This window comes from Podarcis raffonei, chromosome 1 (genome assembly GCF_027172205.1).
Source record: "Podarcis raffonei isolate rPodRaf1 chromosome 1, rPodRaf1.pri, whole genome shotgun sequence".
NCBI lineage: Eukaryota > Metazoa > Chordata > Lepidosauria > Squamata > Lacertidae > Podarcis > Podarcis raffonei.
This window is the reverse complement of record NC_070602.1, coordinates 82,650,526-82,711,473: the sequence shown is the minus strand read 5'-3', so window position 1 is coordinate 82,711,473 and position 60,948 is coordinate 82,650,526. Positions and strand designations below refer to the sequence as shown.

The 60,948-nt window shown below is 43.0% G+C and overlaps 7 protein-coding genes and 1 pseudogene across 9 annotated transcripts; 2 read left to right on the top strand and 6 right to left on the bottom strand.

The window, feature by feature from the left end:
* Positions 1-341: 341 nt before the first annotated feature.
* On the bottom strand, positions 342-3,919 carry LOC128423244 (olfactory receptor 1020-like; annotated as a pseudogene).
* Positions 3,920-8,141: 4,222 nt separating this feature from the next.
* LOC128418882 (olfactory receptor 1019-like) lies at positions 8,142-12,943 on the top strand. 2 transcript variants are annotated; one of them, XM_053399015.1, is made up of 2 exons: positions 8,142-8,152; positions 9,852-10,782. In XM_053399015.1, exons 1-2 carry the CDS (start codon positions 8,142-8,144, stop codon positions 10,780-10,782), a joined length of 942 nt encoding a protein of 313 aa, XP_053254990.1. The 2 variants fall into 2 exon arrangements, with proteins under 2 accessions (XP_053254990.1, XP_053255000.1); XM_053399025.1 differs by lacking the exon at positions 8,142-8,152 and adding an exon at positions 12,924-12,943 and having other exon boundaries at positions 9,844-10,750.
* Positions 12,944-13,117: 174 nt separating this feature from the next.
* LOC128418891 (olfactory receptor 1052-like) lies at positions 13,118-14,047 on the bottom strand. The gene has a single exon (XM_053399039.1). The coding sequence runs from the start codon at positions 14,045-14,047 to the stop codon at positions 13,118-13,120; it is 930 nt and encodes a 309-aa protein (XP_053255014.1).
* A 4,832-nt stretch (positions 14,048-18,879) lies between these two features.
* On the bottom strand, positions 18,880-22,412 carry LOC128418878 (olfactory receptor-like protein COR4). Its single transcript, XM_053399000.1, has 2 exons — positions 22,379-22,412; positions 18,880-19,808 (listed from the first exon to the last, which is right to left on the bottom strand). The coding sequence occupies exons 1-2, from the start codon at positions 22,401-22,403 to the stop codon at positions 18,880-18,882; spliced, it is 954 nt and encodes a 317-aa protein (XP_053254975.1). The 5' UTR covers positions 22,404-22,412.
* Positions 22,413-39,350: 16,938 nt separating this feature from the next.
* On the top strand, positions 39,351-40,319 carry LOC128418854 (olfactory receptor 5AS1-like). Its single transcript, XM_053398957.1, has one exon. The coding sequence runs from the start codon at positions 39,351-39,353 to the stop codon at positions 40,317-40,319; it is 969 nt and encodes a 322-aa protein (XP_053254932.1).
* A 4,068-nt stretch (positions 40,320-44,387) lies between these two features.
* LOC128422650 (olfactory receptor 5AS1-like) lies at positions 44,388-45,347 on the bottom strand. Its single transcript, XM_053407362.1, has one exon. It carries the CDS (start codon positions 45,345-45,347, stop codon positions 44,388-44,390), a length of 960 nt encoding a protein of 319 aa, XP_053263337.1.
* Positions 45,348-49,979: 4,632 nt separating this feature from the next.
* Positions 49,980-50,924, bottom strand: LOC128418869 (olfactory receptor 5F1-like). Its single transcript, XM_053398988.1, has one exon. It carries the CDS (start codon positions 50,922-50,924, stop codon positions 49,980-49,982), a length of 945 nt encoding a protein of 314 aa, XP_053254963.1.
* Positions 50,925-54,023: 3,099 nt separating this feature from the next.
* Positions 54,024-57,809, bottom strand: LOC128418858 (olfactory receptor 5F1-like). 2 transcript variants are annotated; one of them, XM_053398969.1, is made up of 2 exons: positions 57,797-57,809; positions 54,024-54,958 (listed from the first exon to the last, which is right to left on the bottom strand). In XM_053398969.1, the coding sequence occupies exons 1-2, from the start codon at positions 57,807-57,809 to the stop codon at positions 54,024-54,026; spliced, it is 948 nt and encodes a 315-aa protein (XP_053254944.1). The 2 variants fall into 2 exon arrangements, with proteins under 2 accessions (XP_053254944.1, XP_053254951.1); XM_053398976.1 differs by lacking the exon at positions 57,797-57,809 and having other exon boundaries at positions 54,024-54,968.
* Between the last annotated feature and the right edge of the window lie 3,139 nt (positions 57,810-60,948).

The window sequence follows — 60,948 nt, the reverse complement described above, 5'->3', positions numbered from 1 at the left end:
CAATCTTTAACAAGATGCAGAAGATGGACATATATTTAGGTATGCCTAGATTTACATTTTTGGATCATATCAATTGACTGTGAGTGACAAGGAAGTAGAGTTCCTGAAACTGACATGGTAAAAGGGCACATGCATGTGGATGCAAGTCCGCACCCATTACTGATTTTGAGAGTTGATAGCGGCTAACTTTGCAAGCTTGAATGGCACATAAAAACTGTTCAAGTTCAATATCACAGTGCTGATAGCTTTCTGTTACAGAACCATTTATTTATTTATTTTTACATACCAGTCCCTAAGCAAAGCTTTTATTGAGAAGAAAGTTTCCTTTGTATAGACCTCTTCTAAGCAACCTTCACTTCCTTGTTCCTTAGGCTGTAGATCAGGGGGTTTAGCATAGGAATTACTAGAGTATAGAACAAAGAGATGATTTTGTCATGGGCAACTGCAAACCTGGAATCAGGTCTTACATATGCGAATATGGCAGTTCCCAAAAATGGTCACAGCAGTCAAGTGGGAAGCAATAGTGGAGAAGGTTTTGCATTGACCTTCTGTAGAATTGATTCAGAGAATGGCTGCCAAGATGTATATGTAGGAAACAAGAACGATTAAGACGGTGCTTGACAAAATAATGGTGGAGAAGATGAAATGTACAAGATGGATAAAATAGGTGTTAGAACACGACAGTTTCAGAATGGGGGGCACATCGCAGAAGAAATGATTGATGGCATTAGAGCCACAGAATATCAAACTGAATATGAAAATTGTCTGAACAACTGCATACACAATGCCATAGGTATATGCAACCATAATCAAGAAATGCAGAGTCTTCTGGACATGATAACTGTATACAGCAACGGGCTGCAGATGGCTGTGAAGTGATCATATGCCATTGCAGCCAGGAGGTCACACTCCCTGGACACAGAAATGCAGAAAAAGAAGAACTGAATTGCACACTCATTGAATGAAATAGATTTGCTTTCCATCACAAAAGTTATCAACACACTACAACCAAGCACACAATGCAGCTTATCCTATTGGTCAAAATAGGATGCTTCTTTCAAGCCCAGAAGGACAACCTGTGGACAGCAAAGAAGGTCCATGGCCACCTGATTGATGATATTTTCTATACACCTTTGCAAAAGTAAGCTCTTGTTGATTTCAGCTGCAATATCTGTGAGCAGGATTGCAACTTTAGGTTCTAGCCTTGCACTAGTTTCACTTAGCTGAGTAAGAGCAATGAAATCCTAGCAACGCCTATGCAAATCTCTGCATACTTTTTATGTATTTGAACCCATTCATATATCTATCCATAAAATATCCATAAAATATCTCAAAACAATTTCACAATAAAAAGGGTTGTTTTTTTTAAAAAAATAGAATTCCATATGTAAAACCATATACACAGCCGATATAGATAGAGACTGAGATAAAGGGTGGTTGGAAAAGGAAGGTCTTCAGTCAACACCAAAAAAACAGCAGAGACAGGGCCTGTCTGCATTCCAAAGGGTAGACACTGCCACAGTAAAGATCTGATTCCTATATCATACAGAGCAGACTTCCTGACGTGATGGTATCATCAGGTGGCTCTCTTCTGCAGAGAAAAACAAGATGAATTTGGGATATTAAGGGGTAAGGGTATCTTTCTCATGAGTCCCAAGGAGATATCCTGGAGAATCTAGTAGAATGAAAGGAGCTTAGGGATCCCAACAGACTGGGGTGAGCCTCATCAGGGCCCCAAAATCATCTGAGTTAAAATCATCTATGATTAAAACATTAGAATCTGGCTGACTGATGACTGACTTAAACTTGAGTAAAACAAGATTGATAATTGCTAGCATTACTAACTCTCAGGAATCATGATTGATGAAAATGTGTTCTTTGTTAGAGATCTTTAAAAGTTAAACTATTTCATCAGTTCATGAGTTTTCTTTGAAACTCATTAAAGGTGATGTGTAATAATCTTTGGAGGAGGCATGCATTCATGTGATTAGGTCCCGAAGGCATGAACAATAACTGAAGAGCATCATGTGCCTCATCCAAAATTCATATTGTTCCGAATCGCATCCTCAGCTAACCATTAAACTATATCAAATGCAAATGCCTCATGGAAATAACACATTATGCTGTATTGTGCAGGAATATTTTGAGAACAGATACTCTTCCTGGGTAAGTTACCGTAATTTATTCCAGCTTTCTTGAAATGGAGTTGAAAGTGAAAGGGCTGGGTCAATTGCCAGGAGAGGATGCTTGTAGAAATCATTCAAACAAATTTTACTCAGGCTTCCTTCACCTACCGCTGGCTATCTTCCCAGACTTATTGTAACACAGGGATATCTTTTCTTCTAAAAGAAGGACAGGCAACCTGTGGCTTTCCAGATAGTGTGGGACTCCAACTGTGTTCAACGTGACCCAGCATGCCCAATAGTCAGGGATGTTTTATGTATTACTTTATGTCCTATATGAATATTTTTGCTACAGGAGCAGGGGGAGCTGCAAGCAGGAGGGGAAAGCTGCAATCAAATAGATTGCAATAATACTTATTCTCATTTCATTTCTTAAGAACAACCTTGAAGTCATTTATCATTGCACTGAGTACAATGTTCCACTAAATTGGAAATATTAGGGGTGGTAGTCAACTAAATATTTGAATACAAGGATTAGCACTAGTGCAATGGGACTTTCCTTCCTCCATGCCATCCCGAAATCTGTGCTGGGGCGTTGGGAGAAATCCAAAACAGACATAAGGAGCTAACAGAGGGAACAGATGAGGAGAGTGTTCCAATGTGCAGGGAGAAATCCTTTTGCTAGTAGAACAATTTGCTTAGTGCTATGTTGAGCTTGATTTAGTGCTACTTCTGTAAGTATCCCAGCTCAACATTTGTGTAAAACTCCTGGATTAGAAACATTATATGGACATTTCTATTGATACTTAAAACTTTTCAGTAGCAAATGGGACAAAGGGGGTAGATAGCAAAGGAGGGGAGTACCACATATTATTTGTTTTAGGAATAAATAAGCAGTAAGAATAGAAATGCTGGATTAGTATTGCATCCTTGTATGGACATCATGTTGGTATTTTAAGTTATACAATGTTAGAAATTACATGGTCATTATTAAGATTTATTTTTTTTAAAAAAGGTAGGATGTATTTCAAACATAGCTTCAGCTTATTTCAATGGGGAAGGTAAAATGGAATGTAACATGGAATGTAAAAGAGTTTAACTTCAGTAACACTACTAACTATAGTAACACTGTAATTCTAAGCAGAACTCAATGAGAGTTAAAGACGTGGGGAGGATTGGGCTGCTGGTTTGAAGGCCATTTGCCAAGCAGCATCACATTAACTCAATGAAGGATGTTATGGAGCAACCAATATACTGGTGTGCCTCTGTGTTTCTCATCTAAATTTCTCCTCAGGTTTTAAAATTTCAGAACTGGAGAATTTCCCCACTGTTTTATACTTTATTGTTTGTATTTCTGAATGTTGCACAGTGCCCTGTACATGCACATTTTACCACAGATTTTTGTGCATTTAATGCCTTCCAGGGTCATGTCCAGTAAATTTATCTTTGTGGGGCCCCGTAAATTTTCCTGTAATGTGCGTGTGTGCAGCAAACTATCATAACATGTATTGTAATCCATGCCCGACTACAACACACCTGCAGAACTTTGTGTGTGTGTGCGTGCACGTGCATGCATTGTTGCTTAGAGCCACATTCAGTAGCTTAAAAAAACAAAAACAAAACCAGAATGGTGAATGCAGAAGAGTGTTTTATTCCATCTTCACACATGTTCTCTAGCCACATGCGGGCTGGCCCAAGCATTCCATCATATTAGTGAAATAATTCCTATCTTCTCAGTAACAAATAGGGTGTGAATCTCTTTCCCCATTTCTTACCTCTATTTGTGATCTTCCCATACTGTTTGCTATACTATAGCAGCTATTGTGTTTACAGTACTTTTTTTTGCTCTCCAAAGCAGTCTTCCAGGTGTTAAAACCACTGACAAAGAGGATTCATTTCCAGTATTTATCTTTGAAATATATTCTACGAGGGTAGCAGAGAACAGTGTCACTAGAACAGAGTATTTCAGCCAGGTGTTTCCACTGTGCCAATTACTCTCAAACATTGCTCTCTGTTTTCAAGTGAGGCTTTTGGGTGACTGAGGAAGATACAGTTGCAAAATGTGCTGACAATTTTGGAATCATTTTCCTATGAATGTGACCGTGTCAGAGACTGGGCAGAGGAGGAATGGTGGAGACTGCCTCCCCAGCTTGACCCTTCCAGGGAGGAGGAAGAGGAAGACAGTTTAGAATTACAACAGGGGTTTGAGGGAGGTCACAGCTCAGAGGCAGATGAGGGGGAAAGTTGGGAAATAATGGGAAAGGAGGAGGGAGTACCAGGGGGCAAGTAGGCCAAGTAGTCTGAAGCCTAGGGCCTCTAAATCTAGGGGGTCTCGCCAGCCTGCCCACTCCCCAGTGGGCAGTCTCCCCTCTTCCAGAATTGCAAACCCAAGACTTCATGCAAGGGCAGGGCAACTCAGGGCCAGCAACTATGAGACTCAGGGCTAGCCAGTGGGGCCCAATTTGAAGCAGTGGGGCGCAAGTTGATTTTTTTTTTTGTAGGGCCTCAGTTCACAGCCAAATATAATAATTTATACCCCACCCATCTGGCTGGATTTCCCCAGCCACTCTGGGCGGCTTCCAACAAAATATTAAAATACAGTAATGCACCAAACATTAAAAGCTTCCCTAAACAGGGCTGCCTTCAGATGTCTTCTAAAAGTCTGGTAGTTGTTCTCTTTGAGAGGGAGGGCATTCCACAGGGTGGGTGCCACTACCGAGAAGGCCCTCTGCCTGGTTCCCTGTAACTTGGCATCTCGCAGTGAGGGAACCGCCAGAAGGCCCTCGGTGCTGGGCCTCAGTGTCCGGGTAGAACGATGGGGGTGGAGAAGCTCGTTCAGATATACTGGACCGAGGCTGTATAGGGCTTTAAAGGTTGGCACCAACACTTTGAATTGTGCTCGGAAAATCCATCTAGATTGCCCTGGTGTGGGGGCCCCCTTAGGAATGGCACGCGGGGCCCAATATGGCCAAATTGCTCCAATTGCCTTAAGGTCGGCCCTGATGAGACTGTGCAGGGGTTGGACTGACAAGCCCTGCACCTTCTAGGTCCCTGGTGTCACTATTCAGAGTACAGGCTCAAGGACTTGTTATGGAAATAAAGGGGGGCACTTATTGGAAATCAGTTTTGTCACCTCTCCCCCCCAAAAAAACCCTGAGACAATGAGCCCAGCCACCTTTTATTCACAGTCGCATAAGCACTACACTACAGCGTGGCCATAGACTTCTACGTTCAACTGCTGAAATATACACCCAAAATGTAGCAATGGAGATTTGTACAATGACTGTACTGCTTTATGAATGAACACTGTGTTTTATGAATGGACTCTGTATTTTATGAATTACCTAAGAGCTACCAATAGGGAGCTCTAGAATCTGACAGCTAACCAAACAGCGACCTCTATTGCTGAAAGCAGGTAACCAGCAGGGAACACTTCAGCTCAGCCTTTGCACTGTTTACTGAACACCCCCTGCTGTGCAGATAATGGAGAAAGCTCATAAATTGTATCCCTTCTTTCGTCCTGACCAACTCTATTATGCTGGTGTAAACCCCGGTGCACCAGGAACCCAGAATAACAGCAAATAAAATCCGCTCATATGTCAGCAACTGATAAGACTTGTCAACCAGTTCTTCCAAAGTCTTCCTAAATTATAAAGCTCCAAAATACAGGCCAAAAGAGAACAGGCCTGGGAAGAGCGAGGCATGCAATGGGCACCACCAGTGAAAAGGCCCTGTTCCGTGTAGCTCCTGCCCTGTCATTTGATAGGGTGCCCACTTGCCCTCCTTCTTGACATGGAATGCTCTTGACATGGAATGCTCTCTATTGGAGTCTCCAGGTCCAGTACAAAGAACCTAAGAAGGGAGAGCAGGGACCTTGAAGTTCCCAACAGCTGTTAATCAAGCAAGCAAGCACACAGGGGGCAATCTCATCCTTTATTTCCACACTGTGGCTGCAGACCAAATCACCTGCCAGGAGAGTTATGAGATTCAGGTGAGGGTCAGCTGCCTTGTGAATCCCAGCAGGTATGTAAGAGGCCTTTGCCCTGGCCAGGCCTTCACCTGATAAATGACTGTACAAAAATAACCTTCATGCAATCACATCACATGCTTTTGGGCAGCATGTCATCACTGCTACACATAAGTAATGTTGGACAAGGAAGAGACTCAAATGAGCTCATGGAGCCAAAAGTAGCAAACATTGCATATTCCAATGCTAGAATTTTACGAATTATTCTACTGAGAAATGTGAATTTATAGTAACAACTTTGTGTCAGACCATGTATAAGATTGAGAACTGTGAATTGGGTAGCTTCCCATTGAAATGCAAACAAAATCAAATTTCTTCCTTATCCCTAGACTTCAGACAACACACCTGCAAATTTGGTTAAACTGTGTTGAAAACTTTTATTTTCTCCCAAGCCTTCCTGAATTGGTCCTTTCTATTTCTGCAACGTTTAATTATTGTTGGCTTCATGTTTTTAACATTGTATTATGATTTGTATTATATTTGATATTCTATTTTTGTACACCAGCCATGCATTCTTGGATTGTAGACTGGTTAAATAAATAAATAACCCAAAGAAGAAGTAATGAAGGTATGTGAACTGGTGCTATATCTGAGACAACATGTTACTTCACAGTCATCTACAAATACTCAGTAGGCCTGAAGGGAATGCTGCAATCCCAGCTATATCTTACTTAGAAAGGTCCATGGGGTCTATGTCCCTAGTTTCCAAAGAATTATATATAAACAATGCTTACTAATTCACACAACAAGACTCTTGTATTCATGGATGAAATACCTTTTCTTTCCACTGGTAAGATTTATCAGCTTGGCTAATAAAGCTGAAAGAGTTGTTGTTGTTGTCGACCTTCTTCTGCATCTTTTTAAACTGTGCAAAATAGATATTACGCTCATAGAATTATAGAGTTGGAAGGGATTATGAAAGTCATTTAGTCCAACCTCCTGCAATGGAAGAATCTTTTTCCCAATGTGGGGCTCGAATCCATGAACCTGAGATTAAGAGTCTCATGCTCTACTGACTGAGCTATCCCAAGTTTGTTGGACTAGCTTTTTAAAGGCATTTCATTTTGTCATTTACACCATACTGATACAAGATCTGGGCAAGAAGTGTTAGAAGAAAAAACAGTGTCTAATTGCATTTTTGAAAACATACTATAACGTGGAGTTTTATGCTTAGAAGTAAATCTCACTGAATTTACTCCCACTAGTAACTGTGGATAAGACTGCAGCCTTAAATGGTGAAACTTGCCCAACATTCTGGAGTGGTGGTGGTGTAGATCAAAGCTGATGCACAGAAGATATTGGACATATGATGTTCATATGTTACCATATGAAACATGTATACAATGATTGCACTGGACTATTTAAAGTCTCATGTCTCAGTAGGGTGTTTCTTTCAGAGTACTATACTTTAATGAGAAATTAATGGGCTTCAATTGAGGATTTGAAGGTAAACGGCGTTTCCGTGTGCTGCGCTGGCTCGCCAGATGCAGCTTTGTCACGCTGGCCACGTGACCCGGAAGTGTCTCCGGACAGCGCTGGCCCCCGGCCTCTTGAGTGAGATGGGCGCACAACCCCAGAGTCTGTCAAGACTGGCCCGTACGGGCAGGGGTACCTTTACCTTTATAATGTAAGAATGATTCTTCCTAGTTTCATCCAGTGTGGAACTGGGAATCTATCCATCTCCTTTCTGTTGCTCCATAAACTTTTCAAGGCAAGGCACAGTTTTCTTATTTTTCTTTGGATATAAGGAGTAGAAAGGTTTGTATGTACCTCCACTGAGGGAGGCGGTAGGCTTCTGAATACCAGTTGCTGGGAATCAAATAAGAGAGTGCTGTTGCCTTCAAGACCTGCTTCTTGGCTTCCAAGAGCCATCTGGTTGACTGCTATGAGAACAGGATGCTGGACCAGATGAGTGACTGGCATGTTCAAGCAGTCATTTCATATGTCCTTACTTAAAGCTTGCTCTGAATGTCTATTGGCAGGATACATGGATGTTGTTGTTGTTTAGTCGTTTAGTCGTGTCCGACTCTTTGTGACCCCATGGACCAGAGCACACCAGGCACTTCTGTCTTCCACTGCCTCCCGCAGTTTGGTCAAACTCATGCTGGTAGCTTCAAAGACACTATCCAACCATCTCGTCCTCTGTCGTCCCCTTCTCCTTGTGCCTTCCATCTTTCCCAACATCAGGGTCTTTTCCAGGGAGTCTTCTCTTCTCATGAGGTGGCCAAAGTATTGGAGCCTCAGCTTCACGATCTGTCCTTCCAGTGAGCACTCAGGGCTGATTTCCTTGGATACATGGATACATAATACCAACAAAAACAATGGGCTATATCTGCTCATGCACTTCCATTTGCAGAAGGCTCTTTGATTTAGCAGAAGCCTCGACTAATGGAAGCAGTTTCCTTCTATTTCTCCCTGCAACCTTCTCTACCACTTACAGTGCTGATTTGGGGTGCCCCCCAATCTTTAGGAACAGAGTTTTGGAAGGCAAAGAGGCATGCATGGGAGATTTCTGAAAATCACTTCCCACCCTTTTTCTGTCCGTGGAAGCCTATTTTGGATCAGAAGCCCTTCTATAGTGAAAGAGCAGCATTTTATTTCATTTATTTAGCAGAACATTTAGACTACACCCTTCATATGTATTAAGAACATCACTCAGGCTGATAACATAAAACATCTGTTGAACTTTCGATATGTAAAACAATTATGAAAAAGAGAAACATTGGATACAACATATTATCCAAGGTATTGAACATTTTTCAAAGTACTGGAAATGTAGAACAGAAGAAGGACCAGGTTGGCTGAGATCAAAGGACCATCAGCTCCAACATATTGCTTCAAACAGTGAACAGGTAGATGCTCTCAGAAGCTCACAAACAAGGCATGCATGTGGTAGACCTCCCCTGTTCTTCACCCCAACATGCAGTATTCAGGGAAACAGCCTCTCACTGATTTTTTAAATAGAACTTAATTTCCCTTCTCCTTTCTGCTGACTTGCCTCAGATCAGTAAAATGATGTTACCGTTCCATCCCAATAATATTTACTCAGAAAGAAGACTCGTTGCAGCTAACTGATAGTACTGGAGATTGGAGTTAGGTGTGATGCTTGAGGCTCTGGTGGAGGAGTGGATATTTTGTTTTGACCTGAGGGTAACAGTCAACCTTGGCCAATCCTCTGAGGGGTGCATGCCAGTGATGGGCATGGACATCCATGCTCTTACACCTGCTGTTATGTGCATGAGAGGTGCAGGACATTGAGGACACATGCACAGCCTCTCCTTAACTAATCTGTGCAGAGAGGGTGGTTATCAATGCTCAATCAAATGATCAATCTGGATGCTGGTTTGGATGAAGAGATTTAAATTTCTTTGCCTACCCCTTTACCATGTCTACTTAACCGCCCCCCCCCTTTGATAGGGTTGGGTAGAATAAAGTGTTGGGGGACTGTACCACTAGGACCATCCCTGCTCTAGTGGAAGGAACAAAACTGCTACTGTTAATGAGTGTTGTGGAACCTATTGAGGTGCATCACGCAGTAGGCATTTGGAATGCAGTCATCAAAGAAGGGGCTGGAATTATTCAAAAATGGGGGACCGAGCAAGTGTGCATGAACTTGTCTTGAAGAACTATTAATGTTGGTGCTCATTTAATTGCAAATGCTCCTCTCTTTCAGTGGAGAACAAAGGAACATAGATGGAAAGAAAGAATCATACCAGTGTGACAGAATTCATTTTTGTGGGATTTATGGATCACCCAGAGCTGCAGATTCCTCTTTTTGTGCTGTTCCTTGGTATTTATATCACCACCCTGGTGGGGAACTTTGGTATGATTATTTTAATCCAGATTGATGCCCGACTTCAGACTCCAATGTATTTCTTCCTCAGTAACCTGTCTCTTGTAGATGTTGGTTATTCAACAGTCATTGCCCCTAAGATGCTCATGACCTTTGTATCTGAAAACAGAACCATTCCCTTCATTGAGTGTGCTGTGCAGTTTTATTTTTTCTGTATCTTTGTAACAAATGAATGTTGTCTTTTGGGTGTGATGGCCTATGACCGCTTTGTAGCTATTTGCAATCCATTACTTTATCACACCGCAATGTCCAAGAGACTTTGTATCTCGCTTGTCATTTTGTCATACATAACTGGTTTTGTGAACTCCACTGCACAGACAATTTTTATATTTAGTTTGTCTTTCTGTGGCTCCAATGTAATTAACCATTTCTTCTGTGATATCCCTCCAATCCTGAAGTTGTCCTGCTCTGACATCCACAGTACAGACATTGTTCATTTTACCTTGTCCACAATAGTTGTCATGAGTACTATCTTGATTGTCCTAGTGTCTTATGTTTCCATTGTCACCACCATCTTAAAGATCAACTCTGCTGAGGGTAGGCGCAAAGCTTTCTCTACCTGTGCATCCCATATCATGGCTGTGACTATCTTCTATGGAACTCTGATCTTTATGTATTTGCGGCCTACCTCGGGCTACACAATGGACCAAGACAAAATTATCTCAGTGTTTTATACACTGGTGATCCCTATGCTAAACCCTTTGATTTATAGTCTGAGGAACAAGGAAGTGAAGGAAGCTGTGAAAAGGGCAATTGGCAGAAAGATCTTTGCTTGTTGAGCAGTCAAACTTCATTTGAGATAAAACTGATTTGGTAAGATAACTTTCTGTACCCATTGTTAAAGTATCTATTAAAATCTCTTTGATCCTGTTACACTTTACAGTCTTTCCTCAAACTCATCCCTTTTGAGGTTCCTCAGAATCCCAGACCATCTTTGTTTAAAAGTAGACTTTGTGAGCCCTTTGTCCCCAGAACTCAGGGGCCTGGTTCATCACAGGACCCTCCTATGGGCTTCTCCTACATTCTTATGCTCAGGTTCCCCCCTCTTCCTTCTCTTAGTCTAACATAAACAGTATTACTGCTTCCTTTCTCGCCCTAGAAACCTTCCCCTTGGCTGCCTAGGAAGCTAGGTTTGCCAGCCTCCTCCTTGGCCTGACAGCATTTGGGTCATCTGTGGCACTGAGGCAGAGGCATCCGCCATCTTCCTTGCATTTCTGTGCCTGTCTGTGTTCCTGTTGGAAGCACCAGATGCTGTGGGAGTTTTACCCACAGGACTTTTAAAAAGCCTTTCATAAAGTCCATCACCACTGAGTTCTGAGTAAGTCATGGGATAAGGTGACCAGTGCTTTTATTGATAAGTAACTGGAAAAAGAATAGGAGGCGAAAAGTAGAAATAAATGAAGTTTTCACAATGAAGAGACGTAAGGTGTGGGATTCCACAATGATCTGTATTGGGACTGATGCTTTTAAATCTGTTCATAAATGAAATCAGAGGTAAGCAGTGAGAAGACCAAATTTGCCATTGTTGGTGACACCTAGTTATCAGGGCTGGTAAAAACAAAAAGCAACTGTTCAGAGGTTCTTGTGTAGCCAGGGATATGAGCACAGAAGCCCACTTCTTCATGGGGAAAATCACCACATAGATTGGTGTATTTCCTTCTGAAATTTTTTCTTTTGAGCCTGAGTCCACCAGCTGGAATCCATGAGAATCCAAGACACTTGAACCTGAGCACCCACACACAATGTCAGGGGCTGGACTGAGGAGGAATGGTGGCGGCTGCCCCCTTCTTCTGAACCTTCCTGAGAACAGGAGGACAGTGTAGATTTAGAGCAGTGGTTTGCAGAAGGGCACAGTGCACAGGCTGAAGAAGCTGGGAAATACTAGAGGAACAGCAGGAAGAAAGAGAAGCACCAGGAGAGAGGCAGCCAACAGACGCAGTGTCTTTGGAGAGCATTCCTGAGACCCCCTCCCCCAGGATTAGGAGTGCTGCGAGAGTAGCCAAACAGAAAGCTCAGAGACAGAAAGCCCAGACCAACTGGCACAGGGATGACGTAGTATAAGAGAGATGGGGGGGGGGACACATTACTTGGAACAATGCCATCTCTAGGAGAGAGATGCATTATTTTGTCTCTCGCTGTGATTACTGAATAAACTAATTGCTAAGAACTCTTCTTTTATCTGCTTCTTTGCTGCTGCCGTAGGAGTGATAGGATTCACTGAAGCCTTGACACCCAAGCTGAATGAGAAAGAATGAGAAGGCTGTGATTTTTAATTATCTGTTAGCCAAAAGAGCACTTGGGAAAGAAACAAGGCACCCCAAGAGTGCTATCACTCTGCTTTCTGCTTTCACTGTTCTCTCGCAGCCAAAACGTAGGACAAGGTTGCTCCACTTGAAGAACGACTGTTTAGTTCTCCCTTAAATCGCTGTGATTGGAACAGACTGTATTTTTCTAATGAATATTTTAGATTAGAGGGTTGTTGTTCTTTAAATCAAGTAAACAGTAATATCACACACACACACACACACACACACACTATCCCATGTGATGTTAGGTAGGTTCCATTAATGGCTGTAAAAACTATATTTCTGCCTTGTCTTTCAGAAACAAATTGTGTCTGGGTATCTGATTGTGTGGCCTGGCCTTGGTGTCTTTATTATGCTGCTTTTCTGATATTATGTTGGACAGCTAGATTTTAAAATATGGGATTGTTTCACTGGTTTGATGTGAATTTTGCTTTTGTATTTCGTGTGTATTGCCTTGGGAAGCATTTTATTCTTGGGAGGAGATAACCAAATGAAATGAATAAGCAAAGGCATTTTCTACACTAGCTTATTTCCCCTCCATTTTATTTTATTTGTACATCATATTTGTATATCAGACAAATTAAGACAATATCTCCTCTCCCCATTTCACCTCCAACTCATTCAAAAGAAATGACTGAATATGGGATGGGGAATCTTTGACTTTGAATCTTTGGATATTGTTGGACTCTAACTCGCATCCACTCCAGCATGCCCAGTGGCCACAGATATGAGCTATGATCCAACATCTGGAGGTCCATAGATTGCCCACCCCTGCAGTCTAAACCATCCTGAGGCGAGGAGACTGAGATTATTTCTTTTGACAATTGATCACTTGCTTCAAAGCATCCTTTACCTCTTTGTTTCTCAAGCTGTAGATTAATGGGTTCAGCATTGGGACCACCAGGGTGTAGAACACAGCTGAGATCTTCTCCTGTTCTACAGAGTACATGAAACTGGGCTGCAAGTGACTTAAGCTTACTGGTCCATAGAACAAAGTCACAGCTGTCATATGGGAAGCACAGGTGGAGAAGGCTTTGATTCTGCCCTCAGAAGTGCGCATCTTTATGACAGAGGAGAGGATGTAGAGGTAAGAGATTACAATGATCAGGAGTGTAGAAATAGCAACTGTCGCAGAGAAGGTTACCAACAAAAGTTCATTAATATGGATATCAGAGCATGCAACTTTCAACATAGCTGGGGTATCACAAAAGAAGTGGTTGATTATACTAGGAGCACAGAATGACAGTCTCAGCAATCCAGAAGTATGTGTGATGGAATTCAATATCCCCCCAAAGTATGCCCCTGCTACTAAGTAAATGCAGACACTTTTGGACATAATAGCAGTATAGAGCAGGGGATTACATATGGCAATATAACGGTCATACGCCATTGCAGCTAAGAGGAAGCCTTCGGTACTCACGAACACTACAAAGAAGCAATGCTGAGTGATGCATCCCGCATAAGAAATGATCTTAGATTGTGCTAAATTCATCAACAGCCTTGGGGCAAAGATGGAAGAATAACAGAGATCAACTACAGAAAGATTGCTAAGGAAGAAATACATAGGGGTGTGAAGCCGGGGGCTAATCCTGATCAGTACTATCATCCCCATATTCCCAGCCAATGTCAGAATATAGATCAACAGGAATAACACAAAGAGAGGAACTTGAAACTCCAGCCGATCTGTTAGTCCAAGAAGGATGAATTCAGTCGCCATAGTGTAATTGTTTACAGCCATTTAGTTGTGTTGATATGATACTTGCACCTGGTTAACACAATGAAAAGAAGAGGGTCATCACTTCTGATAGGTAGCACAGTTACCAAGCCACTATAAGGATTTAAAGAGATATATGTTGTTATATCACATTTAAATGTGAGCTTACCTAATTCACACTTTCGAAAAGAATCAGTAAACCAGAACACACACATACTTTGGCATTTGCACTTCTCTGAATCTTGCAATGAAGTTATCCAGTCAAGTACTGTGTAACAAATAAATCCTATACTAGGGTGTTGTGTATAAAAATCCATATATTTGTTAAAGTAACATGCAAAAAAGCATAATAGCAAGGGAAATGGCTTTGTAAAAATGTTTTTATATACATTAGGAGGAAATTGCCCAGAAACGTGTGTATTAGGAGAAATAATGAAAATAAGACTTCTCCTTTTAGAGGCCTGCCAAATTTTTGTTTGTAAGAGCAGCACGTTATGAGGCAAACAGAAGGTACTCAACTATTGTCTTCTTCCTCATACTAATTTACAGGAGGAAATAAGCAGGAACTGGATATGGGACAGCCATTTTATCCTGGTTTCCCTTCAGCTGGACTACATGACTGGAAATTAATCCAAGGGAATGACATATTGGAAGGGCACTTGAAGGGAAGAATTGGGAGTAGGGCACAGAAATAGTTAAGAATCTCTATCTTCTGATTTACCCCTATAAATCACCACCACCACCATTTGCATTATTTCATCAAATTAGGGAACTCACATTTGCTGATGGGTACTTATGTTTTCGGGACACGGGTGGCACTGTGGGTTAAACCACAGAGCCTAGGGCTTGCTGATCAGAAGGTTGGCGGTTCAAATCCCTGCGATGGGGTGAGCTCCCTTTGCTCGGTCCCTGATCTTGCCAACCTAGCAGTAGATAAATAGGTACTGCTGCAGCGGGAAGGTAAAGGGCGTTTCCGTGCGCTGCTCTGGTTCGCCAGAAGCAGCTTAGTCATGCTGGCCACATGACCCGGAAACTGTCTGCTGGCTCCCTCAGCCAATAAAGTGAGATGAGTGCCTCAACCCCAGAGTCGGTCACGACTGGACCTAATGGCCAGGGGTCCCTTTACCTTTACCTTTACTTATGTTTTCAGGCCCTTGTAATTCTAACATTACATTCCCGTTCAAGGAAAGTATTTTTTAAATGAACAAACTGAATCAATGTTTATTATTACAGCTAAACAGCCAGCATAGTGAAACCAGAAATGCAGAATATTTTTTAAATAAACATAAAAACGGTCAATATGGAATTTAACAGTCAACATACTAATTGAATAGATTTAAAATATGTGTCCAAGGAAATGTAAACTCCAATTAAATAGGCAAACAAACTCTGTTCTTACCAGCACCTTTGTTGGATTTGTCAGGTTCAGGCATGAATCACATACATCTTCATTATCAATCAGTTTGCAATGGAAAACGAAACATTGAATGCAATTTGCTTGCTGCTACCTTAAAACATGCAAAGGAAATCTGGGAGTCCCAGCTACAGCCGACACCATCTGCAAATAATAGAGGAAGGCAGTCTACCTTTACCAGGAGGCTGGAATGAGTGCATGGCAGCATCACTGCACAATTTTTACAGGACAGTTGATCCCAGGTTCAATGGTTTATGATGGGAGAGGGATTTTTTTATTATTATTAATAAAATCCCTGAAGCCACTCTAGTCTCAGAGAAAATAATTAAAAATTACACTTGTGGGAGCTCTAAAAAAAGCTCTGTTATTTAAGTTAATTAAAAACTGAATTGCTGTTTCCCCCCTCTATTTGAATATAAATAATGAACATACCTTTCCTCATAATTTATTTTGTTCATGCTTCAAGTACAAGGAACACCATAATCAAAATTTGAGTTAGCCCTGTCTTCAGCATGACATATAAATAATTTTATCAGTTTTATATATGCCATATGGGCAGTGACGGACTTTGGTCTCTCAAATTCCAGTGACGTCCTGTGCAACATTAAAATCCAGCACCCTCTGCCTCTTGTGCTTCTTTCTACAGCATTGTTGTGGTGCCCAGTGTGCCCCAACTGGTCATGCTAGCAGTTTGAAAGCATGCCAGTGCAAGTAGATAACTAGGTACTGCTGCAGCGGGAAGGTAAACGGCGTTTCCATGCACTCTGGCACTCGTCACGGTCCTCCGCGTGCCAGTAGTGGTTTAGTCATACTGGCCACATGACCCAGAAAACTGTCTGTGGACAAACGCTGGCTCCCTCAGCCTGAAAGCGAGATGAGCATCGCAACCCCATAGTCACCTTTGACTGGACTTTACCATCCACGGGTCCTTTACCTTACTACCATAAAACTGCCTTTGATATGGGGAATGTACAGTGGTACCTCTAGATACGAACGGGATCCGTTCCGGAGCCCCGTTTGCATCTAGAAGTAAATGTAAGTAGCGATGGCACATCTGCGCATGCGCGTGTCGCTTTTCGTCGCTTTTGCGCATGCGCGTGACGTCATTTTAAGCATCTGTGCATGTGCAAGCCGTGAAACCCGGAAGTAACGCACTCCGTTCCTTCCGGGTTGCCGAGGAGCGCAATTCGAACGCGCTCAACTCGAAGCGTATTCAACCCGAGGTATGACTGTATTCCATTGCACTTGAGCCGGAATCCAACAATGGCAGAGCTGGATCCTTTCCACCTGTCTGAATTACACAAATGGTGGTGGTGTGTGTACTCCAGTGTCTTGAATCAGACACAGTCTCCACAATACAATTTGACTGGGCATTTTGTACTGCTTTGTATCTAATTGGCCTAAAGGGCTGTAAAGGATAGCATGAAGTTTAGGCCTGGATAGGACTTTTGCTTCTCTTCCTTCATAGATTCAAGAAACTCTCCTTGCCTGTCATATCAACCATGTCCATGTAAGGATCTCCCATGTATCAATACGAGGGAAATTCTCTCAACACACACAGGGGTATTGCAGTGCATTCAGTCATTCAAATCCTGTAAGAGAGATACATTCTTGGACGGGGTTTCTGTGCACGTATGCAACCTACCACAGGTGTTGCTAAAGACACTGATGTGTGTCAGCATGCAGACCCCCAATACCACTACATTGCTTGACTAAGACCTGTTGAACATCTAAAGGATTCACTTTAAATGGCATTTTCAATTGTGTGCGGTGTTTCATTTTGTTAATTAAGTTGCACTAGTTTTTGCTGTCTTCTAATCTTTACAACCTTTGACACATTCCTGCATGTCTGTAATGGGGAGCTTAACTTTTGTGCTCCTATTCCAACCATAGGGTGTTAGCTGAGGCAGTCAAGTATGCTGCTTTTGTTCTTAGCAAGGACGCGGGTGGCGCTGTGGTCTAAACCACTGAGCCTTTTGGGTTTGCAATTGGAAGGTCGGCAGTTTGAATCCCTGCAGCAGAGTGAGCTCCCGTTGCTCTGTCCCAGCTCCTGCCAACCCAGCAGTTTGAAAGGATGCCAGTGCAAGTAGATAGATAGGTACTTCTGTGGCAGGAAGGTAAATGGTGTTTCCATGTGCTCTGGTTTCTGTCATGGTGTTCCGTTGTGCCAGAAGTGGTTTAGTCATGCTGGCCACATGACCCGGAAAGCTGTCTGTGGACATACAGCAGCTCCGTTGGCCTGAAAGTGAGATGAGTGCCACAACCCCATAGTCGCCTTTGACTGGGGTCCTTTACCTTTTACCTTTTTTGTTCTTAGCAATGCAGCTGCTACTTTCATGGTCACTTGTTTTGGTCTAGTTTCTGCTTTGAAGTAACCTGACCATGTCAAGTTCCCCAACCACTAAGGGCAGAATCCCATTGTTGATAGCAAATGATCTGCATTTGACTGGCGTGGAAGGACTGTGTCATGCTCCCATACCAAAACACAGTAACGGTGCTTCTTAACTGAGAACAAGGAAGATATCTTTATTCAGGCTAGTAACAGAAGTGGCTCAGCAGCAATCACAGGGCCCAGAAATCATGGTTCCAAGATACAACGGTTAGACAAGAGGTACACATTTGAATGGAAGCAATGAAGATGTCCCAACAGTTACCACACTCCTCCCACCAAGATTTTAAAGACAGGGCAAGCTCACACACAAGACTTTCTTGCTTTACAAGATTTCTGTGAGCACAAACGTAAGCTCCATTTGGGCTGATGCGTGGGCTCACTGTGTCTTGCCCTCAGACTCTGGATTCACTGCCACCTCTTTCTGCTCAGTCCCTCCTATAGGCTGGCCGAAGTGCTCCCCCTTCCCCAGTGAAACTCTGTGCTTCACAGGAGGGGCAGTGGAGAGAGCCAGCAGATTTGCTTCTCTCTCCCCCTGATATCTAGAGTTGCAAGAGGAGAACCTCCATCTTCCATCCCCGGGTGGCAGCCTTCAAGGTTCAGCCTCCACCACTTCTTCTCTCTGCTCCTCTTCCATTTGGGACTGCCAAACCATGCTAGATCCTGATGAAACTGAGAGGCCTATGACAGACTGAACAGAGAAGGAAAGCACAGTGTATGCATTTAACATATCCAGGGAATTCTGAAATACACACCTTCTCAATTCCCTCATCTCCTGACAGGATGATTGGCATTTAATTTGTTCTTTGTAGGGTAATACTGGACCTGAAGTTCCATGTCCCTCAATGTCCATAGACAGGAAGGTTTAAGGTATATGTGGTGGGCTGGAAAAAGATGCAGTTGCTAGGATTTTATTATTCTACTGGTATAGATCACCAAAATACATTTGGAAATGTTCCAGTATGTTCAGTTGATATAAGGCCATGCCTTGAGATTTTATTGGCATATAGGTAGCCCAGTCCACCTATACTTGGTAACTGTTAAAAGAGATATTTATTGAAATACCACTTTTCTCTGAATCACTTTTCTTAGAGCACATTTTACATCCTTGTTCCTCAGACTGTAGATCAAAGGATTCAACACAGGTATTATCACTGTGTAAAACACAGAAGCTACCTTGTCTGTATCAAGAAAGTAGCTGGAGCTGGGTCTGAAGTACATGAAAAGAATGGTCCCATGGTATATGGCCACTGCTGTGAGATGGGAGGCACATGTGGAGAAAGCTTTATGCCTCCCCTCAGCAGAGCGAATCCTGACTACAGCTATAATAATGAATACATAAGAGATTATAATGACCAGCAAGGTGCTCATTTCAAACAGGCTACCAAAAATGAATACCAGCATCTCATTGATGTAGATATCATTACAGGCCAGTTTCAGAAGGGGCGTGAGATCACAAAAAAAGTGATTGATGATATTGGAACCACAGAAGGACAGTCTCAACAAGCCACCTGTCTGAATCAGAGAGTTCACAATACCCAAGAGGTAGGATCCTGCTATCAGACCTGCACAAAGTTTCTTGGTCATCACAGAAGCATAGAGCAGAGGGTTGCAGATAGCCACATACCGGTCATACGCCATGGCTGCCAGAAGAAAAAACTCAGTAGTGGCAAAGATTGCAAAGAAACAATATTGTGAAATGCAGGCAGCATAAGTGATGCTTTTGTTTTCTACTAAAAAATTCACCAGCATATTAGGTGTGATGGTGGTGGAATAGCAGGCATCTAGGAAGGACAGGCTGCTGAGAAAAAAATACATTGGGGTGTGTAGTTGAGGATCTATGCCAATCAATATAATCATCCCAAGATTCCCCACCAGTGTGGCAATATAGATTATTAAAAAGACCACAAAGAGTAGAGGACACAGCTCCAGATTTTCTGTTAGTCCAAAGAGATTGAAGCTGGTTGCCATGGTGTAATTTTCTTTAGCCATTGGATTCATTCACGCTTTCCTGTTAGGAAAAACAAAGCAAGATTTCTTTATTAGATATGGGACACCATGGCATTTTAACCTCTTTTTGTCTCCTTTTCTCTAACCTCAGTAGTTGAACTGTGTGAGCTACAATTGTTTGGCTGGGAGGTCCTCTTTGATGGACCTTTATTAACTGGAGACTTTTTAAAAAGTGAAAGTTTTTAATCTGGTTTTGCCATTGCACCCATCAATCACCTGGACAGACTGTAAATTCCACAAAATTAATTATTGCAGCTAAAGTGAGCCATTAACGCCCTTAGACCTCTTGGCTACTTCACAGTCCTGCTTCAATTAGATGGAATCACAACTCAAATAAAATGGAATTTGGCAAGAGCAGTGGTCTCTATATGCTTGCTCAGAACTGAGTTTAGGTTACCATGTACAGATTTCACCACATTAGAAGTACATAAAATGTCAAACTGGAAAAAGCAGAATGATACCATATCCTCTGTGAGCTGCTGGGGAAAGTTCCATGTCATGCCAATTCCCAATACCCTCAAATGATACAACTCTGACACCATTCTAGCTCATAACAATTTACTGTTTTAAGTTACAATAGTGAGCCTGGTGGAATCTGCACACATTTTTTTAAAAAACGCAGTGAAAATGCTTTTTAAAAAAACGTTTTGAAAAATACATTGAATTTGTCATAGCTCACTCTCGCCATCTAGTGTCACATTTGTATATTGCACATTACAACACACTTAAAACGTTTTATTTGCAGCTGTATAGCTGGGTCCCCTACCCCCAGTTTCCATAGTCCTCTAGGACTGCAGTGTTAGAGCCTCCTTAATTGTTGGGCTACCCATTCCCTTATCTTCTAGTTCAACACTCCCTGCCTCTGAATTTGACACTGCTCTGGAAGGTGAAGTTCTCTCCACTGTTGACTATGGACCCTTACCACACTGGCATCAGCTGCACTACTCCTCTTTTGATGCTCCCAGACTCTCCTCTTTTCTTCCCCCACAGCTCTTCATCCCATTTCCATTCCTCAAGATCTTCTACCTAACTCTTCCCTTTGAGCATTATTCTTTCTCTTAGACAAGTGTCTCCATCATGGACCTGGATCACTCTCCCTGACGGAACCTCACTTCTATGTCTCCTCACATTTACATAAGTAGATATGTCAAAGTTACTTCTAGTCTGAACAATGTTGCCCTTTTCCCAGATCACTCCAGTGAACGTTAGGAACATTCTCTTAAGTTTTCAGAATTGGAACAGTAGAATAAAAGAACCACACATTCTTTCCCCACATCTGGCTGGAACCACCCTCCTAACCACAAGAGAAATGGAAAGTTAATTCATGGCTATAGGTTTATTAATTGTTTGGCTTTTATATTCAATAAAACTACTAATGACATCACAAAACAAATTTATTCATCTTTATTTGGAAAATATGAATCTTGGATTAAATATAACAGACCTTATTCTGGAGGGCACAAATCAGACTATTTCTGGTATATCAGTGTATTTCAGGGAACCTGCCAGCATCACCCAAAGTTAGGAACGTTGTGAGCTGCCATCCATGAGGCTCAAGGCAGCCCTCAAATGACCAGAGCAATTGCTGTTATATGACTGGGGGTGGGGGACGGATTCATTCTCTGGGACATGGACCAGATTGCACAACTTAAGACACACGAACCATGAACACAGAGCTTCTCCTATGTTGTTGTTGCACCTCCCATTTTAGAACTCAAAGGCAGCCAACAAAACCAGGTTTATTGATCCTCTGATGCTTCACCACATTTTCCTAGTGAGTTTGACAGGCCCAAAACAGACCTGAGATATTGTAATGATTTTCTTTATGCTTTTCAGACATTTGATAAACAAAGTGAAGAGGCAACCACGAATAAATATTTAGCAAGCTACAAAAAGAGAAAAGTCACTAATGCTATGAGAGTTACCTGTAGAAGAAATGGAAGATATCCAGTTGCTTAAGAAGTCATTCCTGAAATGAAGTTGTGCTTTTCTGAACTACTTATGTGTATCACAGAGAGATTTGAGGCAAACTACATGAAGTTTTCAAAAATATCTCTAACACCAAAACAACACAATTAAAGTTTCTCCCAGTGGTGTGTTCTTCAAGAAAGGTAATTGATCTCAAAGGTATTTGTGAATATTGTCCCTGTTTGTCAAATGCTTCTTTTACTCCAAAGTAATTTTTGTACTTTTTGTACTTCTGCTTTGCAGTTCTAACCTTGTATGCTCAGCCGCACTGTTTGCAGCAGATGTCCCACCCACCCAACTTGCATGTTTTGCCCCTGTCCAAAGGTAAGCGGGCAATACATGTGTATGGCCTTGCTGTGGAGTTACTCGGTCACCATATTTGGGGACAAGGAGGAAAAAGCCTACAGAATTTTCCTACAGACAAATTGGGCTGGTTTGGAGGTTTTGCTTACCTCACAACAAACGTGAGGTAAACTTGCTGGTGGATAAAGGCACTGAGCTGAATCCTTAATCTAAACACAGGGGGTGGAAATAAGCCCGATTCCCTTCTTGTCAATCAAGAAGGTTCACAAACCTGCAGGGATGCCATTTAGCCCCATTGAAACAAAATTAATATAGCAGAATTCCCTGTAATGCCTGTCTCCATAATGGAGGTGGAAGTACAGCCTTAAAGTAGGAAGCACAGGAATATAAGATGGTGATGTACTCAAACCATTGGCTCTTCTAACTCAGTATTGTCTACACCTATTGGCAGTAGCTCCATAGGGTTTCAAGCAGGAGTCTCTGAAACCCTCCCTCACGATGCTGAGGATTAAGCCTGGGACCTTCTGGAAGCAAAACAGATGCTCTACCACTGAGCAGTGGCTTAATAATATTCACCCCTGGAAACAGAGCTAGAATATATCCATGAAAAACGTAAATCAGTACAACTTATGCTAGCTTTCCATGCTTAGGATTGCTCCCTAAACCACCCTTTTCAGTGGAAATACATCCCAATATCAATTCCCAGTGAAATAATGCCATATAACTGATGGGATTGTTTATTTTATTGGACCAAACATGGGCATATTCTTGTCCCTGCCCCTGGTTTTATGCACCATGATTCCATGCATGCTTAATTGGAAATAAGTACCATTGGATTCAATAGTTCTTATTATCAAATAAGTGTGTATAGGATTGCAGCCATACTACCCAGTCGTAGTATTTTCTGGTAAGTGTGCACATAATGTTATAGTTGTTCGGTGGAATTCCTGATCTGCACCTTGTGTAGAAGTAAATGAGAGTTCAACCCCAAGAATGTGTTTTAATGTTTTACTGTGGAACAGTTTTAAATGCTAGTCAGGTATAAACATTACATGAACAGAATAGTAAAGTAGCACAACTGCAAACAAGCTTTATGTTGTTCAGTAAACTTTCCTCTCTCAAGTCCCATCTCTGACTTCTGAAGTTTCATTTCTTGCTGTAAGAGTTGCAGCTCTGATTTCCAGGAGATGAGTCATCAGGTAGTTTAGCTCCTTGAAATTGAAAAACACCAGCCTTCCACTTTCACCCAGAGTGGAACCTCTCATTTAAGGTAAATGTCTCTTTACAGCATTCCAAATACAATGTGTTCAAACACAACATTTTATGTACATGAAACATACAACTTTAAGAGGTCATGAAACCCCATATGAATGTTACTCTCAACAGCTGTACACACCTTTTCGGGACGTAACGGTCATATGCCATTACAGCAAGCAGGAGGCACTCTGAGGTTGCCAAAAAGATGAAAGTGTAGTATTAAAGAACGCAACCTACATAGGTAATGGTGGCTTTTCTTACTAAGAGGTCCGCCAACAGCTTTGGAGTGATACCTGTTGAATAAAAGCTGTCAACAATGGACAAGCTCTGTAGGAAGGAGTACATGGGAGTCTGAAGGTGGGCATCAGCATGAATCAAGGCTACCATCCCGAGATTCCCCACCTGGGTAACCAAGTAAATCATTAGGAACAGCTCAAATAAAGTGATCTGCACCTCCCTGGAAGCTGTCAGTCCCGAGAAAACAAATTCAGGGGTAGATGTAGTGCAAAGCCACTTCCGGCCTGCCCAGGAGGTGGGGTTGCGGGCTTCACGCCCACCCCACATGAGCGGGGACTGGTCGCAGCCCCCGCGAGAGCAGGGGAATCCTGGTCGGGTCTGCCCCCCCCAGCCAGCCAATCAGCTGGCTGGCTGGGGGGGGCATGGCCTGCCCTATTTAGGGCCGGCACGGAGGGGGCTCACCCTCTTTTCGCCGGCTCGCCCCCACGTTTGTTTCCCGCATATCAGCTGTTCCTGTTTGTCCGAGATCTTATCTGCCTTGCCTGGAGCGTTCCTGCCTTGCTTCTTTGTTGCCTTTGTTCTTAGCGGCAGGGCACCTCGTGCAATATGCTGTAGCTTCACAGAAAAAGCTCCCTTTCTTTTACAGAGAATTTCCAGCATTCGCTGCTGGTGTTGCTTGATTTCTAAACTGCTTGCTTTTCAGGAGTTGTTATCTCTAGTTTTGGAGCTGAAACCAATTTGGGGCTTTTCTCCTTCTGGGGGTTTCCCCTTTGCGCTCCATTCCAGCTGCTGCAGTTTAACACCGGAGCTGTAATTGAGCTAAAAACACTGTGTGTGTGTTTGTGTGCTTTCCTTCCAGCATCTCTTTCACGTCTACAGTTTTACAGGGACCTCTGTATGCTTCGGTGCAAGTTCTCTGCCCTCAGGAATTTGCTGTGCCTGCTGCTGCATGCCCCCTGCAGAGGAATTTATTCAGCTTGGTGGAGCTTTTTCTGGTGATCCGTTGCCTGCCCTCGGCTGCTGACTGCCTGTTCTGCAAGGAGCTCAAGGAAGAACGTTTGGCTCCTCTTCGTTATTTCCACGGCCGTTCGGAGGACGCAGTGCACCCATCCAATCAGGTTTTGCTTTTGGGGCTTCAGGTTTTAGCTAGAGGTTTGTGCAGGGGAGCGCGGTGTGGGCTGCGTTTTGTGCCGGTTGTGTTTCATTTTACTGCTGGGGTGAGGGGCAGAATTTCTTGTTAAATAAACATTTCAGCAGCATTCTTGAGGGGTGAGTGGCTTCTGCTGAGCACGCTGTTTTATTTTCGCGCGGAAGTTTAGACCTGGAAAGCGTCGGAAGCAGCTGCGCCGTTGCCGGGCAACCAGCGCGCCCCGGCCGCCATTTCATCCGCCCACGTGGCCTTCCAGGCGGCCGCCATTTTACTATAGGCATTCCACGTGGGAAGTAATTTTACAAACCCTCCCTTTTAAGCCCAACTGGAAAACAAACAAACAAACAAACAAAACCACCAGGTGGATAATTAGGAATCTTTCAGTGTTAAAGGGCTAGCGTTAAGTGTTTTCGCGCGGGTTCATTGTCGCTAGGCAACCGGAACGCATTATGGCCGCCATTTTGATGGCCCATGTGGCCTTGCGGCGGCAGCCATTTTAGGAGAGGCAAAACCACGTGGGAGCTATCTCCTTTTCGAGTGCCCCTCACTTTCTCGTTGGTTTTAAATTCAAAAGCAATATAAACAAAGGAAATAAACATAAGCAATATAAACAAAGGATGATAGCGCAATTGTTAAAAGAGCCTAGCTTAAATAAGAGCGCACAAGGGGCTGCAGGGAGCGCCTCCTCTTGGTGCATAAGCTTGTATAGAGCTGGCTACAGCGCCTCTGGCTAGGCTGTTCTTAGAATTAATATCCTCTAATTAATTTGACTGCTTTTGTTTATACTTACATTTAAATTAAATTGAAGCATTAGTGCACAGTATATTGGAATTCAAATTATTTCTTTCAGCTTGCGGTGCTCTGTGGAGCTGTGTCATTTACTCTCTGCCTAGGCATTAAGTTTTATAATTTGGTATAGTCAATTCATAGTTATAAGGAAAAAGAGATCCGGGTTTGATATCATTTGATTTATTAAAGGGCTTCTTCGCCTGCAATCTCTTGCGAGCTTTGCATACAGATTTATAGGGAATCTAAAGTAAATAGCTCATGCCTCTTCTACGTTCATCTCTTTCTGGTATTTCATCTGTTGGTTTATAAGTATATATTTAATCTGGCAATTTAATTCATTTGGTTGATTTTTATAATAGTGCTTAAGGGCTCTTGGGAGCTTTGCTTTGCTTAGGTTTGTTGCATAAATCAATTTATCATTTTCACTGGTGTATTGCTGGGTTACAATTTATAATTCTACCTCTAGCTTGCTGCATAGCTGCTTACATTATCAAAGGTTCTCTTCTGTTTATTATAAACTCAGTATTCCTCAAAATACATTGCTTTGAGGTGTGGGCTGGTATTTTGGACTGCTATCCAGTGCGGATAATACTGAGCTACGGTGATATTGTTTGCAGCTAAATACAATCTGTTGGAGATTAGTTAGGCATCTTTGGGTCCTTTAAACTTACCAGTGCAGACAATACTGAACTACCGTGATATTGATCGCTTTTCACGCATATAATCCAAGCTAGTTGGCATTGATTTTGCTGAACCAGGCTAATTAAGGGTATCAAACTATGTCTGCTCATGAGAACCAGCAAATTGCTGCTATATCTGGGGTGGCACAAGGGAACCAAGAGGGGCCTCAGGCCTTCGTAGTGCCTAGTAACCCACAGGCTTTGGCACAGTTTTTTCAATGCGTTTCAGACATTTTATAGGCAATATAGGCCCGCAGACCAGGTGCCAGCAGCACCTCTGGCGCTCACCCAAGAATGCATCCCGGATACGCCACCTAACGTTGTGGACCGCCCCGGCACCTCCGCGGCAGTGCTGAGAGCAGCCAGTGATTCAACAGTGGGTCCTGTGTCCAAGATGGGTCAGGGTAGCCTCCTGTGCCCTGCAACCCACAGGCCTAGTCAGTGTTTCCTCTGCTTTTGAAACCTTTTACCAACAATTCAGGCCCATGGTCACTGTGGCCTCTTCCCTAATAGTGAGTTCTTCTGTCCAGCAATGAGGAGCTCCCTTGCACTTTGGCCTCCTTATTTAGGGTCCCACATTCGGGTAGCAATCCATTTATGCATCCTCACACATAATTACAGTCTACGTGTCCCTGGGTTTCCAATGACAGATCCTCGGGAGGTAGGGCTCATGCTTGCAATTATAACCTTTCTGCCTCTCAGTATACCCCAGACTTTCCTAGTACTGCGGAAGGGGGCTCCTATTCTACAGGATTCACAACCTCAGCCTTTACTGCGGAAGGCTCCAAAACATCATCGGATGATGAGACGCAGGGGCAACAGGAAGTGCCAGCGGCTGCAGAACAGCACCAGTCCCCAATGATGGGCAAGGGAGAAAGAAGTCTAAGAAGAAGCATTCGGCCAAGAAGAGCAAAAGAAGTAAGCCTTCTGATGCCGAGGACGATTCAGAAAAGCTTCCTGCTGCCCACCACCTGCTGGGTTCCGAGCGACCAGAATTACAGGATGGAGCATATGGGTCCCTATGTGGAAAAAGGAAAGTTGGAAAATGTGAAGCTAAGCAAGTCCCTCACCATGAGGTTTGCTGGGAGTACAACACGGGTGTGTGCCAGGGGCCAAATTGTAAGTATGCGCATGAATGTGTGAAGTGCATAGGTAACCACCCAGCGTCTTCATGTTTTAAAGGTAAACAGCCCTTTCCGGGCAGCAGGGGGCATTTCCACCAGGGGTCTTAAAAGCTCACAGACCCGCCAAGAAGAACAGTCACAAACTGGTATGAATTTGCCCCTTGACTGTGATGTTCTCTTCTGTTAAGCTCTCACCTTTTAGAACCCCTCTCAATAAATACTCTAAAATAGAGGCAGCAAAGTACCCTGGGGAAAGAGTTTCTCTTATGGCTTCAGGATCCTCGTTTCATTACCCCCTAACTCAGGGAAATCCCCCCCCCCAAATCAAAGAATCATTTTGGGAAACACCAGAAATTAATGAAATTTCTGGCCAGGAGGGTGGCCGGCCCCTTCAGGGAGCCACCTATAGCGGGTTTACTCATTTCACCTTTAGGCATTGTCCCCCCATAGACTCCAGGAGAGTATCCTATGATCCACAACCTACCCTACCCTAGAGGTGGCTCAGTCAATGATCCAATACGACAGAAGCCTTGTTCTGTGAAATATGCCTCCTTGATCAGGCTATAAAGCGTATGTGCAGGTTCAGCAGGGGCGCGCTCTTGGCTAAGTGCGACATTGAGTCGACTTTCCGTCTCCTGCCAATTCACGCTGAGGAATTTCTATGGCTAGGTTTTCAGATTTGAGGGGGTTCATCCCATAGACAAATCTATGCCGATAGGGTGCTCAGTAGCTTGTGCAGCCTTTGAGTCATTTAGTGCAATTTCGGACTGGGCTCTTCGCTTTAGAACTGGTTCGGAAGGGGTGACCCATTACCTCGATAACTCTTCCCCCTCCATCATTAGTAATAGCCCTGATTGCGCTTCTCCTTTAGAGGCCTTCACCTCCCTGGCTGAGGAGCTTGGGGTACCTTTGGTGGCAGACAAAACAGAGGGTCCAGTTTTGATCATAACCTATTTTGGATATTGAATTGGACACAATCGCACAGACATCCCGCCTACCTAGGGAGAGGCTAACAGTACTTAAAAATTAATTCTGCAACTTCTTCCCCTCATGAAGGTCACCATTGGCCAGGGTAAATTCATGCTTCGGTCACCTCAACTTTGCATGCCGGGTAGTGTCCCCTGGCCGCCCCTTTTTTGGGCGATTGGCTAAGCTGTCAGCGGGACTGCGCGCCCCGCAACACTGAGTGCGCCTCTCTAAAGTGGTCAAGTCGGACCTGAAGGTTGGGTTAAAGTTCATGGAAAAGTACAGTGGCATTTGCGGGCTGAAGAGTTCAGGAATCACCAGGTGTGCTTCTGGGCCGACAATCAAACGATTGTCAGTGTCCTGTCAAAGCAATTATTGCACTCTCCTAGAGTGGCAGATCTGCCCTGGACCTTTGTCCTTTTGTGCTTAGAATTAAACATCTATTTCTCTACCAAATTTACCTCTAGGGTTAACAATGACATCACGGATGCCCAGGCGCAGCAAATTGCCACAGCCATTCCGGGAGCACCTTTGGAGCCTTGGGAACCTGATGTCCTGAAGGGAGTATTAGCTTCAGGAGCCCCGTCCACGCTTAGATCTTACAAATAAATAAATAAATAATAAATAAATAATAAATGAATGAATAAATGCTAGGCTTGACACACCTCGAGGCACCTCGAGGCAAATTAGAAAATCCTAGGCTTGACACACCTCCTACCAAGGCTGAAGCTCTGCAATACTTGGTACATTGGAGGGTGCTGGGTCGTGCAGCAAAGACTCTTAAACATCCAGTAGGCGGCAATCTCCCTTTTTCTGTAAGGTTGTTTAATCCATAGACCCTGGTGTGGACTTCTTAGTGTGAGGGGCACTGTAGGGCTGCTGTTCAGGGAAGTTTTTTAATGTGTGATATTTTAGGGTATTTTTGGTTTCTATGGAAGCCGCCCAGAGTGGCTGGGGGAAACACAGCCAGATGGGCGGGGTACAAATAATAAATTATTATTATTATTATTGTATTATTGTAGGGCTGGCGCAGGCTGCTGCCTCCTAAAAGTGATGGTAGAAGGCCCTTATGACATTCTATGCCAATTCCAAAATAAATAATTAAATAAAATTAAAATAATAAAAAATAAAAATAAAATAAAATGAGAAGTATCTGTTGGTCCGAGGACAAGGCCCAGTTATTTTCAGCGGCATACTCCATTGCCTTTGGCACTATGCGCATTGGCGAAGTGGTTTGTAAGGGCCAACCAGAATCCGCTGCCCAGGGTTAGTTTGAGAGACCTGACCTTGTTCAGATCCAATTTAGTCCTGCATGTCCAATGTTCCAAAACCGATCAGCAGTAAAGGACACTAAACATTTCATGTACGTGAGAACAACCATCTCAGGTCCATTCCTTATGCATTTGGTTGGCTCCCGCCTTGCGCAGCATCAGTCCACGCGCATTATGCGAAGGGAGATTGCTGCCTGCGGTTTATCCTCAGCTGAATTCGTGGCTATCTCCTTTAGGATTGGGGCCGCCACCACAGCACTGCACTTGGGACTCGCAGCTGAAAGGATAAAGGACTTGGGGGCAGTGGAAGTCTGATGCATTTAAGGGATATATACGTAAGACCTTGTGACTGTTCACAGTATACCTGACCTGGCTTTGTTACCTTCTTTTGCTTTCAGGTGACGTTGTGCATATTTGGAGTATAGGCCCTGCACCGTCCACTGGGATAGAAACCAAGCTGTTAACGGGGACCTAGGGTGCAGGAGCTATAAGGGCGCACATCTGGATAATCGGGCACAGCATTGTGCATTGGGCCAGGGCCCGCGCCATCAATTCCGGTCTCGGGCCGCACCTTAACTACATCAATATATCTTGGAGCTATCGGAGGGGAATGCGCTGGGCCGAAATGTTGCCCGCGATTAGGGCTAGAGCGGCAGCGGAGGGCCCCCCAGATGCTTTAGTTATCCACTTTGGCGAAAAGGATTTAGCTTACAGAAAGGTAGTCGACTTGATGTGGCATATCTTTAGTGACTTTGAGGAACTTAAGGCCTCTTATCCAAACATCACCATTCTTGGGGCCTTGTTGATGGAAAGCCGGGTTTGGAGAGAGAGCAGGTGCCCGATAGCCACAAATAGGGCTAGGAAAGCCTTGGATCGGGCGGTGGTGCGTAGAGTGGCAGCCCTGGGTGGGTGGGTCATTGACCACCCGGGCAACTGTGAGGCCCTCTACCGGCTTGATGGCGTGCATCTTTCAGATGCGGGAAATGATATTTGGCTTGATGGCGTGCATCTTTCAGATGCGGGAAATGACATGTGGCTGACTGATATAGCAAAGGGGGTAGGGGATTGGTTTCAGGCATGAGAGTATTGGCGGCGAGCGATTGCTCGTGTGGCGGTAGGCATTGGTAAGAAGGGGTTAAGAGGATGTGGGGGGGGGGAGGAACGCCATCACCTCCCCCCAGCGACCGAAGGGTGGTCCGTTAAAGGACTCCGGGGGGCGTGGCCCTGTCCGAAGCCTATGGAGGTGAGGGCCAAAGGCACGCCCCAGAGCGGTGACCCGGGGGAGCTCCTAGTCGACGTGCCTTGGCAGGAGACTCCCCCGATATAAGGTTAACCCTTCCCCGTGTCTCCAGCAAATGGGCTGGAGCCGGATAGTCGTTAGGACCAATGCCTAAGCCAATGCCTCTCATTCCTGAAATTCAATAAAGTTGTGGCCTAATTCGCCCAATTAACCTTAAATTATGGTGTCTCGTGTCTTTATTTATCCTGGTGGGGGGCGGGAACTCGCCACGCAAAGCCACTTCCGGCCTGCCCAGGAGGTGGGGTTGCGGGCTTCACGCCCACCCCACATGAGCGGGGGCTGGTCGCAGCCCCCGCGAGAGCAGGGGAATCCTGGTCGGGTCTGCCCCCCCCCAGCCAGCCAATCAGCTGGCTGGCTGGGGGGGGCATGGCCTGCCCTATTTAGGGCCGGCACGGAGGGGGCTCACCCTCTTTTCGTCGGCTCGCCCCCACGTTTTCCCACCCTCCCTCCCTTTAACTAGGCTTAGGTAGGTCTTTGACTTTGCTATGGACTTCGGTCTGTCGCCGCAAGGGGCATGGTAGGAATTTTTCCCAATTGGCGATTTCTGGCCTTTTGGTTTTTCGCCTACCTCGTAGCAACTCGTCACAACTTCTCGGCATTGGCGGTAGGCATTGGTAAGAAGGGGTTAAGAGGATGTGGGGGGGGGGAGGAACGCCATCACCTCCCCCCAGCGACCGAAGGGTGGTCCGTTAAAGGACTCCGGGGGGCGTGGCCCTGTCCGAAGCCTATGGAGGTGAGGGCCAAAGGCACGCCCCAGAGCGGTGACCCGGGGGAGCTCCTAGTCGACGTGCCTTGGCAGGAGACTCCCCCGATATAAGGTTAACCCTTCCCCGTGTCTCCAGCAAATGGGCTGGAGCCGGATAGTCGTTAGGACCAATGCCTAAGCCAATGCCTCTCATTCCTGAAATTCAATAAAGTTGTGGCCTAATTCGCCCAATTAACCTTAAATTATGGTGTCTCGTGTCTTTATTTATCCTGGTGGGGGGCGGGAACTCGCCACGCAATTCATGTTCACCATTCATTCAGTTCCAATAGTTACTGCACCAGAATAAAAAAGGTAAAATTTAAACCAGGATAACACAGAGATCAATTCTTGCAGCCTTCCCCTTGGTTCATCACTGTAAGCACAAAGTGCTGGACTAGATGGGTCACTGGCCTCATCCATCATGCTTTTTATGTTCTTCTGAAAATAGATGTATTGTTATATGTCTGTGTTCTGATATCCATGCACATATGTAGCAGAATCCAATGCAACCAATCACCTTTTAATGGTCAATGCTGTCTGTTGCTGAAAGCAGCAAAGCAAGTTGCTAGACCGCTTCTGTGTGCCATCTGTCCTCTACTCTTACCCTGTGTGACAATTTACCAGGACCAAGAAAGACTTCTGCTCTTGGCCACAAGAGTCCTGTCAGAACAATCAGTGCAAATGAATGGTCTTTCTCATATACATAGACCCATGGCTTGGAGACCATGACTTATTATTCTTTGCATTGCTATCTCCCCACTCTGAGGAATTCTTGAACTATTTTAACATATGACTTCAGAAAGAAATGATAGGTGATCATTTGATAGATGATAGATAGATAGATGACAGACAGACAGACAGAGGATTGATAGATAGATAGATATCACATATGATTATACTGTATCCTGATTTCTTTTCTGGCAACCTGAAAACCATTTGGATGCATAGCCATACTTACGGGATGGGATTTCCTTCTTGATTCATGGAATCACAGAATTGGATGGGAGATCTAGGTTTTTGTGTGCACCATGCTATTGCTGTGGAAGAGAATGCACTGCATAGCTGTTCTGGGTTCATTATCATGCCTTTTACCACTTAGGAGCAGCATTAATCACATAAAGATGAGCATTCCTGTGGAACAGAAAATTATGTGACACTTTAGTGGTGCCACAAGACATCTCCCTATCCACCCTCTGCAGCTGATAAGCATGTTCACTCCTCTAGAATGTAAACTTCTTGCAATGTTGTGTAAACATTTATCATTTATTGCTTCTTAATTAGTTACAGTTTACAAACTGAAAATCTCAAACTTGCTTCAAGAATTCTTCCTGGTGATGGAACACACCATACAACAAACGTGCTTGATGCTTGGAATACAAGATTTCCTGCTGCAGTAGGTTGTCCATTTAGCTCCCAATGTCACCCATCAATAAACTAAGTCAAATTAATGGAGTGGGGCAAATTTTTCAGCCTAAAGGCCACACTCATCTTAGGGCAATTTTCTGGGGGCCACATGCAAGCGGTGGGAGGGGAAATGCCCTTATTAACATTTTATTAAAATGTTAAACTAGCATTTTGGCCACCTTCTCTGTTGGGGTTTTTTAGTGTCTTTACGTGCTAGCATTTTTAGTAATTGGAGACATATCCAAATGCTTCATACACAAAGAAGACCCATTGAAATAAATTGTTTTAAGTTACTATTATGAGTTTTGGGAGGTGAGCTCCTCCCCCAATAACCTTTACATTCAGTGAAGGGTTAGAAATTCATGAGCAAACTCATAAATTCATGAATTTAGCAAGGGCTGGAAATAATACTAGCTAGCTTCCTCATGAGGCTCACTGTGGGTGGTTCATTGAAGAAGCAAAAGGCTGATAAAGGTCTGCTTTGTTTGATAATGGCAAGGCATTGGCAAAACATCAGACTCTCTGCCCAGTAGCTTTTAAGGTTGGTAGGATTACCATTGGCCTGATGTAAGCAATAGAAAAAAAGAAGAAGAAAGTCTTTTGCAGTGGACTTGAGAAACAGAGGTTGCCATGGTTGGGGCAACAGAGGCTGGGGATGCTGGAAGCAGAAGGTTTGTTTTCTGCAAGTGCCACTAGGAAACAGGAGGAGGAAGTGGGCAGAATTCCATGTCAGGACTGAAGGGCAGCTGCCATGCTGGCTAGCTGGAGCAGGTTGTTACAGACAGACACAGCTTTGGTGCTCAGGATGCCTCTGAATCCAGTGCTGCGCTGTTGGGAAGGATAAGCCCCTCCAGAGATGCAAATGCTGTGAGCTCTCCATAAAACTCTGGTGTAAATATGTGTGTAAAAACCATACTTCATAAAGACCCTAGCCTCTGTTGTGCCTCATTTCCTCCAAAGAAACACAAACACTGATGAAGTGTCAGGAACCCTGGAATCTCTCACTACTGCTTGACAGAGATTGGGGTGGCTTGATTCAATAGTTCTACTCTGAATACAACTAATGCTGGATACAACCCTGGAAGGGGTGGAGAACCCCCAGCCCACAAGTCTTTATACTTTGATCATGTAAATCACCCTGTGATCTTTGGATGAAGCGTGGTATAAAAAAATTAATGAATAATAGTAATAAGCCAAGTGCAGAGTCAATTAACAATGGTCCCAGGGTATGATTGGGAAAGCACATGGAGCCATTTGGTAAAGCTGAGCAGGTCTGGATCTGGTCAGTACCTGGACAGGTGACCTCCACAAACCGCATTTATGCCAAATAGAAATGTAAGAAAATAGTCACAAATAATTGAATAAAGTGCAAAGTAAATGGGATGTCATTGGTAGGGCTGTTGGGGCTTTTGGCTGGCTGGAATGACTCCTCAAACTCTCATAATGCCAATTGCTTGCCTGAAAGAAAAATGGAGAGTTGTATGGCAAGGTGTGTAGAAGTTTACTACACAGAGTAAAGAATCACATCCACTGCTCTGCACACTTTTGCCTCTGTTTCCAGCCACCACAGGCATATGGCTCCCAGAAGCTTGTCAGTGAGGGAATGTGGCCTTCAGATTGAAAAAAGATTTCCCATCCCTGTTTTATGTGAGCAGGAATTCTGAATACACAGGTAAGGCAAAAAGTTTCAAGAGACCATTGTGATGAATATAAGATCTGGACCCCAGCATGCAATACTGAATGACCTATTCAAAGGGACCGTATATGGTATCTCTCTCCCTCTCGCCAACCAACTTGACAACCAAAATGACAGGTATTATTTCCCTTTTAACAAAATGAGGTGCTCAGGTTGTTCCATCAAAATGGGTTCTTTACTCATCTTCATGTCAGGCAACAAACTTCTGTGCTTTTAAAGAAAGTACTGTGCTTTTGTTTTTTGAAGTTTGCTAAATTTTCCTACCAAATGTTAGTCAAAATACTATGAACTTTACTTAACTTTTCAAGGCCACTTTTCTGCATGTCATTAATCTACCCCCCAGGAGATGCAAAGGGCATTTTAATTTTCCCAACAGGTCTTGTCTTGAAAGACAGAGATACGAGTTTATCTCTCTTTCAAAGCCGCATTATGTTGGATGGAAGGAAACCATCAACTCTGTCTTACATATCCTCAGGAACAGAGAATGGCTGTCATCCTTCTTATCTAACAGGTATGACCATTTCTCCAATGTAAAGGGGGGAAAGGGCTGGTGATGAGTTGTTCAGAGAAATTGGAAGCTTTGAGTGAAGCACGTGTGCCAAAGTTTGAGAAAGTGATATTCTCCTTTGGAATATTTCAAAACAGTACTGTTGCTTTCTTAAAGTATCTTTTGAAGCTCTTCTACTAATGCAAAATATACTTTCTTTCTTTCTTTCTTTTTTACTTTCTTTTTATTCAAAATTATAGCAAGACATATTATCCAAAAACATATCATCCTTGTTTCCCCCCCATTTTTCCTCCCTCCCCCCTCCCCCCCAAAACCCACCCCCCCCCGACTTCCCTCAGTTCCAGTCTTTGGTTTCTCTAAGAATGCTGTTTTCTGCATGTTACAAAGTTGTATAGATCCTCAAACTATTTAGCTGATTATTATCAACAAAAAGTTTGTGAATGTTTATTCAAAATCTGCCAAGGAGTCCAGTTCGCTTTGTTGCGTCTTCAGATACTTTGTAAAGGGTTCCCATTCATCCTTAAAGTCACAGTTATCCTTGTCCCGTAGCTTATATGTCAGTTCTGCATAGTCCATCAATTTTTCTTGTAATGCAAAATATACTTTCAATAAGACTGAAGGCTTGATTGGTAGATATATCAACTAAAGTTTGTTAGTTGATTGAGTGAAGGTTGGTAACTTGAATTAGCAAGAGCCAAATGCGGTAGAGGAGCCAAGAGGTTATTAGGCGGGCTAATTTAGTTGCTACGAGCTTCTATAAAAGGGAATCAATAAAAGTTAAGGAAAACTTTTTATTCTTACATTAAATTCAAGTTACATTGCACAATCTACCTGTTGGACATGCCTGCTGTAAAACACTCCCCAACAGAGATTGGGCAGGCATCCTCCCTTTTGACTTTTCAGATGTCTCTTAAAGACCTTTCTATGCCAACAGGCCTATGAAGTTGTTTAGAGTTTTATTTAGTAGCCAATCATTATAATAATTGCTCTGTATTACCTTTAATGGTTTTTATGTTTTTATATTGCACCATACTGCCCTGATATTTTATGAGATGGTGGTATATAAATACATCAATTAATAAATAAGAGTAAGAATAAGAATAAAGAATCATGAGGTATGGATAACATTACATTATTTTAATGAAACTGAGTAATTGGTTAAAGAGCTAAAATTATATTAAATTCATTGATAATCCTATATTAAAATTATGCTTACCTATATTTAAAATTAAATAAAAGGCAGACAAGGTTTTAAAAATTTAGGCACCCTTTAATCATGATTATCATGCCTCTCCCCCCCTGCTCTGTCACTGCTATACATTTATATATTGTGATAGTATTATATGCCCTAATGTTGAAGTAGTGAGTGCCTCATCATTTACCATACAGCACTTTTAATTTGCACAGTGTTTCATAATCTTACAATGAGCACAGACACTTTATGGAATAGATTACTCCTCCCACTTTTCAGAGGCAGTGTGTTTTCCAGCGCTAAAGATGGAGCACGAGTCTCTTAATCTCAGGGCTGCGGGCTTGAGCCCCACATTGGGCAAAAGATTCCTGCATTGCAAGGGGTTGGACTAGATGACCCTCATGGTCCCTTCCAACTCGACAGTTCTATGATGCAAGTTCTCCAGGCCATAGTTCCAACCTGATCTGACAGGTTTGGTGTGAATTCTTATGAGAGCATTGCATGGGTTTGTTGTTGTTGTTTAGTCGTTTAGTCGTGTCCGACTCTTCGTGACGCCATGGACCAGAGCAAGCCAGGCACTTCTGTCTTCCACTGTCTCCCGCAGTTTGGTCAGACTCATGTTTGCATGGGTTAGTTATCCCTAAACCCTGCACTTTCCCTCTGTAAGCTGCTATGTGAAGTAAAAATGCTAATCTGCATTCTTAGTAGACACTGAAGGATATGTGCCTCCTGGTACTGAATTCATGCTCCTCACAGTGCAGATGGCAATGGAAGCAAAAGCCTGTCACAGGGCAGAAACTAGCATGGAAAAGGCCAGAGGGAGCACCTTAGTCATATTATTTTCTCTGATAATATACTTGAAGCATTATCCCCAAGTTTCTTCAGATGCTGAAGTGTTAAAACATTTTGCTCAGGCTTTTAAATGTATACACCCACCCACCCACCAATATGGTTAGAGCCCGTTATGACTGAATTCCCGTTTTTATAATATTCTTTTACTGGTTCTATGCTGTAGCTTTGTTTTTATGTATTCATTGTTTTATTGTATTTTGAAATAATAGGCAGCTCAGAAATGTTTTCAAACAAACAAACAAACAAACAAACAAACAAATAAGATTTTATACCCCCTTTCCACTGAAGTACACAAGGCAGCTTACCTAAAATCAGCACAGTACCAAAATACAACCCCAAAGCAAAACGACATATTTTCCCTATGTACCCCTCAGGTAAGTTAGTGAAACTCTTCACAACGAACTCCTCACAGAAACTCCTCACAATAAAGCTGATTTACCTTCAAGTTTTTACACAGTGGCTGGATGCGGGGGTCATCCCTTATGAAGCAGTCTCTGTAGCTACGGTGGAGCAGGTGAACAGGGAATCAAACAGAAACGTCTCTCTCGATTGGTTAACCTGGATTTTTTTAAAAAAGGTGAACTTGTGTATACATTCTTGGACTGTTGCGTGTACAAAGTGCTAAAACTTTCTCTTTCTTGCAGATAGCCCCCAAATTTATCACCCCTCCTTACAGTTTTCTAGTGATAGTTATCATAGTAAGTAAGTACTGTACATATCAACATGATTTGTTTTATCATAATAATTTGTTAGCAGCTTTTGGGGGCAGGGAGGGATTATTTAAAAGACCAGAAGACAGCTCAGCCTGCAATCCTAATTCTGTTTACTTTGGAGTGAGCCCCACTGAAATAAGTAGGACTTCCTTTTAAATATACACGGTTAAGATTGTGCTGTAAAGCTCTCTTTGTTCTGAGTTTTTTTAAAAAATGAAGTATTATATGTGCATAATTGTGCTTATATACTGAGAGAAAGAAAGAGCAAAGAAGGGAGCAGGGAAGTACCATAGTATTAAAAATATTTTAAATGCACACATATATACGTATATACGGGTTACAGACGCTTCAGGTTACAGACTCTGCTAACCCAGAAATAGTACCTCGGGTTAAGAACTTTGCTTCAGGATGAGAACAGAGATTGTGCAGCGGCGGCACAGCAGCAGCAGGAGGCCCCATTAGCTAAAGTGGTGCCTCAGGTTAAGAACAGTTTCAGGTTAAGAACGGACCTCCAGAACGAATTAAGTTCTTAACCCGAGGTACCACTGTACACACACACCTCTGTCCCCATTAGTTTTTCACTGATTAAATATTTGTATAAGCTACTGTTTTATTGTTTTCAAGCTGTGACTGTGTAAATATCTTCCTGCTGGTTTATAGTTTAATGCAGAGGTGGATAACTGGTCGGCCCCAAAGGTTGCTGGCCTCCTAACGCTCATCAACCCCAGTCAGTCAGTTGTCAGGCATGATGGGAGTTGTAGTACAGCAGCATCTGGAGGACCACAACTTCCCCAACTCTATTCTACTGATTGGTGTTCTTTATTCTGAAAGTTTTATTCTGTTTTAATACAAGTTTTAAAACTAATATATTGCATTATGGAGCATTGCATTGTTGTGTTTTATAGTTATATTCCTGTTCACCATCTTGAGTGCAAGTAATGCAGAAAGGTTGTGTGTGTGTGTGTATCATAGGACATTAATGGCAGACATTGCAGTTACATGAGGCACATGGAGACTGATCTCCCTTTTGCCTTCGGCAGGCAGGTTTTTCAGGATTTGTAAAGTTACTGATTCTCAATTTATTCACATATCCAAACACTATATGCACAAGCTGGATATATTCATATTATGCCAAATAGAGCCACTCATTTATATTACCCTTATGACAACACTTGTGAAGGTTTTCAGCTGGATAAATGGTGATTATGCAAAGCAGCGTTTCAAAATGGATGGGTTGTTAAGCACATTCACCTTCTCTTTCAGATACAGGCAACAGACAAAATCTGAGGGGAAACCTGCTCTTAGAGCAACTTCTCTGCTGTCTCCCTACTCGGATCGGCAAGTGCTGCTTACGCATATATGAATATGAAAACAGAAGCAATGGTCAAGGGGAATCAGACAACAGTGACTGAGTTCATTCTCCTTGGTTTCACAGATCATCAAGAGACACAGGTAGTCCTCTTTGTGCTCTTCCTGGCCATCTATGTGGCCACCCTGGTGGGGAACATCGGCATCATGACGTTAATCTGGATCAGTCCCTCTCTGCACAGTCCGATGTACTTTTTTCTCAACAATCTGGCCTTCCTAGACCTCAGTTACTCCTCTGCCATTACTCCCAAGATGCTGGCCAGTTTCTTAACAGGAAGGAAAACTATTTCGCTTGCAGGATGCATTGCGCAAATGTATCTGTTTGCTTCCTTTGCAGATGCGGAATGCCTCCTGCTGGCTGCCATGGCGTACGACCGCTACATGGCCATTTGTAACCCGCTGCTTTATCCGGTTCTCATGTCACGCAAGGTTTGTGTCTGGCTAGTAGCTGGCTCCTATCTCACAGGCGGCACGAGCTCATTTATGCACACTTACTTTACATTCCGCCTCTCCTTCTGCAATTCCAATGTCATCAATCATTTCTTCTGTGACATCCCTCCTCTGTTGGCCCTCTCCTGCTCCAACACCCACTTCAATGAAATCCTGCTCTTTGCTCTTTGTGGATTCATCCAAACAAGCACTTTCGTGTTCATCCTTATCTCTTACGCCTGCATCCTTTGCACCATCCTAAGGATCCACTCAGCAGAAGGCCGCCACAAAGCCTTTTCCACCTGCACGTCCCACTTGACGGCTGTCACTTTGTACTATGGTACTCTTCTCTTCACATACTTGCGCCCAAGCTCCAGCTATGCTCTGGACACAGACAAAATAATCTCAGTGTTTTATACTGTGATTTTCCCCATGTTGAACCCATTGATCTACAGCTTGAGAAATGAAGAGGTGAAGGATACCCTCGGCAAAATATTGCAAAGGAAAGTGATGGTACTCAGAGGTCGATAGCAAGATTTCCATTTATTATTGGCGGCATAAACATCACCACTTGCCATACAGATTTGAATCTATGGATCCACAACAACAGAATGCTACACCCTTTACAGTACTTGTGGTTGTTTAATATTTAAGGTTGCCACACGTCTGGAATTTCCTGGACATATCTGGAATACTGCATTCGGAAGCGGTGTCTGGGTAGGAATCGCAAAAATATTTGGGAAAATCCAGACGTATGGCAACCCATGTCGGCAATATTGTTTTTGGCGATTTCCCTTAAAAATAACTCAAAAAACTTCAAAAGGGTTTGCCCAACAAATTTGGCCAAAACTCAAAAAAGCTAAACAACTTTGGCAAAGGAAGAAGAAGAAGCTCAGCAACTTTTCTGACTGGATTTTCACCATATGAAATATGGTGACTCTAATTATATTGCTTCAGTTCAGTTCTGCAGGTGATCATTACTTCATTTAAAACCATTTGCTTAACCAGTGATATTTAGATGTTTAATGGCTGTGTGGGACATAGCAGCTTTCTAATGGAAAAGTTGGAGAACATTACATCTTTTGGAAGAGGTGATGAAGACATTTTCAAATAGATCCACTGTGAGTCATATGATTTGTGGATCACGGTCATAAAGTTTCTCTCAGTTATGAAAACAATGTAAGTGCTCTGGATAAGAGTTTCTATAAACAATTTATTGGGACAGTATAAAATAGTATTTTTACTGAAGCTTTATTCAGAAATTGCTCTCTTCATGCTCAGAAGCATCTTACTGAAAACACAATGCTGGAAAAGATGGACCTGTGGTTTGTACTGCCAGTGATCGCCTTCTAGACCTGGAGACACATTTCTAATCATTTTCTGAATTGCCATGAGTGCATCATGATTATATGTCACAAACAGTTAGGAATGGGCCTAATGTTTCCCAGTGGACAATTCAGTGTAAAAGGGGGTGTTTCAGGGGTTGAGAGATCCCCATATGAATATATTTAGGATAGGCTCTTATGCATCATCAAAGAGGCGGGCAAAAGAGGGCACATATTTGCATAAAATTAGCATCGGCTAAATGCACACAGATAGAAATAATTACTATAATTTAACTAGAAATATGTCTCACCAAAGCGAGAAGGAATGTGACCTGTGTGCCTGCTCAATCTGTTGTGGTTCAGGTGTTGTTGATGAGGAATTCCTCATCCTCCTTGTGGTTCTTTAAGCTGGACTCGACAGCTTTAAACAGTGGACTGTCCTCTGTAAAAGTAGGACACACAACCACCCTAAGTCATATTTGCCACCCCCAACAGGTGTTACATGGACATTATTTTTGTTCCCCTTTAAAATTGCCCTTTGCGATCCTAGTAATGGTGATGTTGCTGCCCAGCCAATCAGATTTGGTTATTTGAGGGCAAGCACAGCTAATGAAGAGCAAGTAAAGGTCTGAATTAATTTGCTTTGCTTTTGGTGACATCGTCACATAGCCAGATCAGAGTGGCATTGCCGCTGTTACTGGTGGGAGATGGGCACTTTGATGAAAAGCGCCACACTAAATCTGCAGCCATTTTCAGTAGCAGTCACCACCTGTTATAGTGTTGCCATTGGAATAGGGAGCAGCGAGCTAAGGACTGCCTCCTTAGTGAGTGGGGCCTGCCTAAATTGCTGGGACCTCTCTCTGTAATGGCCTCAGCAGAAAAGGGGCCCTGATCACAAACGGTGAGTGGGGTTTTTCCCAGGGGAGGAAACCACATACACCCCCATTATAACCCAGCCTTAAGGTAAAGGTAAAGGGACCCCTGACCATTAGGTGCAGTTGTGACCGACTCTGGGGTTGCATGCTCATCTCGCTTTATTGGCCAAGGGAGCCAGCGTACAGCTTCCGGGTCATGTGGCCAGCATGACTAAGCCGCTTCTGGCAAACCAGAGCAGCGCATGGAAACGCCGTTTACCTTCCCACCGGAGTGGTACCTATTTATCTACTTGCACTTTGATGTGCTTTCGAACTGCTAGGTTGGCAGGAGCTGGGACCAAGCAATGGGAGCTCACCCTGTTGCAGGGATTCGAACCGCCAACCTTCTGATCGGCAAGTCCTAGACTCTGTGGTTTAACCCACAGCGCCACCCACGCCCCTAACCCAGCCTGTCCTTTTCTGTGAGCACTCACAACCACCCTTCACATAATTTTTAAATCCAGCTTTAGATAATAAATTATTTGAAGGGTGGTTGTGAGTGCTCACAGAAAAGGACAAGAAGCCCAATTCATTTCATTTGTGTTTCAGTGACTGAGCCTGGTCTTCACTAATCTTCACCTGCTGTGTGTGTGTAATTCCCCCCCCCCAAAAGGATACAGTGTGCATCTCCAGACATGCAGTGAACATGTACCTGGAAGCATAGGTGCCAACTCCCTGGAGCCCTGGGTGCATGAGCACCCACAAGATTCCCCATGAAGGAGCCGGGCACCCACAAATTTCAGTGCCAGCGGCATGTACACTGCATGGCACCCACAGCCCCGTGGACCCATGGTCACGAGGCCAAGCTGGCACTCCTGCCTAGAAGCCATAGTTATTTTTTCATTCTAGCATGTGCTTATGGAAATGTACATATCTACTTGACATTGTATGAGTTTGCCATAGTAAACACCAGCAAATCTGTTCTGCAACCAAAAGCATGAATTGGCCCTTTCATGTTGTATTCCTGTGCACAAAGAGTAGGGAAGGGGGAGAAATTTTATTCAGTTCTCCTTTAAAGAGGGAATCTAACTAAACTGCACTTTCTGAAACAACTCAAGGACCAAAACACAGACATCCTTCAGAATTTACACTTCTGAAAATTTTGCAGTGCAGTTCCCCAGGCAAGTAATATCTCTCTCTCTCTCTCTCTCTCTCTCTCTCTCTCTCTCTCTCTCTCTGTGTGTGTGTGTGTATTGGTGAAAAACATCAAATGTGCATTATATTAAGGGAAATTGCTTTGCAACTATGTGCATATTCAAATAAATTCACACTAAAATGCTGATGAATTTTCATGAGGACTTTAAAAACTAATTCACATTAAAAAACAACCTTCTACATCAATTTGTAAGTGTGGAGAAATGAACTCCAGATTGGAAAAATGAGAAACTGAAACCAGCAAATTTGCCCATCATCACATGGGTGTAAGCTCAGTTGGAAACTGCGGGGCTGATCCACGAGGAAACATGCATAGGATTGTTCTCTCAGTAAAACAATGCTGTTTTTTTGCTGTTGATGTTCAGGCTTACTGGTTGAATTGGCTCATTTCTGTCACCTGGTTTTCTGCCAATTTCTATCTCATGCTTCAACTTACTCATTGGGAAGAGAGAGTGAAAGATGGCACCAAGAAGCAATGAAGAAACAATCCTTTACTCTTGAGTCAGTACTATTCTGTACTAGGGGATCCTCAGATTCCACTTCTTTCTCACATTACATAAGCCTTTAGCAAACACAAATCAAATTTCATGCCAAAAAGACAAGAAAGAAGGAGGATGAAAAGAATAATGGAGGGTGTGGGGGAAAGAGTCAAGTAATTATTTCCCTATTAAATATGCTGGAATACGGTACAGGGAAACACCAATTATCAATGAATAGGTTTTAAAATGTTTCCACATTTATGTAATGTGGTTTCACGGTTGGGGGTGCTTCCTGCTCCCTGTTCAGAACCCCTCCCCCAGCAGTGTCAGATGAACAAAGATATCACTGAGAAAATGACATTCTTCCATTCAGAATAAGAATCATGGAAAGATGCTATATATCCTAAGTCAGACAATTGGTCAATCTAGCACAATATTTTTTTACACTGACTGGCAGCTGCTCTCCAGTATTTCAGATAGGGATCTCTCCCAGCCCCACCTGGGATCTTCTGCATGCAAAGCAGATGCTCTACCAGTGAGCCACATCAAAACAACATAGTACATTAGAACCAAACCATGTAGAAGTGTGGCTTCTTCATACTCAGGTGTCTCTGACCAGGTTTATATATTCTTCTGGACCACTCCTTTACAATCTATCTATACACAAAGTAGATAACAAATGGACTAAGAAGAGAGCTTGTGTCCCCTTTTCTCTGCATTTCATCACTAACAGCAGCACGCATTTCTCTCCAATGTTCTCTTCAAGGCGTCCTTCACCTCTTTGTTCCTCAGGCAGTAGATCAAGGGGTTCACCATGGGAAACACAACTGTGTAAAACACTGAGATTATTTTGTCTGTGTCCATGGCATAGCTGGAACTAGGACGTAGATACATAAATAAGAGGGTGCCATAGAAAAGGGCAACAGCTGTCAAATGGGAGGTGCATGTGGAAAAGGCTTTGTGGCGGCCATCGGTTGAGGGGATCCTCAAGATGGTGCAAAGGATGCAGGCATAAGAGATGATGATGAGCACAAATGTGCTCATTTGGATGAATCCACACAGGGCAAAGAGTAGGATTTCATTGAAGTGGGTGTTGGAGCAGGAGAGGGCCAACAGAGGAGGGATGTCACAGAAGAAATGGTTGATGACGTTGGAACCGCAGAAGGAGAGACGGAAGGTAAGACAAGTGTGCACCAGTGAGGTCATGCTGCCTGTGAGATAGGAGCCAACTACCAGACATATGCACACTTTGCGTGACATGAAAAGTGGATAGAGTAGTGGGTTACAAATGGCCATGTAGCGGTCGTACGCCATGGCAGCCAGCAGGAGGCATTCTGCATCGGCAAAGGCAGCAAACAGATACATTTGCACAATGCATCCTGCAAATGATATGCTCTTCCTCTCTGCTATGAAGTTGGCCAGCATCTTGGGAGTAATGGTGGAGGAATAACTGAGGTCCAGGAAGGCCAGGTTGTTTAGGAAAAAGTACATTGGACTGTGCAGAGAGGGACTGATCCAGATTAATGTGATGATGCCGAAGTTCCCCACCAAGGTGGCCAGATAGATGGCCAGGAAGAGCACAAAGAGAATGGTCTTGATCTCCTGACGATCTGTGAAACCAAGGAGAATGAACTCCGTCACTGCCGTGAAATTCCCCTTGGCCATTTCCTCCCGTTTTTGTTTCATTGCATCTGGCTCTATGGTAGGTGAATCAAGAAGAAGAATGAGCTGTGGGGACAATGAAATGGTTTTAGATGGTAGTTTCCTCTGCCTCTCCCTTGAAACTAGAAGAAGGAGAGTAAATATTCTCAAAAGCCGCCTTGTATATTTTATAAGGAGGTGTGCGATATATGGCAAAATTAAATAAGCAAACAACAATAAATAAATAAATATTACCCTTGTGAGAACATTTTGGGCGTAGTTGCAGTTGCTTGAAGGAGCAGTGTGGGAGGGCTCTTTGCAGAGAACTTTGCAGAGAACAGTCTTCTTTTTGAAAGATGTCCTCTATTTGAGGGGCTACCTGGTTCTCAGCCAGGCTATCACATGACGGCTCCTGAGGCTGCCTCACCAGTAGTGGCTGGTGAGGAGGGGCAGTGCCCATGCTCCTGGCCTCCTGTCAGCAGAGCTGCTGCTTACTGGGAGTCTGAGGCAATGAGGGGGTTAATGCTGTGCAAGTGCACTGGTGGAGCCACTATTAGTTTAGTAACTTGGGCCACAGCTTAATTGGGCATTTCACGAAGGAGATATACAGAACTCTGATTGTGGTGTAAACTATTGCTAGAGAGTGTAAAAGTACCTTAAATGGTTAATTTGTAAATGCTATGGCTCAAGTGTGATTAGAAACCTCACTTGCTGACCTGAATTTGCCTTCTCTCTTTGATGATAAAGGACACTTTGCACGTGCTCAGAGCTACTGTATCTTCCTTATTGCCATGTATTTCTCAGAGTTGAGCCTTGGCATTAAAATATTTTACAGGGCTTCAACCTCATGAACCCTAACTGAAATTAAGACAAAAATACCACTGCATAATAGTCAACATGCTTAGAAATAAGTTGTCTCTGTGTGTGTTTATTGACTGCTCAGAACAACTTGCTGCCAATAGACGTCTGTTTATAGAACTTCATTCTGTATAACCAGTTGCTTGTTTTTTTAAAAAATACCCAAAGTAGTATATGCAAAAGCAGTAAAATGCAAAAGCAGTACAAACAAAACACCTAAGTGCCCTCATAACATTATTGGAAAGAACAGGTCACTTATAATATTGTATAGTTTCTTTTCATCCTATGCAGATTATAAGAAAACAAGTTTTCTTACTTTTGGAAGTTGTGCTTTCCTGACATTTTTAAAGGAAAGCAATAATTTGATGAATTAATGCAATTTGAGCTCAGAAAACCATGTAGAAGAAAATACAGTAAGGTGCCTTTGTGAAGCCTTTATGCAGAATAGTCACAAGCCGGAATCTTTGAAGTGTCTGCATCAAGGAAGACAGCAATTTACCACTGTGTTGGAGCTGCTAAGATAGCAAAAATTACCATATTCAGGTCAAATTCTTCTTAAATGGTTCTCATTTGTGGCAACTTACCTGTGAAGCACGTAATGGATTATGCATTGTCTCATTGCAGGAACTGTTGCTTTTGAAGATTTGCGTTCATCATCATGCTGTTGAGACCAAGTCCCTGGAGAACTTGACGGAAGCTGGGGAAGGCTTCAGGAGGAAAGGGACTGTTGCATATCCAAACCAAAGAGTTACAGGTATATCACGATACTGCAGGGGTAAAACATGAATCAATGAAGGGTGGTGTCCTAAGATTTTAGGATGGAAACACCAGTGCTCATATTAACCAGTGCTCAGAAAGCTTTTGAAATGCTTTCCCTTGTTTCCACTACAGGAAAACAGCCCCAAATGGCTCAGGGGCCAAATACCTGAAAGACCGTCTCCTTCCCTAAAGACCCTCTCAGGTGCTGAGATCAGCAGAGGAAGCCCTCTTGGTAGTTCCTCTGGTCTCAGAGTCTCAGGTGGTGGTGGCATTCTCTGTGGCAGCTTCTTAATTTGTGGAACTCCCTCCTCACAGAGGTGTGTCTGGCACCTTCATTATACAACTTCTGGAGAGTGCAGAAGACGTACTTCTTTACCCTGGTCTTTGAAACTTGAGGTGTATGTTTTCAGGACCCACCTTATTTTTATGATTGTCATTTTTTTAAAAAAATGATGTTGTGCTTTAATGTGATAACCCACCCTGGAAGCTTAGGGTGAAAGGTAGGCAATTGATAAATAAATGAATGAATAAATAAATAAATAAACATGGACTTCGGATATGTGAATGTGGCACAGGCATCTTGGCCCCACCGTCCAGCATTCACCAAGTGAAGTTTGCTTCTGGCCTAGATTGGAGTGGTGGCAGATGTTCCTCACTGCAAGGGTGATGGAACTCATTGGGTAGCTCACCCCCAGAGACTGATGGAACCTGTTGGATTCCTGAATGCTCTGCCAGGCTTTCCAGTGGAGAAAGCTGTTGATCATGGTCTCACTGTGGAATGGGAAGATGAGACAGGTGGTTGATAGAGTCACTGCTAAATGTCCACTCCAGCATTGTGGAACCCAAGTGACTCCGGGGTATTCTGGTGAGCTACAGGCTATGAAACAAGCCAGATGAAGACTAGAGCACAAATGGTGCAATTCTTATTTTGAAGTCAAGCCAACACTGGTTAGTACACAGAATCATGTCTCCCATGTGGCAGGTGTCCTGAGCACACCCAGCCCAAAGGTGACAAACGGATGGTAGTTTAATTCTTTATTGACAAAGCACACACAGTAGGTGCACTAAACACACCCGCTTCTGGTGCCTAAGTAGCTTGCATCCTCTCCTCAGACCCGTGCTCCAAGCTGGACTGTTGGAGCAACAGCATGGCCATGCCTCTGCCCAAACTTATTTACAGTGGTACCTCAGGTTACATACGCTTCAGGTTACAGACTCTGCTAACCCAGAAATTGTACCTCGGGTTAAGAACTTTGCTTCAGGATGAGAACAGAAATTGTGTTCTGGCGGCGCAGTGGCAGCAGGAGGCCGCATTAGCTAAAGTGGTGCTTCAGGTTAAGAACAGTTTCAGGTTAAGAACGGACCTCCGGAATGAATTAAGTACTTAACCCGAGGTACCACTGTACCATCATCTGATGGCGTACACAAAAGCAACCTGCGACTTCTCCTACACAGAAGTTGCCACTGTGCCTGCTTCTTCAAGCCCTTTGTGGTCCTGGAAGACAGCAAGGAAGGGACGGAAGGCAACCAACCCCCTTCCTTTGGCAAGTGGTCAAGAGAGGAACTGCAGGCATTTTGAATGTCATGCATTATCTAGATCATTCTAATCTGAGTCCACACCTGGCCATGAGATGGAGCCAGTCTTGGTTGCTCTGATGGATGACCATTACCAAGAGTGGGACATGGGAAGTTCAAGCTCTCTCCTGCATCTCTGTCTCTCTGTGACCTTGGATTCCTCCATCTTGGGCTGGCTCTGTGGGATGGGAATTGAAGGCACTGTGTCCTGGTAGTTCTTGTTCTACCTACTATACATGGTCATGTCCAGTAGCATTGGGGAAGTGCTTTTCAGCACCCTGGCAATTATGTTTTGGAGTGCTGCTGGAGCACTGTTGTATACCCAGTGTGTGCATGTGGGGGGGATGGATCTAGCCTTGAAGACATAGCAAATATTTCTAGAAGATTACAGATTCACTTAAATGGAAGTTAAGTACTTAAGTACCCCATGTCACCAGACTAGAATACTTGAAAATATCTAAAAGGTAATCCATATCGGTGGGTAACTTACAGAGAATTGCTGTACTTTACAGGGGGTTACAATACCATCAGTTACATGAAATGTTTAAATTAGATAGAAAAAAATGTTTTTCACACCAAAGCTCACAATTTGAAAAAGAACTTCTACAAAACAAAGAGAAACTTTTGTACAAAATATATAATTTGTTATTAGACTGCGAAACAATAGACGGGCGTGTTAAAGCACACTGGGCGATAGATATAGGACAAAACATAGATTTTAACCTCTGGGGGAAACTGTGAAAAAGTGATTTGAAGTTTACAGCATGTTATTATTTGAAGGAGAACTCTTTGAAAATGATTTACAGACAGTATCTAACTCTGATTAGGCTTGTGAAAATGTGTAAGGCTGAATCAGATAAGTGCTGAAGATGCAAAGATGTGGAGGGAACATTCTTTCATATGAGGTGGATTTGTAAAAGGGTAAAAGAGTATTGGGAAATGATCCATAATAAACAGAGTCTTTTCTGTTGGGGGTAACTCAGACTGAAATTCCCAAGTGTCAAAAAAGGTTATTTATGTATACTACTACTGCGGCCTGTGTTTTGTTAGCCCCAAAATGGAAAACGAGCGAGGTCTCAACCAAAGAATGGCAACTTAAACTGACAGAATATAAGCAGCTTGGATACTTAACATATAGAATAAGAGAACAAGAAGAACACGTGTTTAGAGAATATTGGAAAACATTTATTGAATATATGGGAAATAATTGTGTACAGCTGAAAACGTTGGCAGCATTAAGGTAAATTCAACAGTATAAATAGTTGTGATGGATGCAATAATGGAATACTGAATGGTATAGTTTTTATAAAATATGCAGGGATTTATGATATGTAATGAACCATGGAAAGGGAAGAAGGAAAGTCATTGATATTTTCAGGATGTAAAAATGAGTATTTTAATTGTAAACCAGAAAATTTAATAAAAATTATATACAAAAAAATAAAAGCTCATCCATATGACTTGAAAACCTTTTAAAGTAGCAAGCTATAGTAAGTGAGAAGATGTGCTTTTACCTGTTACTCTCTTCATTGCCTCCTTTACCTCCTTGTTCCTAAAACTGTAGATTAAGGGGTTGAGCATTGGGATGACAAAGGCATAAAATAGAGAGGCCATTTTATTCTGATCCTCTGAATAGTTGGAACTGGGCTGTAAATATATAAATAGGCCAGTTCCATAGAATATGATCACAGCAATCAGATGGGAGAAGCAGGTGGAAAAGGCTTTCTTGCGGCCCATGGCTGACTTTATCCGGAGCACCGTGGAAAGGATGTACAGGTAGGAGCTCAGTATTATCAAGAGAGAGCCCAATATATTGATTCCAGCACAAATGAAAACTAGTGTTTCAGCTATGGATGTATCAGAACATGAGAGCTTGAGTAGTGGGGGGATCTCACAGAAGAAATGGTTGATTTCATTAGACTGGCAAAAACACAAAGTACCTACCAAAGTGGTATGAATGATTGAGTTCAAGAAGCCGGCTGTGAATGCTCCACCAGCCATCTTGACGCATCGGGTGTGTGACATGATTGATGTGTACAGCAAAGGGTTGCAGATGGCCACATAGCGGTCATAAGCCATCAGCCCAAAAAGAATGCATTCTGTACTTACCAGAGCAACAAAGATATACAGTTGGATGAAGCATCCCAGGAAAGAAATGGTTCTCCTCTCTGATAGTAAGGTTCTTAAGGCTTTGGGGGTGATGTTGGAAGAATAGCAAAAATCTAAGAAAGCCAGATTACTGAGGAAAAAGTACATGGGGGTGTGAAGCTGAGAGTCCATTCTGATCAGCAAAATCATCCCTAGGTTGCCCACCACAGTGATAACATAGATCAGCAGCAACAATGTGAAGATGGGAATCCTCAGTTCTGGTACATCTGCAAGTCCCACAAAGATAAATTCAGACACAACACTTGTATTTTCTGTGGACATTTTTGTAGCTAATTTATTCCTGCTATTTTTATTTTGAATGAAGATGGATCTTTATATGATTTCAGTTGGGGGAGAGGATGGATTCAGCTGGGAAGAGAGAATGATATACCTTCAGTAGTCATAACCAAAAAAGTCTGGTTGTACTAAGTAATGCATTTCTTGGGTTGTCAATGTGTACAGACAGCTTGTGTGCCTTAGGTTGTAGAGCATAATTTTTCTTTTTCTTCTCAATCTGCAAATAAAAAATAAAGTAAGCCTTTTCTGTCTGGATTTCCACTGTTTGAAAAATGGCAACCCTATGTCAGAGATCTCCACTGTACATGGGCACAGATGCAGAAATTCCCAACTTCCTTGTTTATTCACTGATTAGAAATGGAGTTTCTTGTTGAACTGAATGCAATTGTATTTTCTCAGGGTCGTTTTTTTTGTTTTCTTTTTAAGAAAACCCTCAGTAAATTATATGTAATTAGTTACACATTTTTTACGTAAGTGCTGTGCTACTACACTAATAGATGATTCATTTCCCTAACTCTCTGAATTATATGGCCCTGAAGAAAGTAGTTATCCACCGATGAATGATGGGCAATACCTCCATCATTCATGGATGAACAACAGTTACTATGGGGGATGATGGTGTTGTGATTGGCCTTTACCTGCATCCCTAATGTTAAATAGAGAGATAGAGGGCAGGTCTGGATAAGATAATGAGTCTGTGCATGACACAAGTATGTGTCGATTGCTGAAGGACGGCAGTTATCAGCACCGTGGATATTTGGGGTCCTGTCTGGATAATGCCCTAAGACCCTTCCATTTATTGGGCTCCTGTACCCAGTGAGGGTTGGAATCTAATATAGATTGCTGAACTAGTCAGAGAAGTTTCCCTGTAATAGAATGGCTTTAGCTGACCCCTTAAGTGTCCTCCTCGGCATCCAAAATGAATGAGCTAGGCTACCACTAGGTGATGGTGCCTTCCAGAGTAATATGTGGGCCTTTCATCCACTTGCACACACCTAGCTACTAGAGAGGAAAACAATAGTCTGGTGGGTGGGTGTGAACTGAGCTGGAAGCAGGCTGGAAGCTGGAGAAACAGGGACATGATGAAACTGTGCTTTATCCAAAGCTGGGACTGATAGAGAAACAAGATCTGGTGGGGTGTTAATGCTTTGAGCCCCTCCATCTTATGCTCAGGTTATATACTGTATGTGTCTAAATGAAACTAGATATCTTAAATGCACCACAGTCTTTGCTGAGCTTCATTCCAAGGAAAATGAAACCTGAAAAAGTGCTGGAACCTCTAAAATCTCCCACCACTTGGAGATTAGGGCTGCCTGGAACAGTAGTAACATTTCTTGGGAGGATGATTCCATCTGATACCTGCACTGAACTCCTCCCATTTCACATATATACACTGCTCACTCTCCTTTCCCTTCCCCCACATCTCACATTCTAACTACCCAAATGCCCCATTCGCACATAAAGCAGTACTCACCCATCCCTAAAAATTCACAACCCATTCTCTCATGCACACACCCTTTCATATATATGCGTGTGTGTGCTACACACAGAGAAAGTATAGACACACACATTCACACGCATTCACCATTCATATCCCCAGTCAGAAGCACTGTAAAAGGGCAATAATGATAGAACACATGTAACTTGATGGGATCAGAAACTACCTACCTGTATGACTATGAAGAAAGTCACTTGACAGTGGAAGTGCCCCACCACCAACCTTCAGAAGTGTTTTCTTTCTGTGACTCAGTGATTCAGCTACAATGTACCTTTAAGTCCTCAATAAAGTAATCGTCCTGGTAAGCAAAGTGTGTGTAACTGATTTCATTCAGTGTCAGGTCTACCCTATCTGCTGAGGTTAACAAAAGAACTATATCTTTCTGCCACTGTGCCTTAAATTCCTTTTGCAAGTATACATATGGGAACAAACATTTTTATACTAATTAGAGCATACATTTTTTATCAGGGAACTTAATCTCCAAGGGATAAGAAAGATCCAGAGACTCAGAAGTTTTTATTTCCATATTATTGGACCAGTTAAAAGGTAGACCATTAACAGATACAACTTTTTTCACTGTGCTTGCAAGCAACACAGACCACATGTCCAAGGCAATGATTAACTCAGTTCAGCTGCTTCTCCACATTGTATAAGCTCTTTCCATATCCCTCTAGCCCTGCAGATAAATGCTTGTACTACCACGTGAGGTATGAAACCAACCACCCTAGTTCTTTAGATTCTTTCACAAATGCATACTCTTATCTTTCGGAATATTAGGGCACTTCTGTACAGCCAGCTAATAAAAGTCTGTGTACTTCCTCCAAGATCATTAAAATGGCCAACCAAGATTGCTTCTGTCCTACCTTGATTACATTTCAATTGATTTTCTTCCAAAACTATGAAAAGTTTAGAATTTGCAGTGCCTCACCAGGATTGAACTGTGGAAGCAATAAGTAAGAGCTGGTCTGCCTGGACCAAACTACAGGTGACTTCTTCAGGTAGATGTCAAAAGCATAGGAGACAAGATACAATCATTCAGTGCCTACCTGTCAAAGGCCCAATTTAGGGAAACAGTACCCAGCACCACCTTGTATTTCAGGAAGTAGAATAACCACACAGAACAATGTTTTTTTCTTCTTCCCCAAAACCTTCTTACCCTTATGGTCCAGAAGGATTCTACGCTGGGTGTGGATGAAGGAAATCATCAGAGTCCAAAAAAGTCTGGAGGACCCCAGATTTACCACTCATTTTAGGCAATTTGGGAACACATGCATTCAGCTCCACCATCATTTTTGCATTGCTCTCTTTTTTGGAAATTTTGAGGGCCTCTTTTTGGAGAGTGTTTTCTAATAGCTCAATGCTCATTGTATCAGGGTGAATACTTGACCATCAACTCCAAATACAAAGGGAATCCATATGTTCTCTAAAATGTTCAAAAACATGGCAAAGAACATAGACAGTTCTGTTGCATTACAGATATGTTTTAATGAAGAACATGCTTAAGTACTTTACATAAAAAGGCTAGAGGACTTGAATAAAATCTAACATGCAATCTAATTAATTCGACAGTCTGTTGATATAGTATTTTATAGTAAATGTGAAAATGCATTCTTATCCATCACTCTCTTCATTGCCTCCTTCACCTCCTTGTTCCTCAGACTGTAAATTAAGGGGTTAAGCATTGGGATGACAAAGGAATAGAACATTGACACAACTTTATTCTGATCCTCTGAATAGTTGGAACTAGGTTGCAAGTAAATATATATAGTAGTTCCATAGAATATGATCACAGCAATAAGGTGGGAAATGCAGGTGGAAAAGGCTTTCTTGCGGCCCTTGGCTGACTTCATTTGGAGCACCGTGAAAAGGATGTACAGGTAAGAACTCAGGATTATCAAGAGAGAGCCTAACATATTGATTCCAGCACACATGAAAACTAGTGTTTCAGCTATGGATGTATCAGAACATGAGAGCTTGAGTAGTGGGGGGATCTCACAGAAGAAATGGTTGATTTCATTAGACTGGCAAAAACACAAAGTACCTACCAAAGTGGTATGAATGATTGAGTTCAAGAAGCCAGCTGTGAATGCTCCGCCAGCCATCTTGATGCATCGGGTGTGTGACATGATTGATGTGTACAACAAAGGGTTGCAGATGGCCACATAGCGGTCATAAGCCATTAGCCCAAAAAGCATGAACTCTGTACTTGCCAGAGCAACAAAGAAATACAGTTGCATGAAGCATCCCAGGAAAGAAATGGTTCTCCTCTCTGATAGGAAATTGCTTAAGGCTTTGGGGGTGATGTTGGAAGAATAGCAAAAATCTAAGAAAGCCAGATTACTGAGGAAAAAGTACATGGGGGTATGAAGCTGAGAGTCCATTCTGATCAGCAAAATCATCCCTAGGTTGCCCACCACAGTAATAACATAGATCAGCAGCAACAATGTGAAGATGGGAATCTTCAGTTCTGGTACATCTACAAGTCCCACAAAGATAAATTCAGACACAACACTTGTATTTTCTGTAGACATTTTTGTAGCTGATTTATTCCTGCTATTTTTTATTTCAAATGAACATGGATCTTCATATGATTTCAGTTGGAGGAGAGGATGGATTCAGCTGGGAAGAGCAAATGATAGACCTTCAGTAGTCATAACCAAAAAAGTCTGGCTGTACTAAGTAAAGGGCATTTCTTGGGTGGTCGATATGTACCAACTGCTTGTGTGCCTTACGTTGTAGAGCATGATTTTGCTTTTTCTTCTCAATCTGCAGATATAAAATAAAATAAGCCTTACCTTAACGTCTAGGGATATTACAAACAATATTTCTATAATTTAACAAATATCATTTTGCAATGTTCCATTCCTTAAACCAGGTTTTTTTCCTTCAGTTTTCTGGAAAATCATCCATTATCTTTAAGATTTACAGTAATATTTTGCTGTATGAATTTGCATCTGCTTGCTTTTCATTTTCAGGTTTGAGAATTTAAGATGCAATTCATTCATATATATAATTATTTGAAGCTGTTATCCTAGGCTTACTTACCTGGGACTAAGCCACCTTGCATTCAGCTGGAAGTACTTCAGGGTAGAATTGAATGGGATTTTGTTCTTAATAACTTAATAACTAAATAAGACATACAGAGCTATATATTTTAGTGCTTTAGCCTATAGTTGTCACCTTGTTCTAGGAAGGACTATGCAGGCATACCAGGGGGCTGCTACATGCACATCTTCTGCTCGAAGGAGAACTATTATGTTTGTGTCTGGTTTAAAGACAGCCCTGCCATTAGACAGAGTAAGGCAGCCATGAAAAGTAAAGTGGGAAACAGCCGCTAAGCATCAGGGAGCTCTGCATACCCAGTGAGGGTTAGAATCTAACCAAGGAGATAGCTTATCTAGACGGAGAAGTTTCCTTGTACTAGAATGGCTTTAGCTGACCCCTTAAGTGTCCTCTTCGGCATCCAAAACGAATGAGCTAGGCTACCACTAGGTGACAGTGCCTTCCAGACTAATAGGGGGGCCTTTCATTCACTTGTGCTCACCTAGCTGCTAGAGAGGAAAGCAATAGTCTGGTGGGTGGGTGTGAACTGAGCTGGAAGCAGGCTGGAAGATGGAGAAACAGAGACATGCTGGAACTGTGCTTTATCCAAAGCTGGGACTGATAGAGAAACAAGATCTGTTGGGGTGTTAATGCTGTGAGCCCCTCCATCTTATGCTCAGGTTATATACTGTATGTTTCTAAATGAAACTAGATATCCTGTGGGAGCCAGAAAGCCCTGGCAAAGGTTTGTAGTGCCACCTGGTGTCTTGCTGACCCAGTGACCAGCATGTCTGTGCCTTACCATGTATTGGGATTGTATTGACCTTAAATGGAGTTGTGTTTCCTCTGGGCAGTGATGACCCTATATGGTGTGGGTGGGTTTAAGCCTTGGCCGGATGAGGTAACATGAGACACTGGCAAGCAGCCATGCGGCTGGAGAGAACAAAGGGTAATAAAAACGGACTGGAGAGGAGAAGATGTCTGAAAGAGCTGCTCCTCAGTCCAAGGAAAAATACTAGCTCTCTGCGTCTTTATTTTATACTAATTTACGCCACTTGGAACAGCGGGACTGCTACAAGTGGTGCCCCGTGTGAGGCTGAATAAAAGATTACGACTGAGGTTTTTAAAAGAGAGCTAAGAAGCAAGATTAAAGCAAACAGTCTGAGGCCAGACTAGATTTTTGATCCAAGCAGTGGATATTCATCGACTTACCTCGCCTGGCAAAGGTTTCAAGCGCTATTCATCTACGGATCCAAGGTGAGTCGATCCCTTAAATATTGATTTTAGAAAAATGGGCAGCTCTTTGACTACTCCCCAACAGAAATTTTTAAAAGACTTAAAATTTCTCCTCTCCTGCAACAAATTGGAAGTTCCTGAGGGAGATTTGATACAGCTCATTCTGGCAATTGATGAACATTGCCCCTGGTTTCCTCAAGAAGGAACTTTGGAATTAAAACATTGGGATAATATTGGAACACATTTTCATGGACATCCCAGCATTGGTGTTCGGAATTTAAATGCATGGTGCAAAGTTCGATATGCTATGGATTCTTTATCACCAAAAAATATCTCCATAGCTGCATTGCCAACACAAGCTTCAGCTTCTTTAATTCAGCCTGCTGTCCTGCCATGTGTTCCAGCCCTTGCTTTGCCTGCAGCCCCAGATCCCAAACCTCCAGACTGCAGTTCCTCACCAGAGGACCCAAATCTGCAAAAATACTGTGGTCTGGCTGGAAATGATCCTGCTCTTCCAGCAGCAGAAGTAGCTACCCCATTGCAACGTGCAGTACTTGCCTGTAACTTAACTCAGGATACTATGGCATTCCCTGTTATTGTGCCACCTGCTGGTGCTCCAGCAGGAACTCAAGCCCAGCTTTTTGGTTCCAGATGACTTCAAGCTTTTGGCACGTACAGTTTTACCCCCATCAGCTCACGAATGGGAAATTGCCTGTGGTGCTTATGCTCCTGCTTTACTGAACCAAGCCAGAGGGAATAATCCTAACCTTACCCTCGCAGATGTGATGGATGCTATGATGGGGCGTGGGACCTTTGCTCAGGCTTCAGTACAAGCCACACTGCTGCAGATCTTATTGAGGGATACTGCTCTTGCTGCTCAACAAGCAATGAGAAAAATCAGGCTGATTACAGCAGTGAGTAGCCAAATTGAAAATCCTGAAGCCAAACAAATAATTATCAAACAATTGGCCTTTGAAAATGCCACTGAGGATTGTAAGGTTGCGTTGCGCCCGATAATACACCTTCCTGCCATTGATACAGCTACGATGCTACGCATTGGTCAGTCTGTTGGTACAGCCACCCACAAGGCTCATTTGCTGGCAGCAGCACTAAATAAAAACCAACCTGTAGCTATCAATACAGCATTTCCAGCGTGGCAAACCAAGATCACTGATACCTCAGTGTGGGTAGAACAGTGGCCTCCACCAAAAGAAAAAACCGCAGCAATGGCACCATCTCGTTTCTGAACAGCTTATTTCTGAACAATTGACTTTTGACATTGAATCATTTTCATCCCACTGGATCCAGCAGACAGGAACAGTTTGCTTTTACATTGCCAGTATATAACAAATTGCAATCCACCCAGCGATATCAGTGGGTTGTTCTGCCACAACAGCATGCGGAACTCCCCTACACTTTGCCAAAAATTTGTGGATGAAGCATCGAAACCTTTCCGCATGCGCCACCTAGAGGTGCTGAACACAAGCTGCACCTGGCAGTATTTGCTACACCATTGTTGCCAACAGAAAATTTATATGCTCAGACGGACAAGAAGAAGACTATCTGCATTATAGAATGGTTACATTTACCTCATACCCCTTCAAAGAACATTTATTCCGCAAATGAATCCACATCAGACATTGTTATCAAGGACGTTCACGTGCTATAGCTTTGAGCAGTTTTGATGTTGCATCAATTTATATGCCATTTTCACAGACTGAACAGCAGCATTCATTGATCACAAATGCTGCCATGCAAATTGTTTTGGCTGATTTTATAGGTCATCATTTTTAATCCTCCAAAGGATGACCGTTTGACATTTCTGACACAGTTTTGACTAACCCTTGTCTCTCACACCTCTCCCCTCTACACTAACCCTTTTCACAGATGGAACGAAAAATAGGGGGGGGGTGACAGGGGAAGAGGGAGGAAAATGGAAAAAGTTATTTACCTCTCCACAGACTTCTGCCCAGCGAGCAGAGCTAGCGGCTGTGATTCTTGCCTTTCAATCCTTTCCTACTCATTCTTTCAATCTTATTGTGGATACTCAGTATGTATATCGCCTTTTTGCTATTTTACCAATATCTTATATAACTCCTTCCTAGAATTCTGACTTGTTTTCCTTGTTTCTTGCCCTGCAAGCCTTACTTCAGCACAGAGAGTTTCCTTATTATGTTGCACATCTTCGCTCCCACACATCACACCCAGGGTATTTAGCAGAGGGAAATTCAAGAGCAGATTCAGCTCTGAAGAACATTTCTGCCTTCTCTCTTTTCTGATCCTATACTAGGTCATAACAACTTTCATCTCCCTGCGAAAGCATTGGCTAAGCAGTTTTCTATTCCTTTGGCCCAAGCTAGGGATATAGTTTCCCAATGTGCTTCCTGTTCTAAATCTCAGCTGGCCATTCCTTTTGATGCTGTCAATCCTAGGGGCACGTCTGCATTGGCGTGTTGGCAGATGGATGTCACACACACCTGTGTTGGCTCCATTCTCCAAGGTTCACCTCACGGTGGACACCCACTCTGGATTCATATGGGCTACGCCCATGAGGGGGGAAACAGCTCGGCATGTTATTCAGCACACTATCCGCTGTTTCTAAGTCATGGGTAAACCTACGCGTATCAAAACTGATAATGGTCCAGCATATATTTCTAAAACATTTTCGGAATTTTGTATGTTGTGGAATGTGAAATTAACTCATGATATACACTTTAACTCCATAGGGCAAGCGATAGTGGAAAGGGCGCACCTGACGTTCAAAACACTATTGCTAAAACTGCTTGGCGGCCGAAACATACCAACAGCACCCATTCCTTCAGCTGTTCACCAAGTTCTTTTTGTACTTAACCATTTCTTATATCCAAATACTAGGACCCATACTCCCGCAGAATTGCATTTTAGGAAGGAGGAGGCACTCCCCCACCCCTTGGTGGTGTACCGACGCTTGCCTGATCCCGCATGGCATGGACCTGTCCCGCTGATCACGTGGGGACGAGGGTACGCGGCAGTGGACGTCGAGGACAAGCCTTTATGGGTTCCAGCTCGATGCGTGCGGCATGGCAAGTCCCTTCAACTGCGGAAGTGCTTCCTAACCATTTTCCTTGCCATCTTTTGCTGCACCATTATACAAGGAAGAGAAGCAGACGACACGGTCCAGTTGAAACCACCATATTTCACCTTATCGGCTGGCAAGCAGCAGTTGCCTGAATCCTACACTGGCTGGCAGTATTCACGGCTCAGCCACTCTCAAACTAGAAGGACAGTGTTGTTGAATAAGACTTTTAAGGGTGAAAATTATCATAAGATATGGAGGAATAATATTTTTGTACAAGTTATGATTAAGTTTACTAGTTTATTGCATGCTTCTAAATGTTGGGTATGTATGCCTGCCCCCATTTGTTTTCAAATTAAAGAGGGGAAAGAATCATGGGGCATATATCCAAACTGTCAATATACATTGAAATTCATGTTTAATAGCTTTTGTTCTCTTACAGGAACATACAGTGACCAATCTCAGTGCTATAGAAGCGATACCAGTGCATGGTTAAAAACTAGGAAAAGAAGCCTACCATGCAACTTGGAATCAGAATTCTTATATTCTTAGCTTCCGGATGGAAGTTGGCTTCGACATTTATTGATTATAGTGATTATTATAGTAGTTATTTGCATTATTTTGTGTTGCTATATACAATGTATTCCTTCTTTAATTTCTGTATGTACTGCATGGTTCTCCAGTCCACGGCCCGCTTCCGGTGTCAAAAGAGTCGCTTATCGCGCTCGACAATAACCGTATTGGTACTGATATATATGATTATGCTTAAAATATAAAGAAAGAGGGCATGTGGGAGCCAGAAAGCCCTGGCAAAGGTTTGTAGTGCCACCTGGTGTCTTGCTGACCCAGTGACCAACATGTCTGTGCCTTACCATGTATTGGGATTGTATTGACCTTAAATGGAGTTGTGTTTCCTCTGGGCAGTGATGACCCTATATGGTGTGGGTGGGTTTAAGCCTTGGCCGGATGAGGTAACATGAGACACTGGCAAGCAGCCATGCGGCTGGAGAGAACAAAGGGTAATAAAAACGGACTGGAGAGGAGAAGATGTCTGAAAGAGCTGCTCCTCAGTCCAAGGAAAAATACTAGCTCTCTGCGTCTTTATTTTATACTAATTTACGCCACTTGGAACAGCGGGACTGCTACAATATCCTACATGCACCACAGAAATAAACCCT

Bases quoted from the DNA above. Each gene is read 5' to 3' on its own strand.
- LOC128418878 (XM_053399000.1), bottom strand. From the start codon at position 22,403: ATGGGGCTAAATGGCATCCCTGCAG. The intron at 19,809-22,378 runs GTTTGTGAACCT...CAATGGCTAAAG, and splicing joins GCTAAATGGCATCCCTGCAG to AAAATTACACCATGGCAACC.
- LOC128422650 (XM_053407362.1), bottom strand. From the start codon at position 45,347: ATGAAACAAAAACGGGAGGAAATGGCCAAGGGGAATTTCACGGCAGTG.
- LOC128418869 (XM_053398988.1), bottom strand. From the start codon at position 50,924: ATGTCCACAGAAAATACAAGTGTTGTGTCTGAATTTATCTTTGTGGGA.
- LOC128418891 (XM_053399039.1), bottom strand. From the start codon at position 14,047: ATGGCTGTAAACAATTACACTATGGCGACTGAATTCATCCTTCTTGGA.
- LOC128418854 (XM_053398957.1), top strand. From the start codon at position 39,351: ATGAATATGAAAACAGAAGCAATGGTCAAGGGGAATCAGACAACAGTG.